The 72,089-nt window shown below is 36.3% G+C and overlaps 1 protein-coding gene across 3 annotated transcripts; it reads right to left on the bottom strand.

Moving 5' to 3' along the window:
- Positions 1-8,028: 8,028 nt before the first annotated feature.
- Positions 8,029-58,043, bottom strand: LOC117321772 (bifunctional 3'-phosphoadenosine 5'-phosphosulfate synthase-like). 3 transcript variants are annotated; one of them, XM_033876316.1, is made up of 12 exons: positions 35,452-35,632; positions 28,615-28,965; positions 27,969-28,107; positions 24,908-25,026; positions 23,251-23,364; positions 22,919-23,030; positions 21,943-22,148; positions 20,301-20,432; positions 19,627-19,756; positions 13,538-13,680; positions 10,833-10,958; positions 8,029-9,652 (listed from the first exon to the last, which is right to left on the bottom strand). In XM_033876316.1, the coding sequence occupies exons 1-12, from the start codon at positions 35,512-35,514 to the stop codon at positions 9,410-9,412; spliced, it is 1,878 nt and encodes a 625-aa protein (XP_033732207.1). In that variant the 5' UTR covers positions 35,515-35,632; the 3' UTR covers positions 8,029-9,409. The 3 variants fall into 3 exon arrangements, with proteins under 3 accessions (XP_033732207.1, XP_033732217.1, XP_033732226.1); XM_033876326.1 differs by lacking the exon at positions 35,452-35,632 and adding an exon at positions 57,891-58,043 and having other exon boundaries at positions 9,277-9,652; XM_033876335.1 differs by lacking the exon at positions 35,452-35,632 and adding an exon at positions 39,289-39,339 and having other exon boundaries at positions 9,277-9,652.
- Between the last annotated feature and the right edge of the window lie 14,046 nt (positions 58,044-72,089).

Raw genomic sequence — 72,089 nt, forward strand, 5'->3', positions numbered from 1 at the left:
GGCTCACTCGAGCGCGAAGGCGTGATACCTTACCTTGATACCGTACCAATCGGAAACAAAAGTCAAGGATAGTAAGGGCTACACTTCTTTTGTTTAGTGATAAAGTGTCACTAAATAAAAGGTCTTATTTTGGGGTTGTTTACTGATAGAAAGTGACGATATAAATAACTCTGTGATCTAAAAAGAGGTGATTTGGTCTGCTACCGAAGTTTTCATATACCCTACTGATATGTCATGCTATCAAAATTACTATCACATGCTTCTTAATGCATTTTTAATGTCTATCACTAATGATGTGCTATCCAACTTTAAACTAAACTGATTTTTTGACAATTTCTCCTACTGCATATCATAGCCTGAATGCCAAGTCATATACATAGAATGCAAAATGTTGTAATTATATAACTTATAATAACTATTATAACTACATAACTAGTTACTGTTATATTACTATATATACATTGAAGTATGATAACAGATAAACTATTTGCTGTCATATTTTGTTCATGATGTAATGAAATACAGTGTCACAATGCTAACTAAAAAAGTGTAGAATATCCATTTCTGTCGTGGGCCGCATCATTGATATCCATATACGTGTACCATTGTCTCTGGCTAATTGTCGTTATCTGCTAAACGATTGTGTTATCAAAGATAAATATAGCATTTAGTCACAAAACACATAAAACATTGTGATATATACGTCTATGATAATATGTTTATGCTTCAACGTAATAGTTTGTTATCAATTTTTTAGAATAAATCCTTTAATTGATGAAATATTAATAAGATTTTTGTGTAGTCTTTTTCATATCACTAAACTTTAGACGTATATCTTTTTTGATTTTCACGAATAAATCATCAAAGTGTTAAACTATTTCTCTATTGTGTCCTGTTTGAGGTAATTACATAAAACAGCTTCGTGGATGAGCGCTCCAGGCCAGGGCTAGCCACTGAGCTTGGTGGTCAGGGATTACTGCTGTCCAGGTCAGGTAGTATACAACTTGTTTAGTTAATGTTACAGCAATAAATGAATTTTGAAAGTTTTTGAATATTGATATTTATTGAAGATATTAATTATATCATATTCATAAATGCAATAGGTAAACATTTTGATTATCTTAAATTATTTTTCATCTGTGTGTCGCCTGAAAAAGGCGACATATAGGTATCACTATGTCGGTGTCGGCGGCGTTGGTTTCGGCGTCGTCCGCACAATGGTTTCCGTGCGATAAGTTGAGTTCCCTTGGGCCAATCAAACTCAAACTTTGTATAGTGCTTCCCTATCAATACTGGTTGCTAGGATCACTGTAAATAAATAGAAAATTTGTCCAGTTCCCTTTGGGTCAATCAACCTAAAACTTCATATAGTGTTTACCGGGTTCTGTATGAAAACCACTTAAATTTTACATGAAACCGGAAATTGAAACATCTTCATATATGTACATTGAATAGCTTACATTTAGTTGTGCGAATGCACTAGATTTAGTGGAAACAAGAAATATGTTTAAAAAAGATAAACGGCATAGTTTCAATGCTGGTGGTTATAATTTAAACTGCTGGTGAAATAAATTAACGAACTAATGCGTTTCAGCACGGATAACAAAATCATATCAGTTTAATCATTTCGGGTGATAGTAAGACTTCATTTGAATCAGGAATATAATTTTATTAATTCAGCATGCATTCAATCTAAACTTTGTTTCGTTTATAACTGCATATCTGCATTTTGCATTAACCGCTTTATTGACCAATCACATACTTCATCTTGACCAGTAACGCCACCTGTCACGTCATATCCGGGACTAAAAAAAATGATATACGGCTATGCCGAAAAAAACATGTTTGTCATAAAATGCCTTTCGGGTGGTGTCCCTAAAGATGGACCATTTTGATCTAAAAAACAGTCCAAGTGTAATTAGTTGTGAAAACCGAATGAAGATGTCTGTAGTAGTAGTCTTTATCATAACCCATTGCAGTAAATCTTATCCCAGAAATTCCAAATTCTGTATATTCTCTTTCAGGGAGAATACAGTCGGTGTAAACATCACGAATGACCACTACGACCAACAGATGCGATAGTTTTGTTCGCTTTATAAAATAAGCGATCGGAATTCAGCATTCTACCACTGGTCCATGGTACACATTTATGAAACTCATGTGATTTTTGCGGTCTGATCAGGCTCTGAATCACTGATCGTAAACAAAGTTTGGTCCTAACTAATTAAAGAATAATTTAGGTCTGTGAACCAACAGATTTAAAGTTTGTAAGCAACTTGCCTTTAATTCATGTTGATAGATAATCTAGTGACAAACAACACACTAGACAGAGCTTCGTGTGAAGCCCGTATCCAAACACGCCATTTTGACTGAGTGATCACGTGAACAGACGGATCACGTGATCGTTAATTTAATTATATATTTTGATACAAAAACATAAAATAGGACATCTAAAAAGAGGATTAAATCTTTAGTCAGTTATTGATTTCTAATTTCGGCTTTTCAACACGCTCAACAAACATGGAACATTTGGATACGAAACTACAAGTAAAGCTAGGACCGATGTTTACATAGAAAAAGCGGTAAAGTTGCGACATCATTTTGGGAAGTGTTTGAAACATTTATTAAACAAAATAACCGTTTTTATCAGTTTTTTACGTCAGATTTTAATGTTTTTATTCTTGCAAATACCGGTATTTTGTGAAGCGAGTGTCGGTTCGGTACTGGTACCCAGTACTGGTTGGCAAACCAGATTATCACCTGACGTCTCAAATTCCGTATATACATTTCCGTGTAATAGCACATTATTTGAAGTCTTGATATTTTTTATAAATGCATATATAGTTCAACTACATCATATATGAACCAAACGAAACTGCAAAATAAACTGTGAAAAGAAGTATAATAATCAAAGGACTAAAGGCCCCGGGAAACGTCAAGGTCTGAGGTCATAAAATAAGAACTTTAAAATTGGATTTTATAGTCAGAAAGCTACATTTGTATAAGATGAAATGTCTATATCTGGTTATTCCTATTTAAGAAAACATGTCTGCTGAAAATTTTCCAATAACTGAGTATAGTTCTTTTCCTGACATATTTCTTTAATGTTTGTGGAAGATTATTGATATACGTCTGAATCAGTAAAGCTGCTTGTAAACTTTGAAAAAAATCAACTGAAGGACAAATCGGTCTATTAACAGTTACATGTACAACCAGAGATAAAATCCATGATGTACACAGCCCAAGTTTTTTTTATTTATATTATAAGATGTTAATTAGGCCTAGCAAAATATCAATACATTATATGGTGGTTGAAATATTATCTCTTCCATAAAAAGCTGGAGTTTTTTTTTTATTCATGCATGTCGTTAGTTTCTACTTGCAATCAGATTAACGTAAAATATTTGATCGTCTGTCAACTGGGTACTTGTGTGGATATACTTGGGTATAACAGAGACACATATATATATATATGTGTAGTGGGACTGGACTGGATCGATCATCGGTGACCAGGTAGCTTAATTGGTAGAGCATCCGGCTAGTATTCGGAGGTCCCGGGTTCGAACCCCGGTCTGGCCGCTACATTTTCTCCTCTCCTGTTACATATGTATATATGACTCTGGTTATAAATTATAATAGGCTCTGATGTCATTCAAAGTCGGTATAAAATCAAATATATTTCTTATTGGTGCTTTTATAATGAGAATTGATAAAAAATCACAACATTCAAAAATAATGTCGAGATAAATGTGTATAATGCTGATATGTACAAGTTGTCTCCCGTGATTATGGAGATAGCCGCTTGAGGTACAAAATGATTGGTTCCGCAACGAAAGCCAGTGCAGCTGATGCTATAATGCGAGACAAGCCTCCCATAAAAAACTAGTGCTTTTCTCTAATTTTAGACACTGTCCCATATTTCTAGTATCGGCCGGCTAAACTAGTACAAACTGTAGAATAATCGGAAACATCACCAAATTTTAGACAGCAAAGAGAGAATTAGTGCTTATTTATTTTTTAGACATAGAGGGAAATTCTTGTGCCTGTCACAACTTTTTAGACACCGAAAACAATATTAGTGCATATCACGAAAGTTTTAGTTACGTTTCACAAAATTCGGGTCGACGACCAAAAACTAGTGCTTGAATTTTATCATCAGGTATTTTTGCTTTTGTAGTATATTTGCTTTGAGAATAAGTGCCTGACACTGTAAAGTGTGAATGACGTGTGAGAAACTGTAAAGTGTGAATGACGTATGAGACTGGAATGTGTGAATGACGTGTGAGACACTGTGATGTGTGAATGACGTGCGAGACACTGTAATGTGTGAATGACGTGCAGACACTGTAATGTGTGAATGAAGTGCGAGACACAGTAATGTGTGAATGACGTATGAGACACTGTAAAGTGTGAATGACGTGTGAGACACTGTAAAGTGTGAATGAGGTGTGAGACACCGTGATGTGTGAATGACGTGCGAGACACTGTAATGTGTGAATGACGTGTGAGACACTGTAAAGTGTGAATGAGGTGTGAGACACTGTAAAGTGTGAATGACGTGAGACACTGTAATGTGTGAATGACGTGTGAGACACTGTCAAGTGTGCATGATGTGTGAGACACTTAAGTGTGAATGACGTGTGAGACACTGTTAAGTGTGAATGACGTGTGAGACACTGTTAAGTGTGAATGACGTGTGAGACATTGTTATGTGTGAATGACGTGCGAGACACTGTAAAGTGTGAATGACGTGTGAGACACTGTAAAGTGTGAATGACGTGTGAGACATTGTAAAATATGAATGACGTATAAATGACATGCGAGACACTGTAAAGTGTGAATGACGTGTGAGACACAGTAAAGTGTGAATGACGTGTGAGACATTGTAATGTGTGAATGACGTGTGAGACACTGTAAAGACACAGTAAAGTGTGAATGACGTGTGAGACATTGTAATGTGTGAATGACGTGTGAGACACTGTAAAGTGTGAATGACGTGTGAGACACAGTAAAGTGTGAATGACGTGTGAGACATTGTAATGTGTGAATGACGTGTGAGACACCGTAAAGTGTGAATGACGTGTGAGACACTGTAAAGTGTGAACGACGTGAGACAATGTAATGTGTGAATGACGTGTGTGACACTGTAAAGTGTGAATGAAGTGCGAGACACAGTAATGTATGAATGACGTGTGTGACACTTTAGTGTGAATGACGTGTGAGACACTGATGTGTGAATGACGTGTGAGACACTGTAATATGTGAATGACGTGTGAGACACTGTGATGTGTGAATGACGTGTGGGACACTGTAATGTGTGAATGATGTGTGACACTGTAAAGTGTGAACGACGTGCGAGACACTGTAAAGTGTGAATGACGTGTGAGATACTGTAAAGTGTGAATGACGTGTGAGACACTGTAAAGTGTGAATGACGTGCGAGACACTGTAATGTGTGAATGACGTGAGACACTGTAAAGTGTGAATGAGGTGTGAGACACTGATGTGTGAATGACGTGTGAGACACTGTAATATGTGAATGACGTGTGAGACACTGTGATGTGTGAATGACGTGTGGGACACTGTAATGTGTGAATGATGTGTGACACTGTAAAATGTGAACGACGTGCGAGACACTGTAAAGTGTGAATGACGTGTGAGATACTGTAAAGTGTGAATGACGTGTGAGACACTGTAAAGTGTGAATGACGTGCGAGACACTGTAATGTGTGAATGACGCGAGACACTGTAAAGTGTGAATGAGGTGTGAGACACTGTAAAGTGTGAATGACGTGAGACACTGTAATGTGTGAATGACGTGAGACACTGTCAAGTGTGCATGATCTGTGAGACACTAAAGTGTGAATGACGTGTGAGACACTGTTAAGTGTGAATGACGTGTGAGACATTGTTATGTGTGAATGACGTGTGAATGACGTGTGAGACACTGTAAAGTGTGAATGAGGTGCGAGACACTGTAAAGTGTGAATGACGTGAGACACTGTAATGTGTGAATGACGTGAGACACTGTCAAGTGTGCATGATGTGTGAGACACTAAAGTGTGAATGACGTGTGAGACACTGTTAAGTGTGAATGACGTGTGAGACATTGTTATGTGTGAATGACGTGTGAGACACTGTAAAGTGTGAATGACGTGTGAGACACTGTAAACTGTGAATGACGTGTGAGACATTGTAAAATATGAATGACGTATAAATGACATACGAGACACTGTAAAGTGTGAATGACGTGTGAGACACAGTAAAGTGTGAATGACGTGTGAGACATTGTAATGTGTGAATGACGTGTGAGACACTGTAAAGTGTGAATGACGTGTGAGACACAGTAAAGTGTGAATGACGTGTGAGACACTGTAAAGTGTGAATGACGTGTGAGACACTGTAAAGTGTGAATGACGTGTGAGACACTGTAAAGTGTGAATGACGTGTGAGACACTGTAAAGTGTGAATGAGGTGTGAGACACCGTGATGTGTGAATGACGTGCGAGACACTGTAATGTGTGAATGACGTGTGAGACACTGTAAAGTGTGAATGAGGTGTGAGACACTGTAAAGTGTGAATGACGTGAGACACTGTAATGTGTGAATGACGTGAGACACTGTCAAGTGTGCATGATGTGTGAGACACTAAAGTGTGAATGACGTGTGAGACACTGTTAAGTGTGAATGACGTGTGAGACATTGTTATGTGTGAATGACGTGTGAATGACGTGTGAGACACTGTAAAGTGTGAATGACGTGCGAGACACTGTAAACTGTGAATGACGTGTGAGACATTGTAAAATATGAATGACGTATAAATGACATGCGAGACACTGTAAAGTGTGAATGACGTGTGAGACACAGTAAAGTGTGAATGACGTGTGAGACATTGTGATGTGTGAATGACGTGTGAGACACTGTAAAGTGTGAATGACGTGTGAGACACAGTAAAGTGTGAATGACGTGTGAGACACTGTAAAGTGTGAATGACGTGTGAGACACAGTAAAGTGTGAATGACGTGCGAGACATTGTAATGTGTGAATGACGTGTGAGACACTGTAAAGTGTGAATGACGTGTGAGACACTGTAAAGTGTGAATGACGTGTGAGACAATGTAAAATATGAATGACGTGTGAGACACTGTAAAGTGTGAATGACGTGTGAGACAATGTAATGTGTGAATGACGTGTGTGACACTGTAAAGTGTGAATGACGTGTGAGACACTAATGTGTGAATGACCTGTGAGACACTGTAAAGTGTGAATGACGTGTGAGACACTAATGTGTGAATGACCTGTGAGACACTGTAAAGTGTGAATGACGTGTGAGACACTGTGATGTGTGAATGACGTGTGAGACACTGTAATATGTGAATGACGTGTGAGACACTGTAATGTGTGAATGACGTGTGAGACACTGTAAAGTGTGAATGACATGTGAGACACTGTAATATGTGAATGACGTGTGAGACACTGTAAAGTGTGAATGACGTGTGAGACACTGTAATATGTGAATGACGTGTGAGACACTGTAATATGTGAATGACATGTGAGACACTGTAAAGTGTGAATGACGTGTGAGACACAGTAACGTGTGAATGACATGTGAGACAGTGATGTGTGAATGACGTGTGAGACACAGTAACGTGTGAATGACATGTGAGACAGTGATGTGTGAGACACTGTAAAGTGTGAATGACGTGTGAGACACAGTAATGTGTGAATGACGTGCGAGACACAGTAATGTGTGAATGACGTGTGAGACACTGTAATGTGTGAATGACGTGCGAGACACTGTAAAGTGCGAATGACGTGTGAGACACAGTAAAGTGTGAATGACGTGTGAGACACTGTAATGTGTGAATGACGTGTGAGACCTTTAAAAGTGTCAATGACATCTGAGACACTTAAAAGTGCCAATTATATAAGACACTGGTACAGTTCCAATAACATGGAAGATATTTTAAAGTTTCAATGACACGCGAGACAGCTTAGATGACAAGATACTATAAATAAGAAGACACATTGTAGATTATCTAGATATTTAATCGATATTGATATATCTCTTTGTACAATCAATGTACTACTGTAACATGTTCAGATTCGGTACCACATAACATTAAATTCATTTGTATAACCTTTACAAAATCAAAACTGTTTAAATTTTATTGCCATTGTAAAGTAACTGTTTATTTCATTTTAAATAACAAAACATAATTTGTCCCACAGATAAATCTAAATAATATTAAGCACATGATGAATATTTATAAATTACAAATCTGGATGAACATGCAATAACACTGTTATAAAGCAGTAAAGATTCCATGGTAAATCAGAAAGCTGTTGTAATCATTCAATGATGTTGTTTGTCCAGGTGAGGTATTATGAGTGCAAGACCTAGAGACAAGATGTCGTATTTACATTTGTAGAACTATTGTTTACTTTTTTTACATAATGTAAATCTTTATAATGTTTATAAAAATGAACAACACCAAAATGGTAATTTAAATCTTTTCTCAGTGTAAACATCAATCTACAACAAATATACTGATACATTAACATGTAATAACAACTGACATGTTGTCATTATTGCATCATCAAGACAACTCACAAGTAAAATCCTTTGTTTAGTGTATAACATTCCCCTTTGTCTATATAAACATTGGTCAATTAAAATACTTGGTCCATAAAAATTGTTTGAGTAAAGATAAAAAAACGTTCACAGAACTTCCATAATAACAGGAGTAAACATCTAACTCACAAAGGTAACAAGACATGTTGTCACAGGAGTCACATGTATGTCACACAAGTCACATCTTAGGTCACATAAGTAACAACTTATATAACACGAGTCACATCATTTGTCACAGCAATCACACTTATGCCACACCAGTCACACTTATGGTCACCTGAGTCACAAATATTGTCACACTAGTCACAACCAATGCCACACAAGTCAAAATTATTGTCACAGGAGTCACAACTGATGCCACACCAGTCACGACTTGATGTCACAGGAGTCATACCTGATGTCAGAGGAGCTACAACATATGTTGAACAGTTACATGTAGAACTTGTATCAGAAAAGTGACAACTACTGTCACATGTTACAGTCACTATTATAAAAAACAGTATCTATACCAGACAGAAAATGTTTCTGCATTCCTGTGTTCTTACTAGAGTTGCCCTCATACCATGATACTACAAAGTCTAAAAAGAAATATCAAAAGATAATAAAAATCACAGCCGCTGATGACTGACATTTCCAATGTCAAGTAGTAAATTCTGGTCCACAGTTAAAAGTAAAGCACTAAATAAATGTTTTCCATATTCCCTCAAAAAAATTAAGTGTTCATAAGCTTTGAAATGTTTTAAAATATATCTGCCCACACTATGGATTGCTAGTTTATTTCTGTACAAGGGACTGGTAGTACTCTTTGAGGACGTTCCAGGCTCGCGGTGCCATGAAGCCGTCTGGAGGATTGGCTCCTTCTCGAGCTATCTTACGCATGCGAGTGCCGGAGATGAAATCAAAATCTTCCTTCTTGTCAGGATCAAAGAATGCCATCTGTTTGAGTTTGGTGTTGTAGGCTGCTACTCTGAAGGGGACTATCTCAAGTTGTGTTAGACCAGGAGCCATTGTCAATACCTGGAAAAACGGAATAACACAGTTATCAACACATCACAGGATACATCAGTTATCACTGGACAACATAGCAACAAACATTAAACACTGGACAACAGAGCAACAGACATCAGTTATCTCTGGACAACAGAGAAACATACATCAAACACTGGACAACATAGCAACAGACATCAATTATCTCTGGACAACATAGCAACAGACATCAATTATCTCTGGACAACAGAGCAACAGACATCAAACACTGGACAACATAGCAACAGACATCAATTATCTCTGGACAACAGAGCAACATACATCAGTTATCTCTGGACAACATAGCAACAGACATCAGTTATCACTGGACAACAGAGCAACAGACATCAGTTATCACTGGACAACACAGCAACAAACATCAAACACTGGACAACATAGCAACAGACATCAGTTATCTCTGGACAACATAGCAACATACATCAGTTATCTCTGGACAACATAGCAACAGACATCAATTATCTCTGGACAACAGAGAAACATACATCAGTTAATACTTGACAACAGAGCAACAGACATCAGTTATCACTGAACAACATAGCAACATACATCAATTATCTCTGGACAACATAGCAACAGACATCAGTTATCACTGAACAACATAGCAACATACATCAATTATCTCTGGACAACAGACATCATCTATCTCTGGACAACAGAGCAACATACATCAATTATCTCTGGACAACAGAGCTACAAACATAAACTATCTCTGGACATTAGAGCAACAGACATCAATTATCTTTGGACAACAGACATCATCTATCTCTGGACAACAGAGCAACATACATCAATTATCTCTGGACAACAGAGCTACAAACATAAACTATCTCTGGACAACAGAGCAACAGACATCAATTATCTCTGGACAACAGACATCAGTTATTTCTGGACAACATAGCAACAAACATAATTAAACACTCAACAACATAGCAACATTTACAATGAACAACAGAGCAACAGACATAAATTACTACTGGACAACATAGCAACAAACATCAATTATCTCTGGACAACATAGCAACAGACATCAGTTAGCACTAGACAACAGATATCATTTACCTCTGGACAAGAGAGAAACAGACATCATTCATTAGTGGACAACATAGCAACAGACAACAGTTATCGTCAGACAATATTAATAAAGTTGTACCTTAGAACCGTGTGTGTGATCAAATAGATCTCTGCTGCCGTCAGGGTGTGGCATTCCTGCTGGGTCCCGGCCCACAATATAGAAGTTAGCTCCTGTAGCCATTCGGGCTTTTGCATGCCACTGCACCTGTAAATGATAGACAGGTTGTTTACAGCTACGTTTACTCTGTTATTCCAGAAATCAAAAGAATGCAATAATTTTCAGATAATCTTATATCTTGTACTTCATATATTGTACCATTAAAGGGACTTCTATAAGGAAATGTTGTCCTATCAATCTACAAAACAACAGAAATCTGTCATGTGCACATATATGTACCCCTTACCCTATACCAATCTTCTGTCAGACATGACCCCTAACATGTACCCCTAACATGTACCCCTAACATGTACCCCTTACCCTATACCAATATTCTGTCAGACATGACCCCTAACATGTACCCCTTACTCTATACCATTCTTCTGTCAGACATGACCCCTAACATGTACCCCTAACATGTACCCCTAACATGTACCCCTTACCCTATACTAATCTTCTGTCAGACATGACCTCTAACATGTACCCCTTACCCTATACCAATCTTCTGTCAGACATGACCCCTAATATGCACCCCTTACCCTATACCAATCTTCTGTCAGACATGACCCCTAACATGTACCCCTAACATGTACCCATAACATGTACCCCTTACTCTATACCATTCTTCTGTCAGACATGACCCCTAACATGTACCCCTTACTCTATACTAAACTTTTGTCAGACACGACCCCTAACATGTACCCCTAACATGTACCCCTTACCCTATACTAAACTTCTGTCAGACATGACCCCTAACATGTATCCCTTACATGTACCCCTAACATGTACCCCTTACCCTATACTAAACTTCTGTCAGACATGACCCCTAACATGTACCCCTAACAAGTACCCCTAACATGTACCCCTAACATGTACCCCTTACCCTATACCAATATTCTGTCAGACATGACCCCTAACATGTACCCCTAACATGTACCCCTTACCCTATACTAATCTTCTGTCAGACATGACCCCTAACATGTACCCCTTACCCTATACCAATATTCTGTCAGACATGACCCCTAACATGTACCCCTAACATGTACCCCTTACCCTATACCAATCTTCTGTCAGACATGACCCCTAACATGACCCCTAACATGTACCCCTAACATATACCCCTAACATGTACCCCTTACCCTATACTAATCTTCTGTCAGACATGACCCCTAACATGTACCCCTAACATGTACCCCTAACCCTATACTAATCTTCTGTCAGACATGACCCCTAACATGTACCCCTAACATGTTCCCCTAACATGTACCCTTACTCTATACCAAACTTCTGTCAGACATGACCCCTAACATGTACCCTTAACCTATACTAAACTTTTGTCAGACACGACCCCTAACATGTACCCATAACATGTAACCCTTCCCCTATACTAAACTTCTGTCAGAAATGACCCCTAACATGTACCCCTTCCCCTATACTAAACTTCTGTCAGAAATGACCCCTAGCATGTACCCCTAACATGTACCCCTAACATGTTCCCCTAACATGTACCCCTAACATATACCTCTAACATGTACCCCTAACGTGTACCCCTAACATGTACCCCTAACATGTACCCCTAACATGTACCCCTAACATGTACCCATAACATGTACCCCTAACATGTACCCATAACATGTACCCCTTACCCTATACCAATCTTCTGTCAGACATGACCCCTAACATGTACCCCTAACATGTACCCCTAACATGTAATCCTTACCCTATACCAATCTTCTGTCAGACATGACCCCTAACATGTAATCCTTACCCTATACCAATCTTCTGTCAGACATGACCCCTAACATGTACCCTTACCCTATACTAAACTTCTGTCAGACATGACCCCTAACATGTACCCTTCCCCTATACTAAACTTCTGTCAGACATGACCCCTAACATGTACCCTTACCCTATACTAAACTTCTGTCAGACATGACCCCTAACATGTACCCCTAACATGTACCCCTTACCCTATACTAAACTTCTGTCAGACATGACCCCTAACATGTACCCCTTACCCTATACTAAACTTCTGTCAGACATGACCCCTAACATGTACCCTTCCCCTATACTAAACTTCTGTCAGACATGACCCCTAACATGTACCCTTACCCTATACTAAACTTCTGTCAGACATGACCCCTAACATGTACCCCTTACATGTACCCCTAACATGTACCCCTAACATGTACCCCTAACATGTACCCCTTACATGTACCCCTAACATGTACCCCTAACATGTACCCTTACCCTATACTAAACTTCTGTCAGACATGACCCCTAACATGTACCCCTTACCCTATACTAAACTTCTGTCAGACATGACCCCTAACATGTACCCCTAACATGTTCCAATTATCTCATACTGAACTTGTTCTGTAGAGAATGTTAATATTGAGAGAGTATTGTTTCTCCCATACATAAATCTTAAGGTTTGAAATATGTTTTCTTTGTTCAGACTCAATAACTATGTACCAACTGTTTCTTTCCTCTGCATCATTTGAGAGTAAATCTTCTCCAGCAACAAAAGTTTTGAATTTTTTATATATTCCTACACTTGCGGTCATGTTTGAAGCACATCCAAGGAGTTCTGATTGATGGATTAGAGCAATTGTATAGATGCATACCTCTGTAGGGCCTGCATACATCATAGGTGAAGGGAATATTGCAAGTACAGTGCTGCCTGGGTCGAGAACTTTGTCTTCCAATATAGCTTGGTGCTGCTTCATGCGTGTTGGCAGTGGTACATCATCATCTTTCGTCCATCCACCTACATAAAACACAAATTATTAGGAACTGTATAGTATTACAGATCATCAAAAGATCTATAAACCATACCATTGGTGACAAGATATATCCTATACTACATACCCAGAGGGTGTATCCTATCCTACATACCCAGAGGATGTGTCCTATCCTACATTACACAGAGGATGTGTCCTATCCTACATACCCAGAGGATGTATCCTATTCTACATACACAGAGGATGTATCCTATCCTACATACCCAGAGGATGTATCCTATCCTACATACCCAGAGGATGCGTCCTATCCTACATACCCAGAGGACGTGTCCTATCCTACATACCCAGAGGATGTATCCTATCCTACATACACAGAGGATGTATCCTATCCTACAATACACAGAGGATGTATCCTATCCTACATACCCAGAGGATGTATCCTATCCTACATACCCAGAGGATGCGTCCTATCCTACATACCCAGAGGATGTATCACATCCTACATACCCAGAGGATGTATCCTATCCTACATACCCAGAGGGTGTGTCCTATCCTACATAACCAGAGGATATATCCTATCCTACATACCCAGAGGATGTATCCTATCCTACATACACAGAGGATGTATCCTATCCTACATACCCAGAGGATGTGTCCTATCCTACATACCCAGAGGTTGTATCCTATCCTACATACCAAGAGGATGTATCCTTCCTACATATCCAGAGGATGTATCCTATCCTACAAACCCAGAGGATGTATACTATCCTACATACCCAGAGGATATATCCTATCCTACATACCCAGAGGATGTATCCTATCCTACATATCCAGAGGATGTGTCCTATCCTACATACCCAGAGGTTGTGTTCTATCCTACATACCCAGAGGATGTATCCTATCCTACAATACACAGAGGATGTATCCTATCCTACATACCAAGAGGATGTATCCTATCCTACATACCCAGAGGATGTGTCCTATCCTACATACCCAGAGGTTGTGTCCTATCCTACATACCCAGAGGATGTGTCCTATCCTACATACCCAGAGGATATATCCTATCCTACATACTTAGAGGATGTATCCTATCCTTCATACCAAGAGGGTGTTTCCTATCCTACATACCCAGAGGATGTATACTATCCTACATACCCAGAGGATGTGTCCTATCCTACATACCCAGAGGATGTGTCCTATCCTACAATACCCAGAGGAAGTATCATATCCTACATACCCAGAGCATGTGTCGTATCCTACATACCCAGAGGATGTATCCTATCCTACATACCCAGAGGATGTGTCCTATCCTACATACCCAGAGGACGTGTCCTATCCTACATACCTAGAGGATATATCCTATCCTACATAACCAGAGGATGTATCCTATCCTACATACCCAGAGTATGTATCCTATCCTACATACCTAGAGGATGTATCCTATACTACATACCCAGAGGAAATATCCTATCCTACATAACCAGAGGATATATCCTATCCTACATACCCAGAGGATGTGTCCTATCCTACATACCTAGAGGATATATCCTATCCTACATAACCAGAGGATGTATCATATCCTACATAACCAGAGGATGTATCCTATCCTACATACCCAGAGTATGTATCCTATTCTACATACCTAGAGGATATATCCTATCCTACATACCAAGAGGATGTGTCCTTTCCTACATACCCAGAGGATGTGTCCTATCCTACATACCCAGAGGATGTATCCTATCCTACATACCCAGAGGATGTATCCTATCCTACATACCCAGAGGATATATCCTATCCTACATACCAAGAGGTTGTGTCCTATCCTACATACCCAGAGGTTGTATCCTATCCTACATACCCAGAGGTTGTGTCTTATCCTACATACCCAGAGGTTGTATCCTATCCTACATACCCAGAGGTTGTGTCCTATCCTACATACCCAGAGGTTGTATCCTATCCTACATCCCCGGAGGTTGTATCCTATCCTACATACCAAGAGGATGTGTCCTATCCTACATACCAAGAGGTTGTGTCCTATCCTACATACCCAGAGGTTGTATCCTATCCTACATACCTAGAGGATATATCCTATACTACATACCTAGAGGATGTATCCTATCCTACATACCTAGAGGTTGTATCCTATCCTACATACCCAGAGGATGTATCCTATCCTACATACCCAGAGGATGTATCCTATCCTACACATACCCAGAGGATGTATCCTATCCTACATACCCAGAGGTTGTATCCTATCCTACATACCCAGAGGTTGTGTCCTATCCTACATACCCAGAGGTTGTATCCTATCCTACATAACCAGAGGTTGTGTCCTATACTACATACCTAGAGGATATATCCTATCCTACATACCCAGAGGATGTATCCTATCCTACATACACAGAGGATATATCCTATCCTAATTACCTAGAGGATGTATCCTATCCTACATACCTAGAGGTTGTGTCCTATCCTACATACCCAGAGGTTGTGTCCTATCCTACATACCCAGAGGTTGTATCCTATCCTACATACCTAGAGGATATATCCTATCCTACATAACCAGAGGATATATCCTATCCTACATACCCAGAGGATGTGTCCTATCCTACATACCTAGAGGATATATCCTATCCTACATAACCAGAGGATGTATCATATCCTACATAACCAGAGGATGTATCCTATCCTACATACCCAGAGTATGTATCCTATTCTACATACCTAGAGGATATATCCTATCCTACATACCAAGAGGATGTGTCCTTTCCTACATACCCAGAGGATGTGTCCTATCCTACATACCCAGAGGATGTATCCTATCCTACATACCCAGAGGATGTATCCTATCCTACATACCCAGAGGATATATCCTATCCTACATACCAAGAGGTTGTGTCCTATCCTACATACCCAGAGGTTGTATCCTATCCTACATACCCAGAGGTTGTGTCTTATCCTACATACCCAGAGGTTGTATCCTATCCTACATACCCAGAGGTTGTGTCCTATCCTACATACCCAGAGGTTGTATCCTATCCTACATCCCCGGAGGTTGTATCCTATCCTACATACCAAGAGGATGTGTCCTATCCTACATACCAAGAGGTTGTGTCCTATCCTACATACCCAGAGGTTGTATCCTATCCTACATACCTAGAGGATATATCCTATACTACATACCTAGAGGATGTATCCTATCCTACATACCTAGAGGTTGTATCCTATCCTACATACCCAGAGGATGTATCCTATCCTACATACCCAGAGGATGTATCCTATCCTACACATACCCAGAGGATGTATCCTATCCTACATACCCAGAGGTTGTATCCTATCCTACATACCCAGAGGTTGTGTCCTATCCTACATACCCAGAGGTTGTATCCTATCCTACATAACCAGAGGTTGTGTCCTATACTACATACCTAGAGGATATATCCTATCCTACATACCCAGAGGATGTATCCTATCCTACATACACAGAGGATGTATCCTATCCTACATACCTAGAGGATATATCCTATCCTAATTACCTAGAGGATGTATCCTATCCTACATACCTAGAGGTTGTGTCCTATCCTACATACCCAGAGGTTGTGTCCTATCCTACATACCTAGAGGATATATCCTATCCTAATTACCTAGAGGATGTATCCTATCCTACATACCTAGAGGTTGTGTCCTATCCTACATACCCAGAGGTTGTGTCCTATCCTACATACCCAGAGGTTGTATCCTATCCTACATACCTAGAGGATATATCCTATACTACATACCTAGAGGTTGTATCCTATACTACATACCCAGAGGTTGTGTCCTATCCTACATACCCAGAGGATGTATCCTATCCTACATAACCAGAGGATGTATCCTATACTACATACCCAGAGGATGTATCCTATCCTACATAACCAGAGGTTGTGTCCTATACTACATACCCAGAGGATATATCCTATCCTACATACCCAGAGGATGTATCCTATCCTACATACCCAGAGGATGTATCCTATCCTACAAACCCAGAGGATGTGTCCTAACCTACATACTTAGAGGTTGTGTCCTATCCTACATACTTAGAGGTTGTGTCCTATCCTACATACGTAGAGGGTGTATCCTATCCTACATACCTAGAGAGTGTCTCTTATACTACATACCCAGATGATGTATCCTTTCCTACATACCCAGAGGATGTATCCTATCCTACATACCTAGAGGATATATCCTATCCTACATACCCAGAGGATGTATCCTATCCTACATAACCAGAGGATGCATCCTATCCTACACATACCTAGAGGATATATCCTATCCTACATAACCAGAGGATGTATCCTATCCTACACATACCTAGAGGATATATCCTATCCTACATACCCAGAGGATGTATCCTATCCTACATAACCAGAGGATGCATCCTATCCTACACATACCTAGAGGATATATCCTATCCTACATAACCAGAGGATGTATCCTATCCTACATAACCAGAGGATGTATCCTATCCTACATACCCAGAGGATGTGTCCTATCCTACATACACAGAGGATGTGTCTTATCCTACAATACACAGAGGATGTATCCTATCCTACATACCTAGAGGATTATCCTATCCTACATACCTAGAGGATATATCCTATCCTACACAACCAGAGGATGTATCCTATCCTACATACCCAGAGGACGTGTCCTATCCTACATACCCAGAGGATGTATCCTATCCTACATACCCAGAGGATGTGTCCTATCCTACATACCTAGAGGATATATCCTATCCTACATACACAGAGGATATATCCTATCCTACATACCAAGAGGGTGTATCCTATCCTACATACCCAGAGGATGTGTCCTATCCTACATACCTAGAGGATATATCCTATCCTACATACACAGAGGATATATCCTATCCTACATACCAAGAGGGTGTATCCTATCCTACATACCCAGAGGATGTGTCCTAACCTACATACCCAGAGGTTGTGTCATATCCTACATACCAAGAGGATGTATCCTATCCTACATACCCAGAGGATATATCCTATACTACATACCAAGAGGATGTATCCTATCCTACATATCCAGAGGATGTGTCCTATCCTACATACCCAGAAGATGTATCCTATCCTACATACCCAGAGGATGTGTCCTATCCTACATACCCAGAGGATATATCCTATCCTACATACCAAGAGGGTGTATCCTATCCTACATACCCAGAGGATGTATCCTATCCTACATACCCAGAGGATGTATCCTATCCTACATACCCAGAGGATGTATCCTATCCTACATACCCAGAGGATGTATCCTATCCTACATACCCAGAGGATGTGTCCTAACCTACATACCCAGAGGATGTATCCTATCCTACATACCCAGAAGATGTATCCTATCCTACATAACCAGAGGATGTGTCCTATCCTACATACCAAGAGGATGTATCCTATCCTACATACCCAGAGGATGTGTCCTATCCTACATAACCAGAGGATGTATCCTATCGTACATACCAAGAGGATGTATCCTATCCTACATACCCAGAGGTTGTGTCCTATCCTACATAACCAGAGGTTGTGTCCTATCCTACATACCCAGAAGATGTGTCCTATCCTACAAACCCAGAGGATGTGTCCTATCCTACATACCCAGAGGATGTATCCTATCCTACATACCCAGAGGGTGTATCACATCCTACATACCCAGAGGGTGTATCACATCCTACATACCCAGAGGATGTATCCTATCCTACAAACCCAGAGGATGTGTCCTAACCTACATACCAAGAGGATGTATCCTATCCTACATACCCAGAGGTTGTGTCCTAACCTACATACACAGAGGGTGTTTCCTATCCTACAAACCCAGAGGATGTATCCTATCCTGCATACCCAGAGGATATATCCTATCCTACATACCCAGAGGATGTGTCCTAACCTACATACACAGAGGGTGTTTCCTATCCTACATACCAAGAGGATGCAGAAGTAACACAGGTTTTCTGTAGCCTTTCTCTAGTAGCCTCTTTTTGGTGTCTGCCATCAACAATGCATGACCATTGTGTATAGGATTCCGTAGTTGGAACGCAAACACTGCATCTGCCTGTAAGATACAACGAAGACAGTTTTAGGTTATACTTCTGTCATCCCTGTACATATGAGAGTGAGGTCATGTGTCTTCATATGACAGTGAGGTAAAGTGTCTACATGTGACAGTGAGGTAAAGTGTCTACATGTGACAGTAAGGTCATGTGTCTACATGTGACAGTGAGGTCAAGTGTCTACATGTGACAGTGAGGTCAAGTGTCTACATGTGATAGTGAGGTCATTTGTCTACATGTGACAGTGAGGTAAAGTGTCTACATGTGACAGTAAGGTCATGTGTCTACATGTAACAGTGAGGTCAAGTGTCTACATGTACAGTGAGGTCAAATGTCTACATGTACAGTGAGGTCATGTGTCTATACATGTAATAGTGAGGTCATAATGTGTCTATGTGCGACAAGGAAGTCAAGTGTATGTTGTTTAGGTCACTAATTCAATGTTACATACACCGAGCAGCCAATCTGATAGGTAAGTGTCATTACAAACAACACTTCACCAATGTGAGTCCATACTAAAGATGACTTTGTGGTAAATTGATGTACCTGGAGCTGCCTAAACTTGGCCCGTAACTCCATTGGTGTGAGTCGATACTGGTCCAGTCCATCATTCCAGTAAATTCGCTCTATCACTTCTAGTTCTCCACCAACTAACCAGTCACCACTCTCATAGATCATCTACAACAGAGCAGTATGTCTTACAGAAGTGTGGCAATTTATGTTGTATGGAAATCTGGCATTTCTCATTGTGGTACAAAAATATAGAAGTTCTTTAGTGTTACAGAATATAGAAGTTCTTCTGTCGTACAGAATATGGAAGTTCTTCTGTGTTACAGAATATGGAAGTTCTTTTGTGGTACAGAATATGGAAGTTCTTTAGTATTACAGAATATGGAAGTTCTTTAGTGTTACAGAATATGGAAGTTCTTTTGTGTTACAAAAATATAGAAGTTCTTTTGTGGTACAGAATATAGAAGTTCTTCTGTGGTACAGAATATGGAAGTTCTTTTGTGTTACAGAATATGGAAGTTCTTCTGTGTTACAGAATATGGAAGTTCTTTTGTGGTACAGAATATGGAAGTTCTTTTGTGTTACAAAATATGGAAGTTCTTTTGTGGTACAGAATATGGAAGTTCTTCTGTGGTACAGAATATGGAAGTTCTTTTGTGTTACAAAATATGGAAGTTCTTTTGTGGTACAGAATATGGAAGTTCTTTTGTGTTACAAAATATGGAAGTTCTTCTGTGGTACCGAATATGGAAGTTCTTTTGTGGTACAGAATATGGAAGTTCTTTTGTGGTACAGAATATGGAAGTTCTTTTGTGTTACAGAATATGGAAGTTCTTTTGTGGTACAGAATATGGAAGTTCTTTAGTGTTACAGAATATGGAAGTTCTTTTGTGTTACAGAATATGGAAGTTCTTTTGTGGTACAGAATATGGAAGTTCTTCTGTGGTACAGAATATGGAAGTTCTTTAGTGTTACAGAATATGGAAGTTCTTTAGTGTTACAGAATATGGAAGTTCTTTAGTGTTACAGAATATGGAAGTTTTTTTGTGGTACTTTGGTTTGGTTTGGTTTGTTTTTGTTTAACGTCCTATTAACAGCTAGGGTAATTTAAGGACGTGCCAGGTTTTCGAGGTGGAGGAAAGCCGGAGTACCCGGAGAAAAACCACCGGTCTACGGCAGAATATGGAAGTTCTTCTGTGGTACAGAATATGGAAGTTCTTTTGTGTTACAAAAATATAGAAATTCTTTTGTGTTACAGAATATGGAAGTTCTTTTGTGTTACAGAATATAGAAGTTCTTCTGTGGTACAGAATATGGAAGTTCTTTTGTGTTACAAAATATGGAAGTTCTTTCGTGTTACAGAATATGGAAGTTCTTTTGTGTTGTAAGAAATTATTTAGGAAATCTATGTATACAAAATATGGATGTTCTCCATTTTGTATGTAAATGTGGAACTCTTAGTGTTACAAAACATAGAAATTACTTTGAAGGCAAAGGAAGCATTTTATGTTACTCAGGAGTTAAAAACAAAGCTATTAAAGGACTAATTCAGAACAGATAAATGTTGCAACTAAGCAAATGTCAGTAATTTTTGCTTTTGTCCAATCAAACTCTTTCTGTAAGAAGAATTGACTGTTAACTTCTACCCAAGTTTTTATAACATTTCTTGGTATCCTACCTTGACATAAGGATGCCCCTTGTTGCTGGTACCGAATTGACGGCAGCACCTCTCCTCCTTGTTGTGCGGATAAAACTCTGGTTTCCTCAACACAGCAATACACTTGTTTTCATAACATAATGCCATAGCCTCACATCCACAAAGCCTCTCCTTATCACCAGTCTGTACTGGCAATACCACTGGTATGGACTGGTTTGACACTCCACCTGTACACCACATCAAACACATCTGGTCAAACAAACCTCAACGCCATTTCATAGCTTTAGGAAATAGTTAAATTTTGTAATCAAATATTTTTACATTAACAACTTTTGTAATTCCTGATGATTTACACTATTAATGAGTGATTTCTGTGCTATCAAAATCACATCTTTATATTTAAGGACCCAATATTTAGATATAGAGTTACTCTTCCTATGTCCTAGAGTAATTGTATGGAGCTATTAATAAATATCACATACTCCAAACTTTTCTAGACCTCAGGCCAGTACAATTTAAACACAGCAATGGTCTGGTCAAAGGGGGACAACTCTGTACTCTGTACTTCAAAATACAAGCGATCTCTGAAGAATCTTGGAGCTGGTCATTGAATAATCTTTTCCCCTATTTCCCCCCTCCCCCCCTTCCTTTTAATCAGTTGATAACATAGGAAACCAATAATAACAAATTTTAAATGTCAAAATCCAAGATGGCCAACCGTCAGCAATTTGTTTTCCTGATCAGACTCAAATTTGAAGCGGCACAACTGGTGACCAAGGCAAACCCACACATCAAGTTTCAGAAATATCTTCTCTCAAAAATAGAGATAACAAACTTCAACTGTTAAAATTCAAAATGGCTGCCAGTACCATGCACAACCAGGGACCAAGCTTAGCTTGGAGAAGATATGAAATTTGGGGAAATCCCTGTGGAACTTTTCAAGAAAATAGCAATAACAAGGACTGTTTATGGATTTTCAACCGATGATGATACTTGCCATCTAACAGACAACCAAAATGTTGACACTGAAGATATTCTCTCTCCCTCATAAAGCCTTTAAGGGGCGACGCCCACCCCTCCGCCAGGACTTGGGTCCATTGCTTGTCCAGCTGTAAGAGAAAGCAGGTTAGTACTTCATAAACAATCTTTAATTTTTCATCCAATATCAAAAACACAATTTTAATTTCTTTTTAAGTTTTTACCCCCTAGAACATTCAAATTTTCTACACCCATAGAAAAATATAATTTCTTATACAATATCAATAGAACAAGCCCTTATGGCCAGGTGAGCTAAAAATCAATATTCATATCAACCAAAGAAGAGCTGACCTTGGTGATCTCCAGTGATGGCAAGTTCTCCGCCTCAGCCCTTACGGTCTCAACCTGGTTCTCAGGAACAAACAGCTCGTGCACAGTGTTGACAGCTGTTGTTGGAACTACTTCCTGTCAAACATCAAACTCGGAAGTCAAGCTGAATTCTATAGTCTGGTTGCCAATTTCTATCTAAACCTTGCATTATCGTCCACATAATCTTTTTTAGTTATTTTTGCATGTTGGAGAGATGCTGATCCCAGAACTGCCACTCTGGCACCCTTAATCATTTTCAAATATTAAAGATGGCTGAAATCCTGAGGAAGGCCACCTGATCTTGATGAAGCATCAAAATCTCTTTCACCTGTTACACTACCTAACATACCCCCAGCTGCCCCTGGAATTCTGCAGATGAACAAATGTGGTTGCACTAGTGATCGTCTGTGAGCAGTTACATTAGTGATCATCTGTGTGCAACAGCTAGGTGTGGCTGCCAGAAGGCTCAGTTTAATTAAGCTATCTTGAACATTTCAAAATGCTCCAGGGTGCCAATATTGCCCCAAGCAGTTTTAGAATCAGTACTCATCCAACATACAACAAGAACATAGTCAAGATCCTCGACCGATGCAAATATTGTATTACATGAAATTAAAGTGGGCAACATGATTAATATAAAACACATGACATAGCATTTAGAAAGTATATCCTGCGGAAACCAATCAGCCAATCAGGTCACAGCAACCTCATTTATCATGCGCGGAATATGAAGATAATCAAACTATAGGAGGGGGTTAGGTAATTAAAGTCTACCAAGCAAGTTTCATAAAAACCTGATCATTCCTTTAAAAGATATTGTGTGGAAAGTAATCTGCCAATCAGATCACAGCAGTCTCATTAAATATGTGCGAAATTTGCCGATAATTAAACTTGAGCAAGAGATTTAGGAAATACTTCCACCATGCAAGTTTCATAAATATCTTATCATTCCTTCAAAAGATATTGTGCGGAATGCGAATCCGGATGGACGGAACCTATTTGTATATCCCCCGCCAACTTTGTTGGATGGAGGATAAAAAACACTAAACCATAATGTGAAAGCTACTATTTATTGTTCTATTAATGTTTTATTTTACTTATTGTTTCACTATAATGCAATATATTGTCCTCTTCTACTATACATTTGTATATTGTTCTATTTACTATAAATTGTTCTATTTACTATACATTGTTCTATTTATTATAATACTATATAGTGTTCTATTTACTATAATACTATATATTGTTCTATTTACTATAATACTATATATTGACTATATATTGTTCTATTTACTATAATACTATATATTGTTCTCTTCTACTTTAAACTTTTCTATTTAAATGTAATACTACGTAATGATCTATTCTACATTATACTGTATATTATTTTCTTCTACTATAATACTATATTGTTCTATTGTACAATAATATTTAAAATCATGTATATTATTTTTCTACATCTGTATTACATCAAACCACTTATGAAATACTTTGAATGATCAAATGAAGAAAATGTGATCTCAGAATCAACTCATAATTATATCGGGGTTGAGGTATCGAGGTGTTCCTAAAATCAACCAACTCTAGATCTATAATCACCACAGCAAGAACATAGAAAGGGAGATAACTCCAATCTTACCAGGTCCAATAAATGCTGTACAATACGCTGTACACACTCATCAATGGAGTCCTTGCCGGCCTCCACACGGATGTCGGGATCAGAGGGGCGTTCATACTTAGCATCTACACCTGTGAAGCCTGTAACACAATAGAAAGAATTAATACAAAGCAGCAGTTTTAACATTAAAATCCTTCTAATATACTCTGTAGATACATTATAACCATATACCCTGTAGATACATTATAACCATATACCCTGGTAGATACATTATAACCATATACCCTGGTAGATACATTATAACCATATACCCTGGTAGATACATTATAACCATATACCCTGTAGATACATTATAACCATATACCCTGGTAGATACATTATAACCATATACCCTGGTAGATACATTATAACCATATACCCTGTAGATACATTATAACCATATACCCTGGTAGATACATTATAACCATATACCCTGGTAGATACATTATAACCATATACCCTGTAGATACATTATAACCATATACCCTGGTAGATACATTATAACCATATACCCTGTAGATACATTATAACCATATACCCTGGTAGATACATTATAACCATATACCCTGGTAGATACATTATAACCATATACCCTGTAGATACATTATAACCATATACCCTGGTAGATACATTATAACCATATACCCTGTAGATACATTATAACCCTATACCCTAATAGATACATTATTCCCCCTGTAGATACATTATTCCCCCCTGTATATACATTATTCCCCCTGTAGATACATTATTCCCCCTATAGATATATTATTCCCCCTGTAGATATATTATTCCACCTGTAGATACATTATTCCCCCTGTAGATATATTATTCCACCTGTAGATACATTATTCCCCCTGTAGATACATTATTCCCCCGTAGATACATTATTTCCCCCGTAGATACATTATTCCCCCTGTAGATACATTATTCCCCCTGTAGATATATTATTCTCCCTGTAGATATATTATTCCCTCTGTAGATATATTATTCCCCCTGTAGATATATTATTCCCCCTGTAGATACATTATTCCCTCTGTAGATACATTATTCCCTCTGTAGATACATTATTCCCCTGTATATACATTATTCCCCCTGTAGATATATTATTCCCCCTGTAGATATATTATTCCCCCTGTAGATATATTATTCCCCCTGTAGATACATTATTCCCTCTGTAGATATATTATTCCCCCTGTAGATACATTATTCCCTCTGTAGATACATTATTCCCTCTGTAGATACATTATTCCCTCTGTAGATACAATATTCCCTCTGTAGATACATTATTCCCCCGTAGATACATTATTCCCCCTGTAGATACATTATTCCCCTGTACATACATTATTCCCCCGTAGATACATTATTCCCCCGTAGATACATTATTCCCCCTGTAGATACATTATTCCCCTGTACATACATTATTCCCCCTGTAGATACATTATTCCCCCGTAGATACATTATTCCCCCCGTAGATACATTATTCCCCCTGTAAATACATTATTCCCTCTGTAGATACATTATTCCCCTGTAGATACATTATTCCCCCTGTAGATACATTATTCCCCCTGTAGATACATTATTCCCCCCGTAGATACATTATTCCCCCTGTAGATACATTATTCCCTCTGTAGATACATTATTCCCCCCGTAGATACATTATTCCCCCTGTAAATACATTATTCCCCCTGTAAATACATTATTCCCTCTGTAGATACATTATTCCCCTGTAGATACATTATTCCCCCTGTAGATACATTATTCCCCCCGTAGATACATTATTCCCCCTGTAGATACATTATTCCCTCTGTAGATATATTATTCCCCCTGTAGATATATTATTCCCCCTGTAGATACATTATTCCCCTGTAGATATATTATTCCACCTGTAGATACATTATTCCCCCTGTAGATACATTATTCCCCCTGTAGATACATTATTCCCCTGTAGATACATTATTCCCCCGTACATACATTATTCCCCCGTAGATACATTATTCCCCCGTACATACATTATTCCCCCGTAGATACATTATTCCCCCCGTTGATACATTATTCCCCCCGTAGATACATTATTCCCCCTGTAGATACATTATTCCCCCTGTACATACATTATTCCATCTGTAGATATATTATTCCCCCTGTAGATACATTATTCCCCCTGTAGATACATTATTCCCCCTGTAGATACATTATTCCCCCTGTAGATACATTATTCCCTCTGTAGATATATTATTTCCCCTGTACATACATTATTCCCCCTGTAGATACATTATTCCATCTGTAGATATATTATTCCCCCTGTAGATACATTATTCCCCCGTAGATACATTATTCCCCCGTAGATACATTATTCCCCTGTAGATACATTATTCCCCCTGTAGATACATTATTCCCCCTGTAGATACATAATTCCCCCTGTAGATACATTATTCCCCCTGTACATACATTATTCCCCCGTAGATACATTATTCCCCCCGTAGATACATTATTCCCTCTGTAGATACATTATTCCCCCCTGTAGATGCATTATTCCCCCTGTACATGCATTATTCCCTCTGTAGATACATTATTCCGTCTGTAGATACATTATTCCCCCGTAGATACATTATTCCCCCGTAGATACATTATTTCCCCTGTAGATACATTATTCCCCATGTACATACATTATTCCCCCTGTAGATACATTATTCCCTCTGTAGATACATTATTCCCCCTGTAGATACATTATTCCCCCGTATATACATTATTCCCCCCGTAGATACATTATTCCCCCTGTAGATACATTATTCCCCCGTAGATACATTATTCCCCCGTAGATACATTATTCCCTCTGTAGATACATTATTCCCCCTGTAGATACATTATTCCCCCTGTACATACATTATTCCCCCTGTAGATACATTATTCCCCCTGTAGATACATTATTCCCCCGTAGATACATTATTCCCCCTGTAGATACATTATTCCCTCTGTAGATACATTATTCCCCCCTGTAGATACATTATTCCCCCGTACATACATTATTCCCAGTCTTTCACAATACCTTTGATCTGGCCTGCTCTGGCCTTCTTGTACAATCCCTTTACATCTCTCTCTTCACATATCTCTATGGGTGTGTCCACGAAGCATTCCACAAACTTCAGACCATTGGCCTCATGAAGCTCCTTTGCCTTAGCTCTGTCCTATAGTACAAAAAGGGAAACAGAATGATACAACCATTTCAAAAGTATTTTCTATCTTTATATTGAAATTTTGACATTTCCCCTCAAGCTCGAACTGTAATAAACAAAAGTCAATAACTCAGTAGGTAAAACGATGCGCTAGGTAAAGTTTTTGTACATGGCACTCTTCATTCTCTTAATCATTTGAACAAATTTTAACTGGCAACTTTCAAAATGGCTGCCTGTTGGTCATCTTATTTCCGATCAGTCTTAAAGGGAGCCTGTGAAATCTAAGAATGAAGAATTATCTGTGAAATAGAGGTAATAGTGTTCAACTGTCAAACCTTAAAATGGCAATCTTGTTTTCAGATCAGTCTCAAAAATTCAATATGCACAACTAAGGACCATAGAAAACCTACATTGAGAAATAGTGGTAACAAGAAGTGTTTACTGTACTGTAGGTTAACAAAGAATTACTTCAGTAACCTGTACAATCTGTATTGGAAATGAATGTAAAATTGATTCTACCTTTTCATAGGGACTGATGAAGGCAGTGATACACACAATTCCACCATCCGCAAACAGTTTGGCCACCTCGGATATACGGCGAATGTTCTCCTCACGATCCTCAGGGGTGAAGCCTAGATTCTTGTTGAGGCCAGTACGGATGTTGTCTCCATCAAGACTGTATGCAGGAATACCCTGACTAACCAAGTACTCTTCCAAAGCGAAGGAAATGGTGGTCTTGCCAGCACCTGACAAACCTGTTAGCCAAATGGTACAGCCTCGGAAACCACCTTTGGCCCCCAAAACCTTCCCACGCTTGTCTCTGGACACATGGTTTGGCTGGAACACAACATTGGTCGCCCTCTGCACCGCCTGTAATGACATAAGTCAAAACTAAATATTACCAAGACAATTTAACCAAGAACATAGGAAATCAAATTAGGTGGAGATTGACATACACACCTGTCACACAGATTACCCGGTACAGACCGATTCCTGTCACACAGATTACACGGTACAGACCGATTCCTGTCACACAGATTACCGGTACAGACCGATTCCTGTCACACAGATTACCGGTACAGACCGATTCCTGTCACACAGATTACACGGTACAGACCGATTCCTGTCACACAGATTACACGGTACAGACCGATTCCTGTCACACAGATTACACGGTACAGACCGATTCCTGTCACACAGATTACACGGTACAGACTGATTCCTGTCACACAGATTACACGGTACAGACCGATTCCTGTCACACAGATTACCGGTACAGACCGATTCCTGTCACACAGATTACACGGTACAGACCGATTCCTGTCACACAGATTACACGGTACAGACCGATTCCTGTCACACAGATTACACGGTACAGACCGATTCCTGTCACACAGATTACACGGTACAGACCGATTCCTGTCACACAGATTACACGGTACAGACCGATTCCTGTCACACAGATTACACGGTACAGACCGATTCCTGTCACACAGATTGCTACAGACCGATTCCTGTCACACAGATTACACGCTACAGACCGATTCCTGTCACACAGATTACCGGTACAGACCGATTCCTGTCACACAGATTACACGGTACAGACCGATTCCTGTCACACAGATTACACGGTACAGACCGATTCCTGTCACACAGATTACACGCTACAGACCGATTCCTGTCACACAGATTACACGGTACAGACCGATTCCTGTCACACAGATTACACGGTACAGACCGATTCCTGTCACACAGATTACACGGTACAGACCGATTCCTGTCACACAGATTATACGGTACAGACCGATTCCTGTCACACAGATTACCGGTACAGACCGATTCCTGTCACACAGATTACACGGTACAGACCTATTCCTGTCACACAGATTACACGGTACAGACCGATTCCTGTCACACAGATTACACGGTACAGACCGATTCCTGTCACACAGATTACACGGTACAGACCGATTCCTGTCACACAGATTACACGGTACAGACCGATTCCTGTCACACAGATTACTGATACAGACCGATTCCTGTCACACAGATTACACGGTACAGACCGATTCCTGTCACACAGATTACACGGTACAGACCGATTCCTGTCACACAGATTACCGGTACAGACCGATTCCTGTCACACAGATTACACGGTACAGACCGATTCCTGTCACACAGATTACACGGTACAGACCGATTCCTGTCACACAGATTACACGCTACAGACCGATTCCTGTCACACAGATTACACGGTACAGACCGATTCCTGTCACACAGATTACACGGTACAGACCGATTCCTGTCACACAGATTACACGGTACAGACCGATTCCTGTCACACAGATTACACGCTACAGACCGATTCCTGTCACACAGATTACACGGTACAGACCGATTCCTGTCACACAGATTACACGGTACAGACCGATTCCTGTCACACAGATTACACGGTACAGACCGATTCCTGTCACACAGATTACCGGTACAGACCGATTCCTGTCACACAGATTACACGGTACAGACCTATTCCTGTCACACAGATTACCGGTACAGACCGATTCCTGTCACACAGATTACACGGTACAGACCGATTCCTGTCACACAGATTACACGGTACAGACCGATTCCTGTCACACAGATTACACGGTACAGACCGATTCCTGTCACACAGATTACACGGTACAGACCGATTCCTGTCACACAGATTACTGATACAGACCGATTCCTGTCACACAGATTACACGGTACAGACCGATTCCTGTCACACAGATTACACGGTACAGACCGATTCCTGTCACACAGATTACCGGTACAGACCGATTCCTGTCACACAGATTACACGGTACAGACCGATTCCTGTCACACAGATTACACGCTACAGACCGATTCCTGTCACACAGATTACACGGTACAGACCGATTCCTGTCACACAGATTACACGGTACAGACCGATTCCTGTCACACAGATTACACGGTACAGACCGATTCCTGTCACACAGATTACACGGTACAGACCGATTCCTGTCACACAGATTACACGGTACAGACCGATTCCTGTCACACAGATTACACGGTACAGACCGATTCCTGTCACACAGATTACACGGTACAGACCGATTCCTGTCACACAGATTACACGGTACAGACCGATTCCTGTCACACAGATTACACAGTGGCAGAGTTGCCAGCCATGTAGTTTTCACAGTACACAGACCCCTGCCATATCAAAAAAATTTAAATCAACATTTTGTATACAAGTGCCTGTGGTTTATACCTTACTGAAACGTATCCTTTCATTCAACTTTTAGTATACTAATTCCTACTTTTATGAACAAGTACAAAAACAGTATATTTTTTTTGTATTTTTTTAGTGTTTTTTTCTGTACTTTTTGAGTTCTTTAATTTGATACGGGTAACTTCTGCTTTATATCTTGGCATTGCTTGTGCCTAACCCTGGTTAACATCCAAAAGTTCTGGTTTATACCTAGGAGTGTATATGCCTCACATCTGATGATCAAATTAATCTTGATATTGTAATCTAGGTTCAATAGCCTTCTTTTATTGAGAGAAAATTTGTGATATAAGTTGTTTTTCTAGGTAATATAAACACCATGTGGTGTCACAGTCATCAGCATTTCTTTTGTAATACAATATTACAGTGCTCCACGCCAGATAAGGGGCGTACACGCCTTGAAATTTGAAAAAAAAACTCCATGGAAAAAAGGATGCATACAAAACTCCCATGAATGTAGCATTATGCCTAAGTGTTTGACACGAGACGAGACGTACAAGCTCCTGTGACAATTAACATAGCATAGTAATGTGTCCATGTGCTACTTATAAATGATGTGCAAGACATTTTGATTGACTGACAATGCTCGGCATAACTCAGTGTACACTTCAAGACTTGTTCCAAGTGCTGTTTGTTGCTAAAGGCTGAACAAGAGTACTTCTAAGCACTCTATTGACTCAGATCACTGATAACATGAGGTGTGTTTAAGATGGTGTCTGCTGACAGCAGCTGACAGTATTTTTTAAAACTAAATCATCTGTCAACAAAATCCAGATTATTTTCAAAGGTATTATAGACAAAATCTTTAATGATTTGTTAAAGTGAACAGGGAGTCAATATTCATTCAACAACAGCAAAAGCGTAGAGCCATTCATTTCTGTATCTGGAATTTTTGAGTGACGGAAACGCACATATCATATTTTGTAAAGTATGCAGGGATAGAAAAAACTGGTAGATTGTTGTGTTGTTTATTTTAAGTATGCTTACGATGACCTCGGAAGTATCTGGATTATACTCCCTGTCATTCGTCAGAGGGACTACAACACTCTCTGATCTAAAACGTTATCTGGAGCACTGATATATCTACAAGACCCTGTACTACAAATCACAAGGTTAAAATGTGTAACTCAGGGTGACCTAGCTAGTGATATCTGTGGATAGGTAACCAAGACACGTACTAAACCCAACAGTGATAAGTGGCTCCATGTCATTTTACATGCTGAATACATAGTTTATTATTGTATAAACCTACAGGTGTAATACTATATATACCTGGTGTAGTTTACTATTGTATGGACCTACAGGTGTAATGCTATTTATACCTGGTGTAGTTTATTATTGTATAAACCTACAGATGTAATACTATATATACCTGGTGTAGTTTATTATTGTATAAACCTACAGATGTAATACTATATATACCTGGTGTAGTTTATTATTGTATAAACCTACAGGTGTAATACTATATATACCTGGTGTAGTTTATTATTGTATAAACCTACAGATGTAATACTATATATACCTGGTGTAGTTTATTATTGTATGGACCTACAGGTGTAATACTATATATACCTGGTGTAGTTTATTATTGTATAAACCTACAGGTGTAATACTATTTATACCTGGTGTAGTTTATTATTGTATGGACCTACAGGTGTAATACTATATATACCTGGTGTAGTTTATTATTGTATGGACCTACAGATGTAATACTATATATACCTGGTGTAGTTTATTATTGTATAAACCTACAGGTGTAATACTAGTTATACCTGGTGTAGTTTATTATTGTATAAACCTGCAGGTGTAATACTATATATACCTGGTGTAGTTTATTATTGTATAAACCTACAGGTGTAATACTAGTTATACCTGGTGTAGTTTATTATTGTATGGACCTACAGGTGTAATACTATATATACCTGGTGTAGTTTATTATTGTATAAACCTGCAGGTGTAATACTATATATACCTGGTGTAGTTTATTATTGTATAAACCTACAGGTGTAATACTATATATACCTGGTGTAGTTTATTATTGTATAAACCTACAGGTGTAATACTATATATACCTGGTGTAGTTTATTATTGTATAAACCTACAGGTGTAATACTATATATACCTGGTGTAGTTTATTATTGTATGGACCTACAGGTGTAATACTATTTATACCTGGTGTAGTTTATTATTGTATGGACCTACAGGTGTAATACTATATATACCTGGTGTAGTTTATTATTATATAAACCTACAGGTGTAATACTATATATACCTGGTGTAGTTTATTACTGTATGGACCTACAGGTGTAATACTATTGATACCTGGTGTAGTTTATTACTGTATAAACCTACAAGTGCAATGCTAATTATACCTGGGGTAGTTTATTATTGTATGAACACAAAAATGTAATACTAATTATAAATTGTGTAGTTTATTATTGTATGAACCTACAAGTGAAATGCTAATTCTACCTCAAACATGTAGTTTAAGGTTGTATGAACTATGACAAGAGTTAAATACTTATTTTATCTGGTGAAGCTTATGGTTGCAGTATCAACTATGACTTACAGTTTTTTAATTACTACTAATTGTACGACAGTGTCAATACTAATATGGGTACATATACAGGTACCTATAGATAGTAGACAGTGTAAATACTAATGGGGGTACATGTATATAGATTGTACGACAGTGTCAATACTAATGGGGGTACATGTATATAGATAGTAGACAGTGTCAATACTAATGGGGGTACATGTATATAGATTGTACGACAGTGTCAATACTAATGGGGGTACATGTATATAGATTGTACGACAGTGTCAATACTAATGGGGGTACATGTATATAGATTGTAGGACAGTGTCAATACTAATGGGGGTACATGTATATAGATTGTAGACAGTGTCAATACTAATGGGGGTACATGTATATAGATAGTAGACAGTGTCAATACTAATGGGGGTACATGTATATAGATTGTAGACAGTGTCAATACTAATGGGGGTACATGTATATAGATTGTACGACAGTGTCAATACTAATGGGGGTACATGTATATAGATTGTAGACAGTGTCAATACTAATGGGGGTACATGTATATAGATTGTAGGACAGTGTCAATACTAATGGGGGTACATGTATATAGATTGTAGGACAGTGTCAATACTAATGGGGGTACATGTATATAGATAGTAGACAGTGTCAATACTAATGGGGGTACATGTATATAGATTGTAGGACAGTGTCAATACTAATGGGGGTACATGTATAGGCACCTATAGATTGTACGACAGTGTCAATACTAATGGGGGTACATGTATATAAGTACCTATAGATTGTACGACAGTGTCAATACTAATTGGTTTACAGATGAACCTTATTCCATAGGGATCATACATGATAGTTTTAAAGGTACATAGTATATACTACATAATGCACTACTTCAAAACTGGGGCATGCCATAGCTCAGCATTAAGCTTTGTCAGGATGTACAAATGTAGAGGAATTATGTAGGCTGTGTCTGGTGTAATATGTTAGTGCCTGGCAATGTGTTATCACAAGTTCCCACACTAACGGAACAGCTACACATACACATCTTACATAGTTAAACAACCTGTTTACACCTATATCCCTAATATATACAAAATACCCCACCCAGTATTTAGGAATCCACTCCACCCACTGTGCTATAGAGTAGCATGTTTACGTGAACAGTGGTAGGACACTTGATCACAGCTTACTTCTCTTTCACTGTAAACTATCCTGTAATTTCATTCTAGAATCTACCAACTCTATCAAATATAAATATTCAAACCTCATTAAATCAGTATACAGGGATGAACTAGAATCTACCAACTATATCAATAAACATTCTAACCTTATAAAATTGTCATCTCTCAACTCTATATGAAACTCCAAACCTTACCTAAAAATTCTTGCCTCTGCATCAAACTCCAATGCACGTACCTGTATTGTTGATTTTCTTACCTGTATACGATCACTAACTAAGAAGAGTCTTACCTGTGTGACGTTTTATCGTCACTGAGGAAAGCCTTACCTGTGAAGTTTTCTCTATGTCCTTCATCTGTACAGATGAGAGTTGTTGAGTGGTAGTCGACATGACTGTCGGTTATGACGTGGAGCAGTGCAAAGCTACCTTTTTATATCCCTGAATTATTATTTATATACAACCGTGGTCTGGTGATGTGGCAGTAGTAATGTCTGACAGAGCAGGCACTCATGCGTGTCTGACAGTGCTGATCACTGGAGACGTGGCAGAGCTGCCTACCTTTATATCCATTATCTTAATATTGACTTAACTACAATCCTCTCACTAAGGCCTAGGGCTCTCATTGGCCCATATACCCACAAACACTCGGAGACATAAGCTATCCTTGTCCAGTATAATGGACTTCAATTAAAAAGAAAGACATTTAAACACAATGACATTTTTACACATTTTTGTCCATAAGCAAAATATACAATGCGATAATTTACCAACAATGACTATAATAGTTCAAGTAAAACAAAAGAAAAAACAGCAACAAATACCCTGACATATGCCCAATAGTATACCTGTACATTTCTGAAAAGTAAATTTAAACCAGGTCTTTACTGTAAATTGTAATTCTTTTGTCTCAGTCATATCTAAGTACCTGGCATTGGTATTTTTTCACAACTGTGTATGAATGCAGCAAATTTCCATTATCAATGTTTCCAACTCTGAACTAACATTATCAAGGTCAAGTGTTTCCAACTCTGAAGTAACATTATCAAGGTCAAGTGTTACTAACTCTGAACTAACATAATCAAGGTCAAGTGTTTCCAACTCTGAACTAACATTATCAAGGTCAAGTGTTTCCAACTCTGAACTAACATTATCAAGGTCAAGTGTTTCCAACTCTGAACTTACATTATCAAGGTCAAGTGTTTCCAACTCTGAACTAACATTATCAAGGTCAAGTGTTTCCAACTCTGAAATAACATTATCAAGATCAAGTGTTTCTAACTCTGAACTAACATTATCAAGGTCAAGTGTATTTAACTCTGAGCCCATATTATCAAGGTCAAGTGTTTCTAACTCTGAACTGACATTAGGAACTTCACAACAGACTGACCCTAAAGTTTGTAGCAACTTTGTCTAAGACAAGGTTTGCCTTGAAAATTTGACATTTAATTTCCATTGTACCTAGCTATAGTAGTACTGTTAGAATGACTTCTTTGCCCCATATTAACATTTCAAGTAATTCCTATCTTTCAGACATACATTTGCAAGCTACGATCTGTGCAGTTATATCCAGATAATTACCGCTTATATTATTTCTTTGCCCAATATATGTGAACACTTCAATGATAATATTCTACATCTAAACACACACACTTCAATGATAATATTCTACAACTAGACACACACTTCAATGATAATATTCTACAACTAGACACACACTTCAATGATAATATTCTACAACTAGACACACACTTCAATGATAATATTCTACAACTAGACACACACTTCAATGATAATATTCTACATCTAGACACACGTCGCTTCAGTGATAATATTCTAAGTGGGTCAAAACAAAACGCATTAGCTCATAGTTTTACAAGTTTAATTTAAAACTTTTATTAATTCAGAAATAGATGATAAATGGATTTCCGAGCCACAAGTTCCCAGTTGTAAAGAATATGGATGTCCGAGCCACAAGTTCCCAGTTGTAAAGAATATGGATGTCCGAGCCACAAGTTCCAAGTTGTAAAGAATTTGTATAACAGTTTAACAGATGTTACACTGACATCACATTAGGTATACAGAGAAATGCAGAACAAGCAGTTTTTGACCTTTACATATTAATCAGAAGATAAAGCTATGTACATAACCGTGAATTGAAAGTCATCATCCAGTTAGTACAACATTGTAATGTACATTAATCAACAAATAGAATTGTAGTGCACAATTTTGGTGGCTATTTTTATTTTTATGATTTTAATAAAATCTGGATTGTAACATACAGCTTTAATGACATTTCCATACTAAACTTTTGACAAAATGGAGTTTTAAGTTGTAACATGACATTTTCACACATGTACATTTGACATAAATGGATGGAGCAGCATGTACTTGATATGGAATTATGATGACATTCATAAATATAAATCAGACAGAAACTGGGTTGTACATTATAATATTCTTAATCCAGTACCGTAGTCAGGTAATTAATATCCCCCAGATAGCTAAACAGTGTATAACGGACCTACAGTATTCCCTTAGAAATTAAGTCACATAAGACAGTTTTCGCTTACTGTATACATATCAAACCTGTGCAACATCCCATTGAAATAGGGTGTTTTTCAATCACAACATACTTAAACATCGCTAATGACCATGATCTTTGTTCATTGTTTTCCCCTCACTAATGAGTGGGATCTTTGTTCATTGGTTTCCCCTCGCTAATGAGCGGGATCTTTGTTCATTGGTTACCCCTCACTAATGAGCGGGATCTTTGTTCATTGGTTTCCCCTCGCTAATGAGTGGGATCTTTGTGTTCATTGGTTTCCCCTCGCTAATGAGTGGGATGTTTGTGTTCATTGGTTTCCCCTCACTAATGAGTGGGATCTTTGTTCATTGGTTTCCCCTCGCTAATGAGTGGGATCTTTGTTCATTGTTTTCCCCTCGCTAATGAGCGGGATCTTTGTTCATTGGTTTCCTGCCTCTGTAAAGGTTTCATCAGGGCATGACTGCTTAAAATTTTCTGCCCTTGACAATTTCATGTTTTGTTGTATCTATCAGCAAATTAAACCCATCCCACAAATAGGCCCAGTACTTCTTCATTTTCCCAGAATTATACAATTTTTCAAAATAAAAGTTAGTTAGCTGAAATTAGTTCACAATTTTAAAGCTTCTTCAAACTTTAATACTAAACTTTCAAACTGGGGAAGGGGGTTTATTTAAGCATCAATATTGTACTTAATGTTTACACAACAGAAGGGGGCCTATTTGAGCATCAATATGGTAATTAACTTTTACAAGAGGGAAGGGGGCTTATTTAAGGAGCAAAATAGTACTAAAATTATTATGAAATCACCAGTGAAATCGAAGAACTCAATCACATGTGCCCAACGCCAGAGTAAATGTTGTAAATGATATATATATCAATCCTGCATACCTTTCTGTATCCATACTCAATTAATTCTCCGTATGTCACTTTAGCCCACAAACTTCAAGACTTACACTTATAGGTATTATAGTTGTCAAATTTTTAATGAACTGACTGATCACGTCTTTTATAACGTTTGTAATTAATGATTCCGTTTCAACATATAAATAATTAATTTTCCATTGTTTGTACACAGAATGCGGCTTTCTGATTAGTTGAGATTTTTTTTCATACCTCTATGAAAAAAATTCGAAAATGGCACGTAAAATGTGACATCACAGTACGGCCATTGATGTTGCATGTTGTGAAAAAGAATCCCTTATAAGATCAGTTAAATTGTACATAGAACATGTTTTGATTTTGAAAATCTATTTCAAAAATTTATTTTAAGAGTTGGTGTCAATAATTTTTAGTTTTAAAGGGGTATAAAAAAATGTTTTGGATGCAAACAAATTTTTTTTCATACCCCAATGAAACTAACAAAAAAAAATAATGACATCTGGTAAATGCTTAATTAATTATAGCTTTCCCTTAAAAACTTCTGTTCTTACGTTTCAGTTTGAAATCAAGTATTGTAATACCTACCATAACAATATAATGTAAAGTATTGTAATACCTAGGCTACCATAACAATATTTTTAAAGGGGTGCATTTAAGAAAATTAGCATCATATGCATTAAACCAACTTTAAAAACCAAAAAAGACAGAAGTAATCTAATAATTAAAATCAATCAGCCTACCTGATTAAGAGCAAACTGGAGGTTGAGTGCAGCCATGGTTTTCAAAGTAACGAAGAAAGTTGTTTGTAATGGTGTGTACGTGTAAAAGGTATGCAGCCTACTTATATACCCATCTGTCCAGCTGTTACGGTGGAGTTTGTACCAATGTCATCATCACACAGATTGAGGCCACGGCAGGGAAACAATCTTACCTGGCCCAGGTGTTAACTACCATCCAACAGGTATCAATACAGCTATACACAAAAAACCACACATCATAGTGTATCACAAATCTTTAAAATATACACTATCGTACATCAGTTATAAACATGAAGTGAAAACTTCAGGTTACAAACTTAGGTTACAAACTTCAGGTTACAAAGTTCAGGTTACAAACTCAGGTTTAAAGTTCAGGTAACAAAGTTCAGGTTACAAACTTAGGTTACAAACTTAGGTTACAAAGTTCAGGTAATAAATTTCAGGTTACAACTTAGGTAACAAAGTTCAGGTTACAAAGTTCAGGTAACAAAGTTCAGGTAACAAAGTTCAGGTTACAAACTCAGGTTACAAACTTAGGTTACAAAGTTCAGGTAACAAAGTTCAGGTTACAAACTTAGGTTACAAACTTAGGTTACAAAGTTCAGGTAATAAATTTCAGGTTACAACTTAGGTTACAAAGTTCAGGTTACAAAGTTCAGGTTACAAAGTTAGGTTACAAAGTTCAGGTTACAAACTTCTGGTTACAAAGTTCAGGTTATGAACTACTTCAGGTTACAAACTTCAGGTAATAAAGTTCAGGTAACAAACTTCAGGTTACAAACTTTAGGTTACAAAGCTCAGGTTACAAACTTCAGGTTACAAACTCAGGTTACAAACTCAGGTTACAAACTTTAGGTTACAAAGTTCAGGTTACAAACTTCAGGTAACAAAGTTCAGGTAACAAACTTCAGGTAACAAAGTTCAGGTTATAAACTCAGGTTACAAACTTCTGGTAACAAACTAAAGGTTACAAAGCTCAGGTTACAAACTTCAGGTAACAAACTTTAGGTTACAAAGTTCAGGTTACAAAGTTCAGGTTACAAACTTCAGGTAACAAAGTTCAGGTTACAAACTTTAGGTTACAAACTTCAGGTAACAAAGTTCAGGTTACAAAGTTCAGGTAACAAACTTTAGGTTACAAACTTCCGGTAACAAAGTTCAGGTTACAAAGTTCAGGTTACAAACTTCAGGTAACAAAGTTCAGGTTACAAACTTTAGGTTACAAATTTCAGGTAACAAAGTTCAGGTTACAAAGTTCAGGTTACAAACTTCAGGTAATAAAGTTCAGGGTATCGTTTCACAAAGCTTCGTAACTTACGAACGTTCGTAAATATTTACGAAAAAGTTACGCAAAACTTACAAATTTCGTAAGTGCGTTTCACAAAGGTGTTCGTAACTTTTTTCGTATCTTACGTCAAAATCATACGTTCTCCCGGTAAAAATATACCACTCTCTAACTTGGAGGTAAAAAAGGATGACACTTTTTGGGTGAAAAATGTACGCCGGTCCTATTCCCGGGTCACGTATACAGACTATGAACTTTATTTTGTTCTTTCAAAACAACCGTATTATTGATAGAAGATCATTTTTTTCTATAAAATTCCAATTCTTATTGTTTATCATGCGTTAAAACAAACAGAAACAACGCAATTTTCACAGATTTTGCTAAATGCCCAAAGACATACATAATGTTCTTAAAATAGACCATATGTTGGCACAGTCTGCGAATATGCGTACAATTAGTTTCATGACAATGTGTATTTTGCCGGCACCCTCCTCGACTTTCAAAACCCGGTTTCAACCTCGAACAATCGCTCACAAACATAGTCATTCTCTTATGCTAATTTGTAAATGAGTACAACGCCATTTTCTGTTCAAAAGGGCATGCCCGCGCACGATTTTAAATTGTTTTCGTAAGTTACGACAGGGTTGATATGGCATAAAGTTACGCAAGGTTTTTGCGTAACTTACGAACGTTTGTAAGTTACAAAGTTTTTGTGAAACGCTTAGTAATTCTTAAATGTGACTTACGCAAAGTTCGTAAGTTACGAAGCTTTGTGAAACGATACCCAGGTTACAAACTTCCGGTAACAAACTTCCGGTAACAAACTTCCGGTAATAAAGGTCAGGTTACAAACTTCCGGTAACAAACTTCGGTAACAAACTTCCGGTAACAAACTTCCGGTAACAAAGTTCTGGTTACAAACTTGGGTTACACACTTAGGTTACAAACTTCAGGTTACAAACTTGTCATGTTAAAAATGCATTTATTACATAATAACAGTGATCAATGTTAAAATTATGTGTTACATATGATTACAAACAAATCTAAACTTTAACAAAAATGTTAAAATATTGAGGTATACATTCCTGTATGGTGCCCCTTATGGGTGTAAAGTTCTCTAACTAGAGACAGAGGTGATAAAATATAACACTGATTTTACTTCAGGGGTCCTTTTCTAGAACAAAGTATAGAATCTCACCTGTCTAATATTAAGAGCTGACAAATGTGCAAGCAAACACTTATATAGAGTCATATGTACAATCAGGGAATGGGCTCGCTCTTATTTGTCTATTTAACATCACCACTACAAATCATTGATATGATGAGGGAGTCACGCACCCTCTAATTAGTCTATTTTACATCACCACTACAAATCATTGATATGATGAGGGAGTCACGCACCCTCTAATTAGTCTATTTTACATCACCACTACAAATCATTGATATGATGAGGGAGTCACACACCCTCTAATTAGTCTATTTTACATCACCACTACAAATCATTGATATGATAAGGGAGTCACGCACCCTCTAATTAGTCTATTCTATATCACCACTACAAATCATTGATATGATGAGGGAGTCACGTACCCTCTAATTAGTCTATTCTATATCACCACTACAAATCATTGGTATGATGAGGGAGTCACCCTCTAATTAGACTATTTTATATCACCACTACAAATCATTGATATGATGAGGGAGTCCCCCTCTAATTAGTCTATTTTACATCACCACTACAAATCAGTGATATGATGAGGGAGTCGCCCTCTAATTAGACTATTTTATATCTCCACTACAAATCATTGATATGATGAGGGAGTCGCCCTCTAATAAGACTATTTTATATCACCACTACAAATCATTGATATGAAGAGGGAGTCGCCCTCTAATTAGACTATTTTATATCACCACTACAAATCATTGATATGAAGAGGGAGTCACCCTCCAATTAGACTATTTTATATCACCACTACAAATCATTGATATGATGAGGGAGTCGCCCTCTAATTAGTCTATTTTATATCTCCACTACAAATCATTGATATGATGAGGGAGTCGCCCTCTAATTAGACTATTCTATATCACCACTACAAATCATTGATATGATGAGGGAGTCGCCCTCTAATTAGACTATTCTATATCACCACTACAAATCATTGATATGATGAGGGAGTCGCCCTCTAATTAGACTATTCTATATCACCACTACAAATCATTGATATGATGAGGGAGTCGCCCTCTAATTAGACTATTTTATATCGCCACTACAAATCATTGATATGATAAGGGAGTCACGTACCCTCTAATTAGTCTATTCTATATCACCACTACAAATCATTGATATGATGAGGGAGTCACCCTCTAATTAGACTATTTTATATCACCACTACAAATCATTGATATGATGAGGGAGTCACCCTCTAATTAGACTATTCTATATCACCACTACAAATCATTGATATGATAAGGGAGTCACGTACCCTCTAATTAGTCTATTCTATATCACCACTACAAATCATTGATATGATAAGGGAGTCGCCCTCTAATTAGACTATTTTATATCACCACTACAAATCATTGATATGATGAGGGAGTCACCCTCTAATTAGACTATTTTATATCACCACTAAAAATCATTGATATGATAAGGGAGTCACCCTCTAATTAGACTATTTTATATCACCACTACAAATCATTGATATGATAAGGGAGTCGCCCTCTAATTAGACTATTTTATATCACCACTACAAATCATTGATATGATGAGGGAGTCACCCTCTAATTAGACTATTCTATATCGCCACTACAAATCATTGATATGATGAGGGAGTTGCCCTCTAATTTGTCTTATTTACATCACCACTACAAATCATTGATATGATGAGGGAGTCGCCCTCTAATTAGACTATTTTACATCACCACTACAAATCATTGATATGATGAGGGAGTCTCCCTCTAATTTGTCTTATTTACATCACCACTACAAATCATTGATATGATGAGGGAGTCCCATCTAATTAGACTATTCTATATCACCACTACTAATCATCGATATGATGAGGGAGTTGTCCTCTAATTTGTCTTATTTACATCACCACTACAAATCATTGATATGATGAGGGAGTCTCCCTCTAATTTGTGTTATTTACATCACGACTACAAATCAGTGATATGATGAGGGAGTCGCCCTCTAATTTGTCAGTTTAACATCAATATGAAAAATTAGTAATGTAATAAGGAAATTGTTCCTTTTTATATATTTGTCTCTTTTTAAGTATTTTTATTATCAAACCATGTACCTCAGATCTTCACCTGAATTTATGTAGCTGGCGCTTTAACTGACTGAGCTTTTGTAGCCTTTCATTTATGGTGTACACAGCACTATAAAAATAAATGATACATACAGAGCTGTGTATGTCCTAAAACTAATTATGAGGAACGATCATGGTGTATCACTGTCACATATAAACATGTACGTAACGACATGTATCACTGTCACATATAAACATGTACGTTACGACATGTATCACTGTCACATATAAACATGTACGTTACTACATGTATCACTGTCACATATAGACAATAAACATGTACGTTACGACATGTATCACTGTCACATATAGACAATAAATATGTACGTTACTACATGTATCACTGTCACATATAGACAATAGACATGTACGTTACGACATGTATCACATATAGACAATAAACATGTACGTTACTACATGTATCACTGTCACATATAGACAATAAACATGTACGTCACTACATGTATCACTGTCACATATAGACAATAAACATGTACGTTACTACATGTATCACTGTCACATATAAACATGTACGTTACTACATGTATCACTGTCACATATAAACATGTACGTTACTACATGTATCACTGTCACATATAAACATGTACGTTACTACATGTATCACTGTCACATATAGACAATAAACATGTACGTTACTACATGTATCACTGTCACATATAGACAATAAACATGTACGTCACTACATGTATCACTGTCACATATAGACAATAAACATGTACGTCACTACATGTATCACTGTCACATATAGACAATAAACATGTACGTTACTACATGTATCACTGTCACATATAGACAATAAACATGTACGTTACTACATGTATCACTGTCACATATAGACAATAAACATGTACGTTACGACATGTATCACATATAGACAATAAACATGTACGTCACTACATGTATCACTGTCACATATAGACAATAAACATGTACATTACTACATGTATCACTGTCACATATAGACAATAAACATGTACGTTACGACATGTATCACTGTCACATATAGACAATAAATATGTACGTTACTACATGTATCACTGTCACATATAGACAATAGACATGTACGTCACTACATGTATCACTGTCACATATAAACAATAAACATGTAGGTCACTACATGTATCACTGTCACATATAGACAATAAACATGTACGTCACTACATGTATCACTGTCACATATAAACAATAAACATGTACGTTACTACATGTATCACTGTCACATATAGACAATAAACATGTACGTTACGATATGTATCACTGTCACATATAAACATGTACGTTACGACATGTATCACTGTCACATATAAACAATAAACATGTACGTTACTACATGTATCACTGTCACATATAGACAATAAACATGTACGTCACTACATGTATCACTGTCACATATAGACAATAAACATGTACGTTACTACATGTATCACTGTCACATATAAACATGTACGTTACGACATGTATCACTGTCACATATAGACAATAAACTTGTACGTTACTACATGTATCACTGTCACATATAGACAATAAACATGTACGTTACTACATGTATCACTGTCACATATAAACATGTACGTTATGACATGTATCACTGTCACATATAGACAATAAACTTGTACGTTACTACATGTATCACTGTCACATATAGACATGTACGTTACTACATGTATCACTGTCACATATAAACATGTACGTTACTACATGTATCACTGTCACATATAGACAATAAATATGTACGTTACTACATGTATCACTGTCACATATAGACAATAAACATACATGTACGTTACGACATGTATCACTGTCACATATAGACAATAAATATGTACATTACTACATGTATCACTGTCACATATAGACAATAAACATGTACGTTAATACATGTATCACTGTCACATATAAACATGTACGTCACTATAGTATCACTGTCACATATAGACAATAAACATGTACGTTACGACATGTATCACTGTCACATATAGACAATAAACATGTACGTTACGACATGTATCACTGTCACATATAGACAATAAACATGTACGTCACTACATGTATCACTGTCACATATAAACAATAAACATGTACGTCACTACATGTATCACTGTCACATATAAACAATAAACATGTACGTTACGACATGTATCACTGTCACATATAGACAATAAACATGTACGTTACGACATGTATCACTGTCACATATAGACAATAAACATGTACGTCACTACATGTATCACTGTCACATATAAACAATAAACATGTACGTTACTACATGTATCACTGTCACATATAGACAATAAACATGTACGTTACGACATGTATCACTGTCACATATAGACAATAAACATGTACGTTACGACATGTATCACTGTCACATATAGACAATAAACATGTACGTCACTACATGTATCACTGTCACATATAGACAATAAATATGTACGTCACTACATGTATCACTGTCACATATAGACAATAAACATGTACGTTACTACATGTATCACTGTCACATATAGACAATAAACATGTACGTTACGACATGTATCACATATAGACAATAAACATGTACGTTACTACATGTATCACTGTCACATATAGACAATAAACATGTACGTCACTACATGTATCACTGTCACATATAAACATGTACGTTACGACATGTATCACTGTCACATATAAACATGTACGTTACTACATGTATCACTGTCACATATAGACAATAAACATGTACGTTACTACATGTATCACTGTCACATATAGACAATAAACATGTAGGTCACTACATGTATCACTGTCACATATAGACAATAAACATGTACGTCACTACATGTATCACTGTCACATATAAACAATAAACATGTACGTCACTACATGTATCACTGTCACATATAAACAATAAACATGTACGTCACTACATGTATCACTGTCACATATAGACAATAAACATGTACGTTACGACATGTATCACTGTCACATATAAACAATAAACATGTACGTTACTACATGTATCACTGTCACATATAAACAATAAACATGTACGTTACTACATGTATCACTGTCACATATAGACAATAAACATGTACGTCACTACATGTATCACTGTCACATATAAACAATAAACATGTACGTCACTACATGTATCACTGTCACATATAGACAATAAACATGTATGTCACTACACATGTATCTGTTTATCTATGTACACTGCTTACAATTTCAGCAAATCATAAAGTGATCCATCAAGGTTTCCAGAATTAATTCCTGTTTAAACAAAAATCTTTACTGAGAATCCAGATGTGACGTGATATTTGAGATATCTTGGTACGTAATTAAATATATCAATATATGTAATGAAACTACATGGCTCAAAAAGTTTTGTTCAACAAAAGATGAAACGATACAAATTAACGATGAAACAGTATGACGTCCCACCAGAAATACCTGGCAATCCTGACAACCTTTTAGTGATATTCAAATCAAATGACCTAATGTAACTTCTATGGTTAGTTTGATTAAACACAAAAACTCACTTTTAATAAAATGTTCAATTCTTGTGATTGACATTGATACTCGAGTCCTGGCAATTGGACACCACAAAAAGATAGGAAAAGATCAATTTATATTTGCCAGTTTTTACTGACCTAGAACTTATTGATTGACTGAGGACTGTCTACGTGGATCTATAACATGGTTGATAGGGATCTAGAGCCAGGGGCGAGTCCTTTGTAGATATACACACACCTATACAGGTACAATCTGGACCTACCTCTGGGCGAAATATCAATTAGCACAAACACTATCTGCAAGTCATTTCTTCCAGGGAAAAACTGGAAGTCCATTAAAAGGTCTTGAAATTAAATAATTTTAAATGATATTTGTAGAGAATCTGTCAACTTAATAATCAATTAATTTTGAAAGTGTTTACTTTATGTAGTGTCTCAAACTAAACAGCGGTATGGGGACACAGTACTTATAGACCTGTGGACGAAGGGACAGTACATGTACAGGTTTGTAGATAAATCAGAAAAAATCATTATTATAACTATTCAACATTAAGTCTTTTTTGCCTAGAATTAATCCTCACATGCTATGAATTTTGATGTATAACTTATGTACATGGCACAGAATCTATATATGAATTCTGATATGGATTACAGATTTTATCTTGAATAGGACACTGTCCATATGGACTAAAAGCAAATTTTTGTTTGGGGGGTGGGGGTGGGGGCATGAGGGTAGAATGGTAAATGAAGATCATCAATCTAAGCCAACTGACTTTAGTTTATCAATCACTAGAGAGCTATAGATTGTTTTCTAGTTTATCTCTGTCTGTATATCAGTCCTTGCTACCATACCACGTATCACACAACAAATGGTACAGTTTTTATATAAGATTGATGGCAGCTTATACTGCTGCTATTGAATAAACAATACAAGCATTATACTTTAGTTGTGTGGAGAATGCCGGCAACAGATGCTACCAGAGGAAAAAGATTAGACAAATCATGTCTGCTCAAACATACCTGTTTATATAGACAAGTATGCTCTCTACCATCACAGAGTGTATTCTCTCCCCTCATTGTTTTATATGCCCGATATATAAGTCAGATCTTCCTGTACTTGGGTAGGTAGGTATAAAATCAGTTCATATCTTATGAGTTATATCACAAATACCACTTATTTTGATTAAATCTTTTTACAGCAAAAAACTAAATGTGTCAGGTGTTGATGCTTTCTCTCCCAACTCTACTACTTATCATCATTACTAACCATCTCACAACTCTGCTACTTATCATCATTACTAACCATCTCACAACGCTGCTACTTATCATCATTACTACCCATCTCACAACTCTGCTACTTATCATCATTACTAACCATCTCACAACTCAGCTACTTATCATCATTACTAACCATCTCACAACTCTGCTACTTATCATCATTACTAACCATCTCACAACTCTGCTACTTATCATCATTCCTAACCATCTCACAACTCTGCTACTTATCATCATTACTAACCATCTCACAACTCTGCTACTTATCATCATTCCTAACCATCTCACAACTCTGTTACTTATCATCATTACTAACCATCTCACAACTCTGCTACTTATCATCATTACTAACCATCTCACAACTCTGCTACTTATCATCATTCCTACCCATCTCACAACTCTGCTACTTATCATCATTACTAACCATCTCACAACTCTGCTACTTATCATCATTACTAACCATCTCACCACTCTGCTACTTATCATCATTACTAACCATCTCACAACTCTACTACTTATCATCATTACTAACCATCTCACAACTCTGCTACTTATCATCATTACTAACCATCTCACAACTCTGCTACTTATCATCATTACTAACCATCTCACAACTCTGCTACTTATCATCATTACTAACCATCTCACAACTCTGCTACTTATCATCATTACTAACCATCTCACAACTCTGCTACTTATCATCATTACTAACCATCTCACAACTTTACTACTTATCATCATTACTAACCATCTCACAACTCTGCTACTTATCATCATTACTAACCATCTCACCACTCTGCTACTTATCATCATTACTAACCATCTCACAACTTTACTACTTATCATCATTACTAACCATCTCACAACTCTGCTACTTATCATTACTAACCATCTCACTCACAACTTTGTTACTTATCATCATTACTAACCATCTCACAACTCTACTACTTATCATCATTACTAACCATCTCACAACTCTGCTACTTATCATCATTACTAACCATACTGCTACTTATCATCATTACTAACCATCTGACAACTCTGCTACTTATCATCATTACTAACCATCTCACAACTCTGCTACTTATCATCATTACTAACCATCTCACAACTCTGCTACTTATCATCATTACTAACCATCTCACCACTCTGCTGCTTATCATCATTACTAACCATCTCACAACTCTGCTACTTATCATCATTACTAACCATCTCACAACTCTGCTACTTATCATCATTACTAACCATCTCACCACTCTGCTACTTATCATCATTACTAACCATCTCACAACTCTACTACTTATCATCATTACTACCCATCTCACAACTCTGTTACTTATCATCATTACTAACCATCTCACAACTCTACTACTTATCATCATTACTAACCATCTCACAACTCTGCTACTTATCATCATTACTAACCATCTCACAACTCTGCTACTTATCATCATTACTAACCATCTCACAACTCTACTACTTATCATCATTACTAACCATCTCACAACTCTGCTACTTATCATCATTCCTAACCAATGTGCAGATGATAATTGTATTAAACTATTTGTTATGCTACTTCCATGTCTTTGGGTCTAAAGTCTGGGTATTAACATGGCAGGTTTATGACATACTTATCTCAGCTATTCTATGACAATGTCTCAAGTCATACTGGGTATCAACGTGGTGGGTATATGATATTACCCATATCAGCTATTCTATGACAAAGTCTAAAATCATGTTGAGTATTGGTGGGTATATATGGTTGCCTCAGTAGCCGTGATCGCTAATACGCTGACAGTTGTCAGTGCAGTCATGCTTGAGCTTCACACCACTATCCCCTAGAATGTGGGTTCGAGCCGCAGCAAGGGATGATGTCTGTTTGGTTTGTTGTTTCCCCACCTATGACATAGTTGGTTTTCCCCCCCGTCGGTTTTCTTCCAATATTCAAAACAATATTTGTTCCCTCAACGGTGTCTTAATAAAAGCTTGATAGAGCTTATGTTGCTTGTTAACCACGTAAATGACGATAAAGGTTATTTTCAATTCATATGCTATACCTATCTCAATTATTCTACTACAATGTCTAAAGTCATACTGTGTATTAAATATATCTTACGGCCAATTTGGTTCGTAACTTTTTCATTGTGTTGTTTTATATGTAGTATAATTCTGAAAAACAGTGGCACTGCAAACATCCAAAAGATTATAACATCAGATATTATAGTTCTAACAGTATCTGAATTAAATTGAGTCTGTAATCTTACTAGACTTACCAGACTTTACTAGCTGTCAATGGACTGCAGCCATGACCAGCATTGGTATAAGGTAGCTTGAATCCACACCTTGTTCAATACTGGAAAATACACACGCGTTACGATAATCAAAGTGCCAAGGCACTTATTGGTTCTGAGGGATTGAAATACTCAACACCTACTACACACGCGTTATGATAATCAAAGTGCCAAGGCCACTTATTGGTTCTGAGGGATTGAAATACAGGAGAAAAACAAGTACTACCAAGTAGTATATAAATATAAAATGACAGGAAATAAGACAGTTCTGTTGTTGATGCATTCCTGGATGTTTTAGGGGAAATCCTTTTGATAACGTTCGTCTGTGTACCGCTTTGAATCAACTATCACTGGTTCGTCAGCAGGAGCTTTGCTTGTATCAAAAAGAATGGACTCTTCTGCTCTATTATTAACAACTCTTTTCATTGGCTGATAATGTATTTATAAAATTCGAAACGGAATATGGTAAAGGAATTAGAACGGAAATTACGGACACATGTCGGAAAATTAGACATCAACGATTAATGATAACACATTATCAAAATATTTATTGTTGCTTTCTAAACTCACTTTTTTTCTAATTCAAATTTCTATTAAAAGTGACTAAAACAGTAGATTTTTTCATACTCATTAGATACTTCTTCGTGAATAGTTAAATGGATTTAAGATAAAGTGATAAACGAGTCTATTCTGTAACAAGAGGCCCATTGGCCTTAACCTGAGTTTTGATATATTTTAGCACATTTGGCCCCATGTGACCTTGAAGAAGGTCAAGGTCATCAATTTTAATAAACTTGGTATCCCTTTATCCCAGCATGCTACAGGACCAATATTAGGTCTCTGAGCCTTTTGGTTATCCAGAAGAAGTCGTTCAAAGATTTTAGTGTATTTGACCCCTGTGACCTTGAATGAAGCTCGAGGTCATCCATTTGAACAAAATTGGTAGCCCTTCATTCCAGTATGCTACAGGTATAATATTGGGTCTCTGGGCAATTTGGTTATCCAGGAGAAGTCGTTCAGGGATTTTAGCATATTTGACCCCTGTGACCTTGGATGAAGGTCAAGGTCATCCATTTGAACAAACTTGGTAGCCCTTCATCCCATCATGCTACAGACCCAATATCAGGTCTCTGGGCCTGTTGGTAATTGAGAAGAAGTTGAAAATGTAAATTGTTTACGACACACGACGCCGGACAAAAGGCGATCACAATAGGTCAACTGAGTCTTTGTCTCAGGTGACCTAAAAATGTAGGTATAAATATGAATTGTTTTTGATGGATTTAAAACATTGTTTACCTCTGTCGGTGTTAGTAAATACTACTACTGTATATGGGAAGCAGATTGAAGTCAGATATAGGTGGGATTAACATTACAAGTCCGTGCATCCTTTACTTACGAGCGATAATATACACATACCAGTAGGACTTGTACAAATTGTAACTAATGTTACTGTTCCGCACTGATTTAGGTATTTACAAAACATGACTTTAATTTTCGTGATTAAGGGAAAGTTTTAATTTATGATATATTTAAAAACAAGAGGCCAAGAGGGCCTGTATCACTCATCTGGTTGGATTTGACCAAACGCCCGGGATCTAGATATATCAAAGAAACTAAGTCCCTAGGGGTCGGGAAATACCTGAGGGCCTATATCTATAACAGGATTGTGTTTATCTCTTGATGTCCAGAAATGCTATATATGGTTATAGGGTGGGGATCTTAAGGATTTAAACTAGTAGCAATCAAAAGGATATAGCTCAATATTTGCTATCAGGCTTTGCCCCTCAGGGAGCCACACCCTCCATTTACACAACATTAAATCACATTTGCCCTGATATGGTGCTCCAGATCATTCATGAAAATCCATTCAAGCTTTCAGGACAAGTAGCTGTTTAAATGATTTAACTGAATCTGTGTCTTTCTAGATCCTTTTGCTCTTTTAATGCTTTTTTAGTCCCTCCACTTTGTCACTGCATTTAATGGGTATACAGAATACATGCTATTGTATGCAGTATTAATTTTATAAGGGGGCCAATAACGGACCCAGCCAGTTGTTGCAAAATATGGTTGGGATGGAAAGCTTTGGATGTGGATATTTTCTTCCACAGCAATTTCGAATATGGCCAAAATCTCGTGAGATGAGTGTCCATCAAGTATGAGCAATTGTGGTCTCTCGGGTCCACACTCTGCAAGAAAGATGTCACTGAACCACTGTAGCCCTATAACATCGGTCATCCAACCTTTCTCTTGGGTGTCCCATTTCATTCCCTGAACAGATATGCTTTAATGTTAAACCCATGAAGGGATTTAATGGTCTTATTAAAAATAACCTTTCACAATCATTAACAGGGACATTTTAGTCCCAGCAGTGCTAGTTTAACACATGCCAAGATTGTGACATCAGTTCTGTTTAAGGTAGTTCTACCAACTAAGTTTTTGGGGTCCTTTTCTGCAATGACTTATATATAATTACTGGTTGGTGTTCAAATTGTTCCCTGACTTTGTCACAGTTCTATATACATTAAGGCTTGTCTGTACAGTCCCATATACATTAAGGCTTGTCTGTAGTTCCATATACATTAAGGCTTGTCTGTAGTTCCATATACATTAAGGCTTGTCTGTACAGTCCCATATACATTAAGGCTTGTCTGTACAGTCCCATATACATTAAGGCTTGTCTGTACAGTTCCATATACATTTAGGCTTGTCTGTACAGTCCCATATACATTAAGGCTTGTCTGTACAGTTCCATTGTCTGTACAGTCCCATATGCATTAAGGCTTGTCTGTACAGTTAAGGTTTGTCTGTAAGAGCTAATTTTTTTAAAGTGACCCCAGATCTTTCATGTATTTTTCCGTAATAGCTGGATTCAGCATTCTTGCCCCTTGATTGATAAGGATAGCTTTTCTGGCCTTTTTATTATAGTTCTGAGTGGCCACCAGTCTCTACGAGGTGTTGCATGTTTGAAAGGCATAACCCTCATATTTTTTTTACAAAGTGTGCCCAAATGCAAAAGTAACTGTTTCTGGGATATCCCTATCCCTTGTCGTTGTGCTGCCTTTTTCACTGTGCGAACCACTTTAAGGGACTTTTTGTTCAACTTCTGCCAGCAGTGCCGTTTTTTTTTTCTGGCTTGGAATTTTTTTGAAGACAACATCTCAATCGTTGACTTGGGTATCCCGTACATATCTGCTGCCTTTCTTATATAATAACTCCCGATGTTACTACATCAACATTTTACTACATCAACAGACTCATACATCTGGTATTTTCCCTTCCCTTTACAAACATATTTCTATGGCATTAAAAATAATGAAAACACTAAATTATTTTTCTAATTTATAAACATTATTTTTATTATGAGATCTGGACTTAACATTTCCAAATTAATTATGCTTATGTATTAAATGTTGTACTGACCAATTAAATGTGTCCGTAATTAAAAGACTTAAAAATTTTATTGACAGGAAAAGTATTCTCTGAAATATTATCAAGGCAGTATAATATATAAGTGTATTATCAGGGGCGTGAACCTAAATGACTGCCAATTTATAGTGTAGTTTCTTAATACATACGTATATAACAACGATTGTCAGTAATTACCTTCCTGTCATAACCCGGATTCTCCCTACTGATGATTATTTACTTTAAAAAGGCTGTGGTTGTATCTGTCATATTCATTATGTCTTTTGATAAACTACCTGGGACATCAGGATTCTGTATGCATAAGATTACTGTGAATCACTCTCCTAAGTATATTTTGGTTCTTAAGTTTTTAAATTATTCTCAATTCACTACTTTTTTCCTCTCCGTGTATTAACTTATCTGTACCATGATTAGATATTTGACAACTTTCGTAAGAAGAAACTCGCCTCAAAATTATTTGTTACAGATGAATGGGCCTATATTATCTGTTTCAGTGACTTGTTGAATCACACATTCACATTCTATACTTTGTACAAGCATTTCATGCACTATGGACTGATTTAAAAAGCTGTTGCAAGATTTAATGTATTGTGACGAAACTGTGCATCTGAGGTATACTTCATGTATTGATAAGCGAATTTTTATTAAGCATATGAAAAAATGTAATTGCTGCAATTAAATATACATGTACACCAATATTATGTATTGCTACATGTATGCATATTTATGGAAGAAAATAAAAAATTTCCAGAACAGCATAGCTAATCTCACAAATGTTTGTCAATAAATAATTAAAATATATTAATTGGTATGGTTTCGCTAATTGCATTAATAATATTTATATCGTTTACTTGATCAGATTGTGTATTCATGCAATTTTCAAAACCATAAAAATTCATATATATATACAATTGTATATGTAAATCATCTATTGACAAACATTCGGGGGACAAGCTATGCTGTTGTATATTGAATAAATATATCAAATAATTGTTTTTGGACCTATTTCTTTAATTGTTTGATTAAATATTATCCTAATGAGAGTCGTCTCCCTTGTAAAATGTGGAGCTGTATGAATATTGTCTAATGTGAGTATTTTCACTCCAAGAAGGGATAGTGTTACTCCAGAGGGACTCTTTTACCAAATATCAGCACCCTAGTATAATTACAAAGTGATGTATTAATAGCTTTCAACACTTGCACAAAAAAATTTGAAAAATCTGTTTTTTTCCCAAAATAAATCTTTCAGTTTAACTCCGGCAAGGGAAAGTTTAACCCCCACAACACCATGTATTACTATGCCTTTCAACACTCGCAACATAAACTTATCGCAAAAATGTTCCAAGTCCAAATATTAAAAAAAAAAAAAAAAAGGTTTAAAAAGAAAAAATCCTATTTTTTTTTTAGTTTTACTCCAGGAAGGGATAGTCTTGCTCCAGAGGGACTCTATTGCCAAATATCGACACCCTAGTACAATTTTAAAGTGATGTATTAAAACCTTTCAACACTTGCACCAAAAACTGAGCGCAATAATATTCTAAGTCCAAAAACTTTCCCAAATTTTTTTTTAGTTTAACCCCTGCAGGGGATAGTTTAACCCCTGCAGGGGATAGTTTAACCCCACAGGGACCATAAATTACTATGCCTTTTGACACTTGCACCAAAAACCAACACCAACGCCGGAGTGACAACATAAGCTCTCACTCTTCTTCGAAGAGACGAACTAAAAACAGCCAGAAATACAATTGTCAATAGATATGGTATTTCTGGCTATTTTTTAATATAAGACTAGACCATGCCCCTGTGGTCCGATACTATGATGTAACCACAGGGATTCGTAACGGATACTAATAATTAGAGATAATTTGAAGATCAAAATAAACATAATATTGATCTTGTACAGCATATACGGAATGGACAAGAGTACTACAAAAAAAAGTTTTGTGTGACTACATCAGTGAGTGACTGTAAGCACAGGTACTTGTGGACACCGCCCCAGTTGGTCTTTGAATTTCCTCTCCATGTTAAAACTTGGCACCAAACAATACCAACGGAGGTCGTATAGGGTCTCGTGTACTCCAACAAAGTTAGAGGATAACACAGCGAGAAACTTATGACAGGCGGCGTGTAACATCTAACTTCCCAAGGCAGACACTGCGCAAAATGTCAAATATCCAAAGTCAGGATTTTGATCATGTCAAGCAGCTAATTTATGGGATTTTGATCATGTCAAGCAGCTAATTTATGTTAAAGTGCTTAAGAGTGTCATGTTAGTACCTGTTTTTTTATGATTCCTTTCAATCATTGAATCCACCAAAATAGCACTCAAAGACACACAATTACGATTTTTTACATTTCCAGGTTTCATTCTGGTAACAACTCGGATTGAGAATGGTTCGGTAAATACAAAATGGAATATAAAGCAACAAAAGAAAAGGTATTTGCTTTGAACTTAAAATTTGTTCCGATTGGTACACACATTCTGCATGTTTTACAGCCAATGCCTCCATGTTCGAAATCGGCTACATGAAGCGGTGGAATGATGTACAAGATTTTTTGGGAAAAAAAACAGATTTTTCAAATTTCTGGACTTAGAATATTTCTGCGTTAACTATTTGGTGCAAGTGTTGAAAGGTTTTAATTCATCACTTTATAATTGTACCAGGGTGCTGATATTTGTCAATGGAGTCTCTCTGGAGCAAGACTATCCCATCCTGGAGTAAAACTAAAAAAAATTGGATTTTTTCTTCTTAAATCTCTTTTTTTTCCCTTTTTTTTCATATTTGGACTTGGAACATTTTTCTGTTAAGTTTAATACATGATGTTAGGGTCCCTATGGGGGTTAAAACTATCCCTTGCCGGAGTTAAACTGAAAGATTTATTTTGGGGGAAAAAAGCAGATTTTTCAATTTTTTTTTGTGCAAGTGTTGAAAGCTATTAATACATCACTTTATACTTATACTAGGGTGTTGATATTTGGTAAAAGAGTCCCTCTACCCTTCTTTGAGTGAAAATATTTATACGGCTCCACATTTTACAAGGGAGACAACTCTCATTAGGATAATATTTAATCAAATAAATATAAATAAAGAAATAGGTCCAAAAGCAATTATTTAATATATTTATTCAATATACAACAGCATAGCTTGTCTCCCGAATGTTTGTCAATAAATGATTGGTATGATTTTGAAAATTGCATGAATACACAACCTGATCAAGTAAACAACAAATATTATTAGATCTAATGCAATTTGCGAAACCATAGGCTACCAATTAATATATTTTAATTATTTATTAACAAACATTTGCTAGATGAGCTATGCTGTTCTCCAACAGCTCTTGTTTAATATAAGACTAGACATGCCCCTGTGATCGGACGTACACGTATGACAGTATGCAACACGCCAGACGACAGGCCAGTTTCTTATCATAAATGGTAATTGGGCATTTTGGTATCTGTAAACCTACTGGTACTTACGTGTTGTGAAAGGATAGATATTTTCTCTCCTTGATTCATAATTACGTTCACCAGTGTCGCCGTTTATTATCGAGAGGCTTCCTTTTTGTTGGTCAGTTGGTGGAATTGCTTGAGAGAACCTGTTTATAGAACGTCAAAAATATCCGCACTCAGAACCAGCCAGTAATAAGAAGAAGGATAGATTGCGATCGAATTCTTCTGGGTAAAGTATGATAATATCCTGATCTGGTCAAGTATGTGGTTCCGGAAAGACCGGTTGCAACAATGATGAATTATTCAGATCAGAAAGCTATGTGGTCCGTTAGTGCATTCATCTTATCATAAGTACAGTGTACTTGCACGGAAGACGGGAACACGATAATTCGCCATGAATACCTCATATTCGTCATCTAAACACACTCCGGAATATATTGAATTCCGTGTTTTTAAAGTAAATATTTAACGATACAGCTTAATTTACTAGATTTTAAGGTTATACAGTATTCATTAACTAATACATGTCCACAGTTAAATAAGCAAACATGTGCGTTTCTATTTTGCGTTGCTACTGACGACTGATCCAGAGAGCCATAATAAACATAATATCTATACTGTAGCTGTACTGTACAGCTTTGTGTTCTGGACTGACCACACCTACGTAATGTTGTCAGACCTGCTCTAATCTAATCAATAATTATGGCGCGGAAAGGATGTCATAATTAAATATCTTGGCCTAGGCAAACTTATTTCTGCCTAGGCAAAATTCAATATTCTATTTTTGCATCTATTAGCCAATAAAAAATACCCCTACTTTTTTGTAAATACTGTAAATATTACTACACGATCGAAGTTTCAGCGAGGAAAAAACGAAAATGGATGACGAGGCGAAGATTACTTTCCCCTGCGAGTAAGTGATGATTAATAGTCTGTCTCATTGGACCATATATATATTTGTAACACATAATAATGGCAGCTGGTCAATTTAGTTTAAAATGGGCAAATACTTGAAAATGAAACTATATAGCCGTCTTTTATGGACTTTTATGAATATAGATTTAACATAAAGGAATATTATAGATAACATGCAAATGTATTAACAATAAACACATATTCTTAGTGGACTACACTAATGTTTATTCCCAGATTTTGATCAGTCCCTGGCAATGAGGTCTGCATGATAATCCTAGACATAAAACGTACCATTACCATAATAAATTCAAAATATAGATTGCCATACATATCCTATCTTTCCAATGACTAATTGATCAATCTGTGTAATGAGATATATAATCCTGATATTTGACATAAGGGTAACGTGATGTCTGGGATCGAATCCCTCTCTAATGGGAGAGGCCCTGTATATATCTCACATTAGATATCAAATTAATGAAGGAACAAACATGAATTAATCAAGTCATATACAAAGTACTGATTTCATCCATTCAGAACGCTGATGTGGCGCACGGTATAAGCTGCAGGTATTTCTGACTAGGCGATTGGGTGCCTTAGATCGCGGGGGACGAGTCATAAAGTTGACTTTCTTCGTCAATTGTGTTACTATATTATTTATCAAATACTCAGCACGATGTATAGTTGTACTGTGATGAATATTTTTAAGATGTGTACAATTCGCATCCATGTATGTAAATACATTGTGATCCAGGTTTTCATATCATCTAATAGACGACTTCCACTATGATCATGTCAAGATATCGGGCCGACCATCACTGCGCCACTGAAACGTGGTGAGATTGAGAAATAAAGATGCTAAAGATGTGTCAGAAAGTTCAAGGAGTTTAACTATGTAGAATATATTTTAAAGTTATGTATTCGTGCAATATTAATCAAATTTCCCATTATTATGCATTCAGCAAAGATAATTCATTTTTATAACAGCAATATATTTTCTGAGTATAATATATATCTTTTATAAGGTTCAATGCAGCTACTGACAATGATGTTTGGAAACATCTCGCTCGACAAATATTTAGTTTTTTTAAATTAAAATTATGGTATTATCTAGTCCACTTCTGGATACTGGTTTGATTAAATAAACCGAAAATGAAGATTTCCTTGTTAAAACCAAATGGTATAAACAATGTATCAAAAAGAAACTCAAAATTTTGCGAAATTTCTTGTACTTTCTCACATTCCCATAATGCTTTAATAATAGTCTCTGGCTCAGTCTTACATTGAAAACAAAGAGCGCTTACAATGAACTTATTAGGTTGATATGGTAATCATTTAAATTTCTGTTGAATTTTTATTATGTACAAAAAAATGAAAAATTCCACTTAGGAAAGCATTTGCAACGAATGTTTCAATTGACTGCTCCCTGTTTAAAAAGAAAGTAAGTGAATTAAGTGCAAATTGTACGAAATTAAACAAATGACACTTTTCATTGATATATTGTAAGGTTTGTTATTAGACTGGTATTTGAAAGGAATTCAAAGGAACCCTTATTTACAATATCAATGACCTTAATCAATTTAAATGAAAAGTTGAATTAATTATGACTTCCAAAAATGTCAACCCTTCGTTTATCACATTACATGTGATAGACACATACTTATATAGGCCACTGTCTAACACATACTTATATATATATATATATAGGCCACTGTCTAACACATACTTATATATATATATAGGCCACTGTCTAACACATACTTATATATATATAGGCCACTGTCTAACACATACTTATATATATATATATAGGCCACTGTCTAACACATACTTATATAGGCCACTGTCTAACACATACTTATATATATATATATATATATAGGCCACTGTCTAACACATACTTATATAGGCCACTGTCTAACACATACTTATATATATATATATATATAGGCCACTGTCTAACACATACTTATATATATATATATAGGCCACTGTCTAACACATACTTATATATATATATATAAGGCCACTGTCTAACACATACTTATATATATATATAGGCCACTGTCTAACACATACTTATATATATAAGGCCACTGTCTAACACATACTTATATATATAAGGCCACTGTCTAACACATACTTATATATATATATATAGGCCACTGTCTAACACATACTTATATATATATATATAGGCCACTGTCTAACACATACTTATATATATATATAGGCCACTGTCTAACACATACTTATATATATATATATAGGCCACTGTCTAACACATACTTATATATATATATAGGCCACTGTCTAACACATACTTATATATATATATAGGCCACTGTCTAACACATACTTATATATATATATAGGCCACTGTCTAACACATACTTATATAGGCCACTGTCTAACACATACTTATATAGGCCACTGTCTAACACATACTTATATATATATATAAGGCCACTGTCTAACACATACTTATATAGGCCACTGTCTAACACATACTTATATATATATATAGGCCACTGTCTAACACATACTTATATAGGCCACTGTCTAACACATACTTATATAGGCCACTGTCTAACACATACTTATATATATATATAGGCCACTGTCTAACACATACTTATATATATATAAGGCCACTGTCTAACACATACTTATATAGGCCACTGTCTAACACATACTTATATATATATATATAGGCCACTGTCTAACACATACTTATATATATATATAGGCCACTGTCTAACACAAACTTATATATATATATAGGCCACTGTCTAACACAAACTTATATATATATATATAGGCCACTGTCTAACACATACTTATATATATATATATAGGCCACTGTCTAACACATACTTATATATATATATATAGGCCACTGTCTAACACATACTTATATATATATATATAGGCCACTGTCTAACACATACTTATATATATATATATAGGCCACGGTCTAACACATACTTATATATATATATATAGGCCACGGTCTAACACATACTTATATATATATATATAGGCCACTGTCTAACACATACTTATATATATATATATATAAGGCCACGGTCTAACACATACTTATATAGGCCACTGTCTAACACATACTTATATATATATATATATAGGCCACTGTCTAACACATACTTATATATATATATATAAGGCCACGGTCTAACACATACTTATATAGGCCACTGTCTAACACATACTTATATATATATATAAGGCCACTGTCTAACACATACTTATATATATATATATAGGCCACTGTCTAACACATACTTATATATATATATATATAAGGCCACGGTCTAACACATACTTATATAGGCCACTGTCTAACACATACTTATATATATATATATATAGGCCACTGTCTAACACATACTTATATATATATATATATAAGGCCACGGTCTAACACATACTTATATATATATATAGGCCACTGTCTAACACATACTTATATATATATATATATAGGCCACTGTCTAACACATACTTATATATATATATATATAAGGCCACGGTCTAACACATACTTATATAGGCCACTGTCTAACACATACTTATATATATATATAGGCCACTGTCTAACACATACTTATATATATATAGGCCACTGTCTAACACATACTTATATAGGCCACTGTCTAACACATACTTATATATATATATAGGCCACTGTCTAACACATACTTATATATATATATAAGGCCACTGTCTAACACATACTTATATAGGCCACTGTCTAACACATACTTATATATATATATATATATAGGCCACTGTCTAACACATACTTATATATATATATATATAGGCCACTGTCTAACACATACTTATATATATATATATATAGGCCACTGTCTAACACACACTTATATATATATATCAGGCCACTGTCTAACACATACTTATATATATATATATATAGGCCACTGTCTAACACATACTTATATATATATATATATAGGCCACTGTCTAACACATACTTATATATATATATATATAGGCCACTGTCTAACACATACTTATATATATAAGGCCACTGTCTTACACATACTTATATATATATAGGCCACTGTCTAACACATACTTATATATATATATATAGGCCACTGTCTAACACATACTTATATATATATATATAGGCCACTGTCTAACACAAACTTATATATATATATAAGGCCACTGTCTAACACAAACTTATATATATATAGGCCACTGTCTAACACATACTTATATATATATATATAAGGCCACTGTCTTACACATACTTATATATATATAGGCCACTGTCTAACACATACTTATATATATATATATATAGGCCACTGTCTAACACATACTTATATATATAAGGCCACTGTCTTACACATACTTATATATATATAGGCCACTGTCTAACACATACTTATATATATATATATATAGGCCACTGTCTAACACATACTTATATATATATATAAGGCCACTGTCTAACACATACTTATATATATATATAGGCCACTGTCTAACACATACTTATATATATATATATCAGGCCACTGTCTAACACATACTTATATATATATATAAGGCCACTGTCTAACACATACTTATATATATATATAAGGCCACTGTCTAACACATACTTATATATATAAGGCCACTGTCTAACACATACTTATATATATATATATATAGGCCACTGTCTAACACATACTTATATATATATATATATAGGCCACTGTCTAACACATACTTATATATATATATATATAGGCCACTGTCTAACACATACTTATATATATATATATAGGCCACTGTCTAACACACACTTATATATATATATCAGGCCACTGTCTAACACATACTTATATATATATATATAGGCCACTGTCTAACACATACTTATATATATATATATATAGGCCACTGTCTAACACATACTTATATATATATATATAGGCCACTGTCTAACACATACTTATATATATAAGGCCACTGTCTAACACATACTTATATATATATATATAGGCCACTGTCTAACACATACTTATATATATATATATAGGCCACTGTCTAACACATACTTATATAGGCCACTGTCTAACACATACTTATATATATATGTATAAGGCCACTGTCTAACACATACTTATATATATATAGGCCACTGTCTAACACATACTTATATAGGCCACTGTCTAACACATACTTATATAGGCCACTGTCTAACACATACTTACATAATAATGTATATATATAAGGCCACTGTCTAACACATACTTATATATGTATAAGGCCACTGTCTAACACATACTTATATAGGCCACTGTCTAACACATACTTATATAGGCCACTGTCTAACACATACTTATATAGGCCACTGTCTAACACATACTTACATAATAATGTATATATATAAGGCCACTGTCTAACACATACTTATATATGTATAAGGCCACTGTCTAACACATACTTATATAGGCCACTGTCTAACACATACTTATATAGGCCACTGTCTAACACATACTTATATAGGCCACTGTCTAACACATACTTATATAGGCCACTGTCTAACACATACTTATATATATATAGGCCACTGTCTAACACATACTTATATATATAGGCCACTGTCTAACACATACTTATATATATATATAAGGCCACTGTCTAACACATACTTATATATATATAGGCCACTGTCTAACACATACTTATATATATATAGGCCACTGTCTAACACATACTTATATATATAGGCCACTGTCTAACACATACTTATATATATATATAAGGCCACTGTCTAACACATACTTATATATATATAGGCCACTGTCTAACACATACTTATATATATAAGGCCACTGTCTAACACATACTTATATATATATATAGGCCACTGTCTAACACATACTGATATATATATAAGGCCACTGTCTAACACATACTTATATATGTAAGGCCACTGTCTAACACATACTTATATATATATAAGGCCACTGTCTAACACATACTTATATATATAAGGCCACTGTCTAACACATACTTATATAGGCCACTGTCTAACACATACTTATATATATATATATAGGCCACTGTCTAACACATACTTATATATATAAGGCCACTGTCTAACACATACTTATATATATAAGGCCACTGTCTAACACATACTTATATATATATATATATATATATATAGGCCACTGTCTAACACAAACTTATATAGGCCACTGTCTAACACATACTTATATATATATATAAGGCCACTGTCTAACACATACTTATATATATATATAAGGCCACTGTCTAACACATACTTATATAGGCCACTGTCTAACACATACTTATATATATAAGGCCACTGTCTAACACATATTTACATAATAATGTATATGTATAAGGCCACTGTCTAACACATACTTATATATATATAGGCCACTGTCTAACACATACTTATATATATATAGGCCACGGTCTAACACATACTTATATATATATAGGCCACTGTCTAACACATAATTATATATATAAGGCCACTGTCTAACACATACTTATATATATATAGGCCACTGTCTAACACATACTTATATATATATAAGGCCACTGTCTAACACATACTTATATATATATAGGCCACTGTCTAACACATACTTATATATATAAGGCCACTGTCTAACACATACTTATATATATAAGGCCACTGTCTAACACATACTTATATATATATATATATAGGCCACTGTCTAACACATACTTATATATATATATATAAGGCCACTGTCTAACACATACTTATATATATATATATAAGGCCACTGTCTAACACATACTTATATATATAAGGCCACTGTCTAACACATACTTATATATATATAAGGCCACTGTCTAACACATACTTATATATATATATAAGGCCACTGTCTAACACATACTTATATATATATATAAGGCCACTGTCTAACACATACTTATATATATATATATAAGGCCACTGTCTAACACATACTTATATATATATATAAGGCCACTGTCTAACACATACTTATATATATAAGGCCACTGTCTAACACATACTTATATATATATATAAGGCCACTGTCTAACACATACTTATATATATATATAAGGCCACTGTCTAACACATACTTATATATATATATAAGGCCACTGTCTAACACATACTTATATATATATAAGGCCACTGTCTAACACATACTTATATGTATAAGGCCACTGTCTAACACATACTTATATATATAAGGCCACTGTCTAACACATACTTATATATATATATATAAGGCCACTGTCTAACACATACTTATATATATATATATAAGGCCACTGTCTAACACATACTTATATATATAAGGCCACTGTCTAACACATACTTATATATATATATAAGGCCACTGTCTAACACATACTTATATATATATATAAGGCCACTGTCTAACACATACTTATATATATATATAAGGCCACTGTCTAACACATACTTATATATATATATAAGGCCACTGTCTAAGACATACTTATATGTATAAGGCCACTGTCTAACACATACTTATATATATAAGGCCACTGTCTAACACAAACTTATATATATAAGGCCACTGTCTAACACATACTTATATATATATATAAGGCCACTGTCTAACACATACTTACATAATAATGTATATATAAGGCCACTGTCTAACACATACTTATATATATATATAAGGCCACTGTCTAACACATACTTATATATATAAGGCCACTGTCTAACACATACTTACATAATAATGTATATGTATAAGGCCACTGTCTAACACATACTTACATAATAATGTATATATATAAGGCCACTGTCTAACACATACTTACATAATAATGTATATGTATAAGGCCACTGTCTAACACATACTTATATATATAAGGCCACTGTCTAACACATACTTATATATGTAAGGCCACTGTCTAACACATACTTATATATATAAGGCCACTGTCTAACACATACTTATATATATATGTAAGGCCACTGTCTAACACATACTTATATATATATGTAAGGCCACTGTCTAACACATACTTATATATATATAGGCCACGGTCTAACACATACTTATATATATATTGGCCACGGTCTAACACATACTTATATATATATAGGCCACGGTCTAACACATACTTATATATATATAGGCCACGGTCTAACACATACTTATATATATATAGGCCACGGTCTAACACATACTTATATATATAAGGCCACGGTCTAACACATACTTATATATATAAGGCCACTGTCTAACACATACTTATATATATATAGGCCACGGTCTAACACATACTTATATAGGCCACTGTCTAACACATACTTATATATATATAAGGCCACTGTCTAACACATACTTATATATATATAAGGCCACGGTCTAACATATACTTATATATATATAGGCCACTGTCTAACACATACTTATATATATAAGGCCACGGTCTAACACATACTTATATATATAAGGCCACTGTCTAACACATACTTATATATATATAAGGCCACGGTCTAACACATACTTATATAGGCCACTGTCTAACACATACTTATATATATAAGGCCACTGTCTAACACATACTTATATATATATAAGGCCACGGTCTAACACATACATATATATATAAGGCCACTGTCTAACACATACTTATATATATATAAGGCCACTGTCTAACACATACTTATATATATAAGGCCACTGTCTAACACATACTTATATATATAAGGCCACTGTCTAACACATACTTATATATATATAAGGCCACTGTCTAACACATACTTATATATATATAAGGCCACTGTCTAACACATACTTATATAGGCCACTGTCTAACACATACTTATATATATATATAAGGCCACTGTCTAACACATACTTATATATATATAAGGCCACGGTCTAACATATACTTATATATATATAGGCCACTGTCTAACACATACTTATATATATAAGGCCACGGTCTAACACATACTTATATATATAAGGCCACTGTCTAACACATACTTATATATATATATAAGGCCACGGTCTAACACATACTTATATAGGCCACTGTCTAACACATACTTATATATATAAGGCCACTGTCTAACACATACTTATATATATATAAGGCCACGGTCTAACACATACATATATATATAAGGCCACTGTCTAACACATACTTATATATATATAGGCCACGGTCTAACACATACTTATATAGGCCACTGTCTAACACATACTTATATATATATAGGCCACTGTCTAACACATACTTATATATATATAGGCCACTGTCTAACACATACTTATATATATATAAGGCCACTGTCTAACACATACTTATATATATAAGGCCACTGTCTAACACATACTTATATATATAAGGCCACTGTCTAACACATACTTATATATATATAAGGCCACTGTCTAACACATACTTATATATATATAAGGCCACTGTCTAACACATACTTATATAGGCCACTGTCTAACACATACTTATATATATATAAGGCCACTGTCTAACACATACTTATATATATAAGGCCACGGTCTAACACATACTTATATATATATAAGGCCACTGTCTAACACATACTTATATAAGGCCACTGTCTAACACATACTTATATATATATAAGGCCACGGTCTAACACATACTTATATATATATAAGGCCACTGTCTAACACATACTTATATATATATAGGCCACGGTCTAACACATACTTATATATATATAGGCCACTGTCTAACACATACTTATATATATATATAGGCCACTGTCTAACACATACTTATATATATATAGGCCACGGTCTAACACATACTTATATAGGCCACTGTCTAACACATACTTATATATATATAAGGCCACTGTCTAACACATACTTATATAGGCCACTGTCTAACACATACTTATATATATATAAGGCCACGGTCTAACACATACTTATATAGGCCACTGTCTAACACATACTTATATATATATAAGGCCACGGTCTAACACATACTTATATATATAAGGCCACTGTCTAACACATACTTATATATATATAGGCCACGGTCTAACACATACTTATATATATATAGGCCACTGTCTAACACATACTTATATATATATAGGCCACTGTCTAACACATACTTATATATATATAGGCCACGGTCTAACACATACTTATATAGGCCACTGTCTAACACATACTTATATATATATAAGGCCACTGTCTAACACATACTTATATAGGCCACTGTCTAACACATACTTATATATATATAAGGCCACGGTCTAACACATACTTATATAGGCCACTGTCTAACACATACTTATATATATATAAGGCCACGGTCTAACACATACTTATATATATATAAGGCCACTGTCTAACACATACTTATATATATATAGGCCACGGTCTAACACATACTTATATATATATAGGCCACTGTCTAACACATACTTATATATATATAGGCCACGGTCTAACACATACTTATATAGGCCACTGTCTAACACATACTTATATATATATAAGGCCACGGTCTAACACATACTTATATAGGCCACTGTCTAACACCTACTTATATATATATAAGGCCACGGTCTAACACATACTTATATATACTGAAACGAAAAAGAAACGCAACATGGAAAATTGTGATTAATTTTGTATTAAATATACATATCTGTATAAAAATCGCGGAAATAAACATGCACCCTGCCTAACACCCATACCAATCTTCAAAATCACCCAAGTGTGACTAGAGACCTATGCACTTCCGGCGCGGTAAAAACATCAAAAACCGTGCCTGTACAAACATATGCGTTCTTTTTTCATTCAAACCAGTATCAATTCATCACTAACACTGAGCCACATCATCGCCAATACTTTTGCAAACAATAATTCCTTTTACAATTATGCCACGGTTATCAAAGGTTGATAGAGGACGTGCTATAGCGATGCTTCTGGCAGGGAACACGCAACTTCACGTCGCTCGACAATTCAGAGTTCACAAATCGACTATTAGTCGATTAGTTTCACGTCTTAACGCAACAGGAAGAGTCGATGACCAGCCGAGATCAGGACGTCCACGCGTAACGTCGCGACGTCAAGACCGGGTTCTTAGGTTGGCACACCTGCGTAACAGGAGATTAACGGCCGCTGAAACGGCAAGGAATACGATTGGTAATCATAACCGTCGAATTCATCCCCAAACAGTGATCAACAGACTGCGTGAGGGTAATTTGCGTGCAAGGCGACAGTACGTTGGTTTACCACTAACACCGCAACGTCGAGCACGTCGTATGCAATGGGCAACGGCACATATGCCCAGACGTTTTCCTATGAGACGTTGGAGGTCTATGCTCTTCACCGATGAATCTCGATTCACGTTATTTCGAGCAGATGGCCGTCAACGTGTGTACCGGCGTCGAGGCGAACGTTTTGCTGACGCCTGTGTTTTGGAACACGACCGATTTGGGGGTGGATCAGTTATGGTTTGGGCGGGAATCTCCCATGGTTTGAAGACGCCTTTGGTGATAGTCAATGGGAATTTAACGGCCGTACGCTATCGGGATGAGATCCTTAGGCCCCATGTTGTGCCGTTTGTTAGGCAGCATCATCTAACCTTTCAGCAAGATAACGCGAGACCACACGTTGCAAGAGTCTGTAGAGACTTTCTTGCGACACAGAACATTGTTCCTATAGATTGGCCTCCATATAGCCCCGACCTGTCCCCAATCGAGCATTTTTGGGATGAATTAGACAGAAGAATTCGAAATCGCCGTAACCCCCCAAATACCCTCCCTCAGTTAGCAAATGCACTCGTCCAAGAATGGAATAACATTCCAATACGGAAAGTCAATGCCCTGATGAACTCAATGCAACAAAGAATTAGAGATGTGATAACTGTTCGAGGAGGACACACACGATATTAGGGCACGGTTTCAAAACTGCTGCCATTTCAACTTGGATTCACGTAGGGTACTACCAATCATGACCTTCTAGCAAAGTGACCTGTTCTTAAAAATCTCTAAACATTTAAAGGATGTTACATCAATATTCAATATTAACTATTACATATGAAATTTAAACATAATGCTCACAAGTATTATTTTATTAAACCTACAATTTGAAGTTGCGTTTCTTTTTCGTTTCAGTATATATATAGGCCACTGTCTAACACATACTTATATATATATATAGGCCACGGTCTAACACATACTTATATAGGCCACTGTCTAACACATACTTATATACATATAAGGCCACGGTCTAACACATACTTATATATATATAGGCCACTGTCTAACACATACTTATATATATATAGGCCACTGTCTAACACATACTTATATATATATAGGCCACTGTCTAACACATACTTATATATATATATAGGCCACGGTCTAACACATACTTATATAGGCCACTGTCTAACACATACTTATATATATATAAGGCCACGGTCTAACACATACTTATATATATATAGGCCACTGTCTAACACATACTTATATATATATAAGGCCACTGTCTAACACATACTTATATAAGGCCACGGTCTAACACATACTTATATATATATAAGGCCACTGTCTAACACATACTTATATATATATAGGCCACTGTCTAACACATACTTATATATATATAGGCCACGGTCTAACACATACTTATATAGGCCACTGTCTAACACATACTTATATATATATAGGCCACTGTCTAACACATACTTATATATATATAGGCCACGGTCTAACACATACTTATATATATATAGGCCACTGTCTAACACATACTTATATATATATAGGCCACTGTCTAACACATACTTATATATATATAGGCCACGGTCTAACACATACTTATATAGGCCACTGTCTAACACATACTTATATATATATAAGGCCACGGTCTAACACATACTTATATAGGCCACTGTCTAACACATACTTATATATATATAAGGCCACGGTCTAACACATACTTATATATATAGGCCACTGTCTAACACATACTTATATATATATAGGCCACGGTCTAACACATACTTATATAGGCCACTGTCTAACACATACTTATATATATATAAGGCCACGGTCTAACACATACTTATATATATATAGGCCACTGTCTAACACATACTTATATATATATAGGCCACTGTCTAACACATACTTATATAGGCCACTGTCTAACACATACTTATATATATATAAGGCCACGGTCTAACACATACTTATATATATATAGGCCACTG

The sequence above is a fragment of the Pecten maximus genome, chromosome 1 (genome assembly GCF_902652985.1).
Source record: "Pecten maximus chromosome 1, xPecMax1.1, whole genome shotgun sequence".
NCBI lineage: Eukaryota > Metazoa > Mollusca > Bivalvia > Pectinida > Pectinidae > Pecten > Pecten maximus.

Bases quoted from the DNA above. Each gene is read 5' to 3' on its own strand.
- LOC117321772 (XM_033876316.1), bottom strand. From the start codon at position 35,514: ATGTCGACTACCACTCAACAACTCTCATCTGTACAGATGAAGGACATA. The intron at 19,757-20,300 runs GTACATCAATTT...TGTATCTTACAG, and splicing joins CCAAGTTTAGGCAGCTCCAG to GCAGATGCAGTGTTTGCGTT. The intron at 13,681-19,626 runs GTATGTAGGATA...TGTTTTATGTAG, and splicing joins GTTACTTCTGCATCCTCTTG to GTGGATGGACGAAAGATGAT.